The 59,782-nt window shown below is 43.3% G+C and overlaps 1 protein-coding gene across 1 annotated transcript; it reads right to left on the minus strand.

Annotated features, from left to right (window-relative positions):
• Nucleotides 1-1,818: 1,818 nt before the first annotated feature.
• Nucleotides 1,819-51,786, minus strand: edaradd (EDAR-associated death domain). Its single transcript, XM_067988287.1, has 6 exons — nt 51,633-51,786; nt 14,141-14,196; nt 12,346-12,394; nt 9,217-9,296; nt 7,066-7,117; nt 1,819-2,248 (listed from the first exon to the last, which is right to left on the minus strand). Exons 1-6 carry the CDS (start codon nt 51,670-51,672, stop codon nt 1,848-1,850), a joined length of 678 nt encoding a protein of 225 aa, XP_067844388.1. The 5' UTR covers nt 51,673-51,786; the 3' UTR covers nt 1,819-1,847.
• Nucleotides 51,787-59,782: the final 7,996 nt, after the last annotated feature.

Below are 59,782 nucleotides of genomic sequence, written 5' to 3' on the forward strand. Positions count from 1 at the left end.
AGTCCTTGGGATGTCCCAAAGTACTTCACAGCTAATGAATTACTTTTGAAGTATATTCTTCATTGTTATGTAGGCAAACACAGCAGTCAATTTGCAGGGTGGAGTAGCTTAGAGGTTATAATAGTGGTTTAACAACCCAGTGGTCATGAGTTTAAATCCCATCATGGCAATTTGAGAAATTGTATTCAACAAGTCTAGCAATTTGGCAGCACACACCAGAAAAAAATGGAAACACCCAAGTGGTTCACTAACGTTCAACCAATATCTTTAAAACAGATTATCTGGTCATTATCTCATTGCTATTCGTGGGACCTTGCTGTGTGCAAAGTGGCTTCTGCGTTTACTACATTACAACAGTGATTTCACTTCAAAAGTACTTAATTGGCTGCAAAGGGCTTTGGGACATCCTGAGGTCATGAAAGGCACGATATAAATGCAAGTTTTTTTTTTAAATGTCCTTCGGAGGGGGGGGAAAAAAACAATAACCCCCACCTGCTCTGACCTACATGACTCCATTATGTGGCTGTATTACCACTGTCACCCACATCCCAGAACAAAAAAAAGCCAATTTGTGCATAGCAACATCTCACAAACAACAATGACTGGTTAATTTGTTTGGTGGTGTTGGTTGAGGGATAAATGCTGGTCATGACAACTCCCAGCTCTTCTTCAAATAGCATCATGCAATCTTTTACATCCACCTGAACAGGGATAAGGGGCCTTGGTTTAACGTCTCATCCAAAATACAGCACTTCTGGCAATGCCTACATGTGTGCTCAAGTCCTAGGAGCAGGGCTTGAACCCATGACCTTCTGACTCAGAGATGACAATACTACCAATGGAAAAGTTGAAATTCTTTCTCCTACTCCAAGGAGCATTACTAGGAAGCTCTACCATCTGAACTTCTGCCCATAAAACCACAGTAGTTGTGTCAACAAAAATATCCGATCCTGTCCCTCCTTGGCCCAGAGGACACAGTGTGTACGGCTGCAGTGGCTTTAAATGTATATTTGCTTTTCAGAGGCATCTCAGGCTGGATTTATACCGTACTTTATTGGAACTCAACCCAGTATGAGATGGCCTCCTAGAGGGGGAATCACACTGCAGGGCTTTACTATGAGAGATAATCTTCAGGGGAAAAACTAGTTATCCCCAAAAGGCACAGCATTCTCATGGAAAAAGGGGCAGCTGTGGAACCATTTCCAGGGGCTCGCGGGAAATCCCACATTGCTAGTCCTCCTCTGGTGGTCTTCTAAGTTATATTGCCACTATTGTGTTGATGCGCAGCCAAAAGTTTTGTTTGACACAAAAGTGGCAATATAAATCTACTCTTAAACCTTTAGGTTATGGTTTGAAAAAAAGCACAAAACAGAACTCTAACTAGAAATGTAACATTTGAATCCCCAGTATTAAGATCTAAAAATTTTCCTAAAGTTACTTTCTCCCAAACAAACAAAAAACATTCACCCTTATCAAAAAGTGCATATGGATTGTCCTGTTGTTTCAATTTAACATGAGCTACATGTACAACGATGGACAGGAAAACAGTCAGAACCAGAGACACAGACACACACACATGCATGCACACACACAAACACACAATTCTTTCAACCTATCTAGTGCTTGCTTGATTCTTTCCATCGCTCCAAATATATAATTCCTCCAAAACTTTAGCATGGAGTAGTAAAATGTAAGTGTCAAAACTTCAGAGATCTCAGGAACTCTGTCTCCACCTATGGCACACTTTGACAGTAGTTGACAGAAAAAAAACTGAACTGTCCACAGTGAGTGAAATGATTACAACTGGAAATTGTACTATGAATTCTGAATTTCTTTTAAGCTTTATTTTATTTTGTATGCCAGTGTTTTGGCCACTCTTTCTCCACCCACGTCTCCAGCACTTTCAGTACATCCACCCTCTTGTAAAACTTGCACAGGTCAATCAGCTGTGCTACAGTTCGCTCCCTGTTCTGCAGCAAGAACTCTAAGGTGGGACTTTGCTGCTTTTGCTCCAAAAAGCACAGTTCATCATAGGTCATTCCCCATTTGCTGGCAAAGTTCCTCCAGTTTTTGATGGTTGGGTGGTATGGATCCAGCTTTAACCTCAATGTGTACAGCAAATCTTCATCATTCATCAAGTCACCGATAAAAGGAGGTGAAGACGGGGAAGAGATGCACGTTGAAGACAACAATGAATTTTTGCATGTAGTTTCTGAACAAACTGTGCATGGTTTACTGTCTTTCATATCTGCAAACAAGAAGTGGGGATTAGCTTTAGGAAACAGCTTGTCATTTACCTTTTCCTTAAGTATGATTCCATCTTTTCCCCCTCTTTACATTACTGCATTCAAGTTAATAGCAGCCCCAATGTTAGCAACAGTTCTGTAAAGTAAATGCTCTGGAGGCACTCAAATCCATCTAAAAAAGTTTTCAACCAGCACCTCTACGGATAATGTTTATTTATCACCGGCGGCACTACAGAGGAAACAAAAGTCAGCAGCATTCGTGCTCCTGATCACCATCTGGTGACTCAAGCTGGAAACTGCGCAGGTCATTTTAAAATTTATTCATTGGATGTGGGCATCGCTGGCAAGGCCAGCATTTATTGCCCATCCCTTATTGCTCTAGAGAATAAGGGATGGGCAATAAATGCTGGCCTTGCCAGCGATGCCCACATCCAATGAATAAATTTTAAAATGACCTGCGCAGTTTCCAGCTTGAGTCACCAGATGGTGATCAGGAGCACGATGTTCGCTGATGATTGCACAGTGTTCGGTTCCATTCGCAACCCCTCAGATAATGAAGCAGTCTGTGCCCGCATGCAGCAAGACCTGGACAACATCCAGGCTTGGGCTGATAAGTGGCAAGTAACATTTGTGCCAGACAACGACCATCTCCAACAAGAGAGAGTCTAACCACCTCCCCTTGACATTCAACAGCATTACCATCGCCGAATCCCCCATCATCAACATCCTGGGGGTCACCATTGACCAGAAACTTAACTGGACCAGCCACATAAATACTGTGGCTACAAGAGCAGATCAGAGGCTGTGTATTCTGTGGCGAGTGACTCACCTCCTGACTCCCCAAAGCATTTCCACCAGTGATGATGAAGGAACAAGACACAAGTCAGGAATGTGATGAAATACTCTCCACTTGCCTGGATGAGTGCAGCTCAAACAACACTCAAGAAGCTCGACACCATCCAGGACAAAGCAGATCGCTTGATTGGTGAGCCGCCTTTTTGAACCGCTGCAGTCTGTGTGGTGAGGGTACTCCCACAGTAGTTAGGTAGGGAGTTACAGGATTTTGACCCAGTGATGATGAAGGAACGGCTATATATTTCCAAGTCGGGGTGGTGTGTAACTTTGAGGGGAACATGCAGTTGGCAGTGTTCCCATGCACCTGCTGCCCTTATCCTTCTAGGTGGTAGAGATTGCGGGTTTGGGAGGTGCTGTCGAAGCAGCCTTGGCGAGTTGCTGCAGTGCATCTTGTAGATGGTACACACTGCAGCCACAGTGCGCAGGTGGTGGAGGGAGTGAATGTTTAAGATGGTGGATGGGACGCCAATCAAGCGATCTGCTTTGTCCTGGATGGTGTCGAGCTTCTTGAGCGTTGTTGGAGCTGCACTCATCCAGGCAAGTGGAGAGTATTCCATCACATTCCTGACTTGTGTCTTGTTCCTTCATCATCACTGGTGGAAATGCTTTGGGGAGTCAGGAGGCGAGTCACTCGCCACAGAATACGCAGCCTCTGATCTGCTCTTGTAGCCACAGTATTTATGTGGCTGGTCCAGTTAAGTTTCTGGTCAATGGTGACCCCCAGGATGTTGATGATGGGGGATTCGGCGATGGTAATGCTGTTGAATGTCAAGGGGAGGTGGTTAGACTCTCTCTTGTTGGAGATGGTCGTTGTCTGGCACAAATGTTACTTGCCACTTATCAGCCCAAGCCTGGATGTTGTCCAGGTCTTGCTGCATGCGGGCACAGACTGCTTCATTATCTGAGGGGTTGCGAATGGAACTGAACACTGTGCAATCATCAGTGAACATCCCCATTTCTCATCTTATGATGGAGGGAAGGTCAGTGATGAAGCAGCTGAAGATGGGTGGGCCTAGGACACTGCCCTGAGGAACTCCTGCAGCGATGTTCTGGGGCTGAGATGATTGGCCTCCAACAACCACTACCATCTTCCTTTGTGCTAGGTATGACTCCAGCCACTGGAGAGTTTTCCCCCCGATTCCCATGGACTTCAATTTTACTAGGGCTCCTTGATGCCACACTCGGTCAAATGCTGCCTTGATGTCAAGGGCAGTCACTCTCACTTCACCTCTGAAATTCAACTCTTTTGTCCATGTTTGGACCAAAGCTGTAAGGAGGTCCGGAGCAATCCAAACTGAGCATTGGATAATTGAGAGTAGACTGACGGAGCGGTAATTGGCTGGATTGGATTTGTCCTGCTTTTTGTGGACAGGACATACCTGGGCAATTTTTCACTTTGTCATGTAGATGCCAGTGTTGTAGCTGTACTGAAACAGCTTGACTAGAGGCGCAGCTAGTTCTGGAGCACAAGTCTTCAGCACTACAGCTGAAATGTTGTCGCAGCCCATGGCCTTTGCTGTATCCAGTGCATGAGATTGTGGTGGAATACAATTCTGCTGCTGCTGATGGCCCACTGTGTCTCATGGATGCCCAGTTTTGAGCTGCTAGATATGTTCTGAAGCTATCCTATTTAGCACTGTGGTAGTGCCGCACAACACGATGGACAGTGTCCTCAGTGTCAAGACGGGACTTCATCTCCACAAGGACTGTGCGGTCGTCACTCCTATCAATACTGTTGTGGACAGATGCATCTGCAACAAATAGACTGGTGAGGACGAGGTCAAGTAGGTTTCTCCCTCGTGTTAGTTCTCTCACCACCTGCCGCAGGCCCAGTCTGCCATCTATGTCCTTCAGGACTCGGCCAGCAGTGTTGCTACCGAGCCACTCTTGATGATGGACATTGAAGTCCCCCACCCAGAGTACATTCTGTACCCTTGCTACCCTCAGTGTTTCCTCTAAGTGGTGCTCAACATGGAAGAGTACTGATTCATCAGTTGAGGGAGGGCGGTAGGTGGTAATCAGCAGGAGGTTTCCTTGCCCATGTTTGACCTGATGTAGTCATCAGATGAGAAAAGATCAAGAGGTTGGCTGTAACGCTCCTCAAATTTGAATAACTAACTGTGTAGGTTCACACGTGAATAGCCACTTGGGGCATCCACCCAACCCCTGGGAGTGGGGTATTTTGCAACTTGCCATAACATCAGCGAGCCCACAGCATTCTGGTGGGGTGTTTCAAAAACTTGCTGGTGCCTTCTGCTGATTTTGGTAAAACAATCAATCAATCTCTCTGACTGCATTCCAGCAATCAACCTTTCAATGCAGAAATTTCTCCCTACCACCACACCCCCCCAGCCATAGCAATGTTATACACCAGGGACTCACAGGTATCCCTGGTGTACAGTGTCGCTAAGGATGTAAATGAGGGAAATAAGTCGTATGATGTATATTCCTCATTTACATTGGATTATAATATGCCTGTTCTTGCATGGGCAATCATTTTATAGGCCTACCCCCGAAAATGCCCGAATTTCCAACAGCTAGTAAGGGGCCCTGCCAGATCTGGATTTTGCTCCAAATTCCACCTCCCTTTCCCCCGCCACAAACCTACTCTCTCCAACCCCCTGAATTTTAGGCCAAAAGTTCTAGATGTGTCAAACATTTTCCCTCTGTGCAGTAATTTCTATGAGTCTAAAAATGTTTCAACAATATTCAAAGTTGTTATCTAAATTATATCCTTTGTAGAAACTCATCAAGAAAATCTATCTGGAAAAACCCCCTTGAATTTTTCTTAAAATACTGACATCAAAAATTACAATTAGGCAATCACCCACTCCACTCAATTCAAAGTGGTTCACGTGTTGTTTCTGCTGAGGACACAGCTAGTAGCTGTGGAGAAAAGCAAGTAAGGAAGGAGAACTTTAATTATTTAAATTAAAATAAATAAAATTTATGGGGAAGTCAACCTTCTTGATTGCCAGCCACTTCTTAGTGACTGGTTTAAGAAGGAAACTGACAAACGACTTACAAGTCTCTTGGTCTGTCGATGCATGTAGAGGAACGGGCAGGGAGAAAATGTGAGGGTGGAGGGGAGGAAGAAGGTTCCAGAAAATATCGTCAGTAGCAACAATAGCTACCGAAAAAAATCTATAGATTATATGGTCAATTTTCCTGACCCGCCCTTGACCCAAAGTGTGTCACACTTGCCTAGGCTCAAGAGTGTCGATATTTAACATGGCCGGGGAGGGGGAGGGGGAGGGGGGATTGCAGACTGCTTTCCTAGCAGGGCCTAACACTAGTGGTAGAGGGAGGAAGTTATAGCAGCTGCAGGCCTCTGTGTTCTTGGGTGCTAGCCTCAGGGCCTTCTGGAGAACAACAGGCCCCAAGGCCCAGGGTTCTGGATTAGTGAAGAAATTTTTAAAACCATACTTTGAAGCTTCTCTTTGACACTCTAGTCTGAGGGGGATCCCAGCGCAGGCCCGATGCCAGCATTTTGGGGTGCCCCTGCATCTGGACACCTCACAGCCGCAAGTCTGAGACATTTGGGCGGGGGTTTTGGAATGCCCCCTCCCACCTGTTCTGCATGCCATCGCTGGGTCTCACACCCCTGGGGTAGAGCTGGGTAGCTCAGCTCTACCCCAGTAATCATGAAGCAACATAAAAGGGGCAGAGAATTTGCATTATGGCTCTGCCCCTTTTTTCTTGACCTTTGGGCCCGGGGAATGGTCAGGAAAATCAGCCCCCCAAATTAGTGCAAGGGATCTTTGAACTGAATACGCAAAATAAAATAGTAAAAAATAAAACAGCAGCATAAATAAAAATGAAAGGTTGCTGGTTCAAAAAGAACTGCATTTATACTTTTAATGTAACGTTTGTCAAATTACATTTGATAAGGCTGACCTTTATTTCAGTCCAAACAACAGCTTTTGTAGTTATGATAAGCAACCATAAAAATGGTTCATTTTACCTTCTTCTGATAAACATTCTCCTTCAGTGTGCTGACTGTCATTCTCTTCAGGCTGCATGGCAATTACAGTACATTTCAGAGAGATTAGTATTACAGTGTGAACATACAATTTGGGCTTGAAGTTTGGGATAGAATATTTTTCAACAAAAATACAAAGCTGGGAGTTTTTACAGATGTCTTATTTTCAGCAGGCTGACAACAAGTTCATTGGAACTGCAATTTTGTGACAAAGGATGCATAGCATTCAAATCATTGCAAACAAACCCGAGTTTTAACTGTCACCCGTGATTAAATCGCACCTTAAAAATGTAAAAGGACCCTTCTTCATTATGTCACTAGACCACTAGGGGGAGTCCTTCATGACACCCAAGACAGCTCAGGTAAATAAAATGCATACAAGCAATTGTAGTTTAATGCAATATTCCCTGATCACTGGCTCTTTATGCCTACTTCAACCTATTCCTCAAGTAGTCTGCATTGAAAGAGGAATTTCATGCATCTTCACCTCAGCCCAAAAAAGTTATGACCTTTTCCTTTATGGCCTTCCAAACATTGCCCCATGTTAATAATAGACCTTACTTTATATGTCACAAGATAGAAGTTTTGATTTACTTTCCAGTTGTAAATGTTGTTCATAAAATAAATAAGCTCTAAAATGCACACCTATCTCTATCATGATTCTATGAATTTTCTTCTGAATTACCTGGTGATGCTGTAGATGGTCCTGGCATGTGTGGGTGGAAAATTAAAGACGAATTTGAATTAATAAAATCATAGAATGTTACAAAACAAAACCAGACCACTTGCACCAGTGTCATTCACTGCGTGAGCCACCTAGTTTAATCCCACTTTCTTGCTCACTCCCCACACCCTTTACTATTCATCTTTTTCAAGCAACTGTCTGAAAAAAATTTATGGACTCTGCTTCAAAAGTAGTATGTGGCAGAGAATTCCACATTCTAACTGCCCAAGTGTGAAGACACTTTTTCTAACATCCCCTCTAATTATTTTTATGATTATCTTAAACCTGTGCTCTCTAGTTACTGTCTCACCAACCAATGGAATTAACCAGACTTGATTAGCAAAGTGGCATGTTTCTGTGCTGTAACGTTCTACAATACTACTTATGTTTTCATTACCATTCATAATCCTGAAGACCTCTATCAGGTCATCCCTCAGCTCTAGTAAAAAAAAAAGCACTAACTTCTCAAGTCTCTCTTCATAACTATAGCTCCTCATCCTTGGTAACATCCCGCTAAATATAGATTGCACCTTTTTAAAAAAAAAATTGCTTTTTATATCCTGTTGGTGTCATGCTTGGCCAGCAGAAACCAGAAGCATTAGTATTGCCCATCAGCAACTAAATGCTTGAGAGCATTTAGTACTGTGTCTGAAGCTCAGCTTGGCCCTAGGCCTACAGTGGATATTCTCCACTGAATGAAGATGGGAAATATGTCAAAAAAGCTGTTGCTGAATAAGCGCCAGCTGGTACTAAAAAATTTTGAACATGCAAAAAAGAAATCAGAAAATAAAAAATCTGAGAAACTGACGGGAGGGCCCAGTTGGGACAGCTGTCTTTTTGTCTTTTCGGTGTGACTGTCATGTACATCACAACAGTAGGACAGCCACATAGCCAATGCTCCAACTTCATGCTGTCACAAATCGCGAAACGTCTCAAGCAGGACATTCCCTTTTTTTCAATCTTTTTGAAGATCAGATTCCATTTCCTTACTTAATTATTCCTCATCCAAGAAAGAGGACAGGATGCCCAAATCCCACTCAATCCAGATATTAGGAAATACACAAAAGCAGTTCAAGGTGCTTGCCATTCAATTTTCCCTTCTTTCTTGCTGAGTCACAGCACACTGGAGTGCTGAATAAGCTATTTTAAAATTCTCATCACAATGCTGACATTGTCATCTTGCTCTCTATATTATTTCGAAGCCGCCCCATTCTTAATACCTCACTTTAGAGGTTGAAGGAGGTGGTACAGTCATGAGACCCTAGGGGAGATTGTGGGAAGAGGGAGAGAAATAAAAAAGTCTTTTCAACATGCTTGCTAAACTGAGGGAAGAATACTTTGAAACTTAATCTCTGTAAAAGCTCATAACCAAGGAAAGGAATAAAGTAGAGAGATAAACTTGTCCCTACCCGTCTCGTTGTTTGAGGCTTTGCAGTTAAATGTTCCAGGTTAACATTTGCCGTATCCTGTACTGGGAGATCTGAAGCACCTGTCAGCAATATTAATTGAACTTTAGTAGATATTGATAGCTGACAGTGCTCAGTAACTGAAAGAACTTCAGCATAAAGCACCCGCACTTCAGTTATACTGCACAGGGAATGAACATTTCCTCAGAAGTGCTAAAGCTCTCCAGATAAAAGAAAGAAGCACCAAAATGACACCACAAATCAATAGATGTTTGAGCCCCATTTTTGCATTGGTGCAATGCAGGTATTACAGTAGTGCAGCACTTTTGGGGCTCTAATGCACTGGACTATAGCGTGGCAGCTCGCAGGTTAATGCATGCAGTTCTGCACAATGGGGGATCCTGATCCCAGCATAACCATCATCAGGAGAGGATGAATGAGGTCAAGTATCTCCTCATAAGTAGGAAGGCAAATCAGAAGGCCAGTATTCTCAGACTGGTCTCACATGTCTCTTGTCCAATGGCTATACGTTAGTGTCCACGGATGTCTGGGAGAAAATCTACAGCCAGTCTTCCCAGCTCGGAAAGGTATATGGCTGGATTGGCTTGGGGAGGTTGGGGGGGAGCAATAAAGGAAAGCAACAGGGCAGAAAATTAAAATAGCACAAGGTGAGATATATCCAGAGATTGGAACATTTCCACTTTTTGCACCCTGCTTCAGCATCAAGTACTCCCAGGTCAGCTACTGCAAGGGCTGGATAATCCCAGCAATATGCCTCTATCCTGTTAGAGATGCACCCCCACCCCCCCACAATGGCAGCATGACATTTCTAATTATTATATTAGCCACCATTGTGGCCTCTCTTTCTGAGTAAGATTGCCACTCAAGAAGCTAGACCCAATCCAGGCCAAAGCAGTCCGCTTGATCTGCAGCCCATCCACCACCTCAAACATCCACTCCCTCCACGACCGGCACACTGTGGCTGCAGTGTGCACTACCTATAGGATGCACTGCAGCAACTTGCCAAATCTTCTTCGACACCAACTCCCAAACCCACGACTTCCACCACCTAGAAGAACAAGGGCAGCAGGTGCATGGGAGCACCATCACCTCCAGGCTCTCCTACAAGTTATACACCATTCAGACTTGGACATACATCGCCGTTCCTTCAGCGTCGCTGGGTCAAAATCCTGGAACTCCTTACCTAACAACATTGTGAGAGGACCTTCCCCATGTGGATTGCAGTGGTTCAAGAAGGTCTGAAATGGCCGAGCAAGCCACTCAGTTGTAAAATCACCACCACCTTCTCAAGGGCAATTAGGGATGGGCAATAAATGCCGGCCTCGCCAGCGACGCCCACATCCCATGAACGAATAAATTAAATGCTGGCCTTGTCAGCGACGCCCACATCCAGAGAATAATTTTTTTTTAAAAAATTCCTGCTGGATTAAGGGTAAGTTTGTGTTGTCGGGCCATACCCATTGAGAACTGTGTTGAAACTGCCCCAAACACGTTTCAAATAGGACCCTTATGGCCAGCAAAGTATGTAAACTTTCATGCCATTATCCTGGCCTGGGTTTCCAATTCCAGAGGTGAAAGGGCAGTTGCTACTAGAAGCCCAATAATAAACTAACTTGTCCTGGGCCCTGTGCTAGAACAAATGAGTCCTCTAGAACTTCTTTAGTTGAGTTCAAGATATAGCTATAATTCCAACACCAAGGTGTTAATTTATATAACAAAACAAAAACACAACAATGCATGCATTCACTTCTAGGTCTGTGGGGCAAGTGTCCAGGCTGACACTCTTTTTTTAAAAAAAAATTAAATGGAAATCTACATCGCACAGTCTATTGGTGCACCAGCATGCAGTTCCTCATCTCTGTCCTGTGTTATCAGGGAGAAGCAGGGAGCAGAGATCACATATCTCCTCACAGGAAAGGAGGGAGAAAACTTTAGAAGAAATCATCCTGGACCATTCTTGTACATTTATCAATAGTTGGCCCAAGGATGCATCATGAAAGAAACTCACTACATCAACTGGGCCACAATGAAAGAAAGCCTGGAAATACTGGAGTTGAAATCTGCACACTATTACTAATAAGCTCATTACTGAATTCATATGAAATTCTTTTGTCCTCTATCTTAACAAAGGCACTGACCCATTTATTTTAAATTTAAGAACATAAGAAATAGGAGTAGGAGTAGGCCATAAGGACCCTTAAGCCTGCTCCGCATTCAATAAGATCATGGCTGATCTTCGACCTCAACTCTACTTTTCCACCTGATCCTCATATCCCTTGATTCCCTTAGAGTCCAAAAATCTATCCATCTCAGCCTTGAATATATTCAATGATTCAGCATCTAAAACCCTCTGGGGTAGAGAATTCCGAAGATTCACAACCCTCTAAGTGAAGAAATTCCTCCTCATCTCAGTCTTAAATGGCTGACCCCTTATCCTGAGACTATGCCCCCTAGTTCTAGGCTCTCCAGCCAGGGAAAACAACCTCTCACATCTACCATGTCAAGCCCTCTCAGAATCTTGTATGTTTCAATGAGATCACCTCTCATTCTTCTAAACTCCAGAGAGTATAGGCCCATTTTACTCAATCTTTCCTCACATCCCAGGAATCAATCTAGTGAACCTTTGTTGCTCTGCCTCCATGGCAAGTATATCCTTCCTTAGGTAAGGAGACCAAAACTGCACACAGTACTCCAGTTGTGGTCTCTCCAAAGCCCTGTACAATTGCAGCAAGGCTTCCTTACTTTTGTACGCCAACCCCCTTGCAATTTGAGAGTGCTGATTTATTTTAAATGGGTTAATGCCTTTGTTAAAACAACAGTTAATGGAATTTCACAAACATGTTAATGCATTCATTATTAATATCACAGCACAATTTCAAGATCAATGATGTAAAAGCATTTAGTCTGCTTCGTCTGTGACACCCAATTTTCTACTGGCATCAAGATAAACATGGCTGCTGATACAAAGTAAAAGTACTGTACATGTTGGCCATCGTACAAAAATGGCAGCTTTCATTCTAAGTAAAATGCAAGGTGCATTGCAGGTGTCTCAATTTTAGGCTAGGTGAAAATTCTGTCCACTGTGTGTTCTGGGGTCAAAAAGATTGCTACCTTTAGTGGAAACACTGTGATCTGTAGCTTGAATAGGGTATTTTTCAATCTGTGGGAGCAAAAAGATAAAAGCATTAATTCACAATTTTTTTACAGTCTATTGTTAATAATAAAGTGAAATTCTTTTATGCACAAAAATCTGGGAGGAAAAAGAAACACTCGGCACTATCAGGTTTTGTATGCAGCAGAAGCAAATAAAATTATGTAAAGGTGGTTAAGGGTTCCACCATAAAAGTGGTTGCTATACTCTTGCCATCGCACTGGTGTTAACCATGTTAAAGTGATGTAAGGAATCTTACAACACCAGGTTATAGTCCAACAATTTTGTTGGACTATAACCTGGTGTTGTAAGATTCCTTACATTTGTCCACCCCAGTCCATCACCGGCATCTCCACATCATGTTGAAGTGAGAAAGCTTGTTGCTACAGGGCAAAATTTCCCACATCGATGACAGTGGATATGAAACAAAATGTGAATTTCCCCAATCTCACCTCTTTCCCAGCAGCAGTGTGATAAAACATTAGCCTGCTGCTAATAGATGTTTTTTTTTTTAATTTTGAGGAAGAAAAATGATTCAAAGGGAACTGAATTCTGCAACTTGCCCATGGATTTACTATATGATTGTATTCTGTATTGAAAAAGGTGGCAACCATATGTTTTAGCAATTCAATGTCAAAAGTATTCACCTCTACATTGCCCATATTCTTAAAACTACAAGCTTCTGCTGCATCATAAGCTTGGTGTGGAGATGCCGGTGATGGACTGGGGTTGACAATTGTAAACAATTTTACAACACCAAGTTATAGTCCAGCAATTTTATTTTAAATTCACAAGCTTTCGGAGATTTTCTCCTTCCTCAGGCAAATGTTTCAAGATCTCCTTGAAGCCGGTACAGTGGTCTATAGAACAACTCTGTAGCTTAGCCTTTGGAGGGCGCTGTTCTAAGAATATAGCTGGTCTGGAAAGTGCTTAAATATGGAAGTAAAAAGTACTGATCTTAAATCTTTTGTGTAGTAATAAAGAACTTGCATTTATATAGTGTCTTTCCCATCCTCAAGATGTCCCAAAGCGTTCCACAACCAACAGATTACTTGTGAAGTGCATTCAATGTTGTTTTGCAGCAAACGTGGCAACCAAATTGCAAGCAGCAAAGTCCCAGCCAACTCAGGTTCAACCCCTCCATTCAAGCTCCTTAATTCCTGTACTAATCTGTGTCGCTGTAAGACAGAAACTTGCCTTACACGTCCCCATAGGAAATGGAAGGGGGAAATCATGGGCAGCACGGCTACTGTTGTACAACTCCTAGGAGTCAGCTCAAGATAGCGTCACTTTTGGCAAAAGCTAGGCCTTGTGATACCTGCATGAGGAGAATAAGGGGGAAATGGGAGGGATTCCAAACTTCGTTAAATGGAAAAAAAAACTATGTCTAACTGTGGTTTGTTAGCACCTCATGGCCTGTAATGCATCATGCATTCAAAATGTATTTTAATAAGCAGAATGTTGCACCACTGATGTTAGCTGATGAGAATTTTCACTAATGCAAAAAGGTAGAAATATGTTATTCATACGATTGCTTCATGCTTGTGAAGGAGCTTCTGAAATAAGCTGTCACTGCCACAATATCCTAGATGCAAATTTTGTTCATATCAAAGTGGCATGTCATGTTTTCAAAAATTTCAGAAGCTGAGGATTCAACACCAAGGCAAGTAAATGAAATAAGCAGGACCATTATGGTTCATACATTGTTGTCATGCAACACCTTGAAAAGGTTTACAAAGTGCACATTAGCCATACCATTTCTGAAGGAACACTAGGATCTGTATCCTCAACTGGGACTCTGGCAACTTCTTCTGTTAAAAACAAACACACAACAAATGGTTCATCAAAAAAATTAAAATGTGTACATACATCAGAGACCAGTTCAGGAGACAGGCCTGGGAGCATCATGCAATGAAGCAATTGTAAGTAGGGGGTGGGCCAGGGAATCTGGTAGTGAGCCGGCCCCATCACGAATCAGCATGTCGCACCATGCCATTTTGCATCACAACACAAAGCACAATGACATTACTTGCATCTTTCTCTAGTTTCTCTCCTATCTCCTCGCACGGCCTTTCCGAGCTCATTGCCCATGAGACCCACTTCCCGCTCCCTCGCCCCTATTCCCACCAAACTGCTGACCACCCAACTTCCCTGCCTGGTCCCCACATTAGCTCATATTATTAATGGTTCCCTCTCTTCAGGTACCTTCCCCCTCCCCTACAAACTGCCATATTTACCTGCCTCCTCAAAAAACCCACCCTTGCCTCCTCTGTTCTTGCAAACTACCGCCCCATCGCCAATCTCCCTTTCCTCTCCAAAGTCCTTGAACGTGTTGTTGCTTCCCAAATCCGTGCCCATCTTTCCCGCAACTCCTTGTTTGAAGCCCTCCAATCAGGTTTCCGCCCCTGCCACAGCACTGAAAAGGTCCTTATCAAAGTCACAAACAATATCCTATGTGACTATGACTGTGGTAAACTATCCTTCTCGATCTGTCTGCAGCCTTTGACACAGCTGACCACACCATCTTCCTCCAACACCTCTCCTCAGTCGTCTAGCTGGGTGGGACGGCCTCGCCTGGTTCCATTCTTATCTATCCAGCTGTAACCAGAGAATCGGCTGCAATGGCTTTTCTTCCAGCTCCCACACCATTACCTTTAGAGTCCACCAAGGATCCATCCTTGGCCTCCTCCTATTTCTCATCTACATGCTGTCCCTCGGCAACATCATCCGAAAACATAATTTAAAAAAAAAATTTGTTCACGGGATGTGGCCGTCGCTGGCAAGGCCGGCATTTATTGCCCATCCCTAATTGCCCTCGAGAAGGTGGTGGTGAGCCGCCTTCTTGAACCGCTGCAGTCCGTGTGGTGACGGTTCTCCCACAGTGCTGTTAGGAAGGGAGTTCCAGGATTTTGACCCAGCGACAATGAAGGAACGGCGATATATTTCCAAGTCGGGATGGTGTGTGACTTGGAGGGGAACGTGCAGGTGGTGTTGTTCCCATGCGCCTGCTGCCCTTGTCCTTCTAGGTGGTAGAGGTCGCGGGTTTGGGAGGTGCTGTCGAAGAAGCCTTGGCGAGTTGCTGCAGTGCATCCTGTGGATGTCAGATTCCACATTTACGCTGACAATACCCAGCTCTACCTCACTCCTCCACTGTCTCTGATTTATCACATTACTTGTCTGACATCCAGTACTGGATGAGCAGAAATTTCCTCCAACTAAATATTGGGAAGACCAAAGCCATGGTCTTCGGTTCCCGCCACGAGCTCCATTGCCTAGTCGCCGACTCCATCCTTCTCCCTGACTGCTGTCCGAGGACGACTGCTCGCAACCTTGGCGTCCTATCTGACCCTGAGATGAGCTTCCGACCACATATCCGATCCATCCCTACTTCTGCCTACTTCCACCTCTGTAACATCGCCCGTCTCCACCCCTGCCTCAACTCATCTGCTGCTGAAACCCTCATCCATGCCTTTGTTACCTCTAGACTTGACTATTCCTGGCCGGCCTCCCATCTTCCACTCATCATTAAAATTGAGCTCATCCAAAACTCTGCTGCCCGTATCCTAACTCGCACCGTCCTGTTCACCCCTCACCCCTGTGCTCGTTGACCTACATTGGCACCCGATCCGACAACACCTCGATTTTAAAATTCTCATCCTTGTTTTCCATTCAATCCATGACCTTGCCGCTCCCTATCTCTGTGACCTCCTCCAGCCCTATAACCCTCCGAGATTTCTGCGCTCCTCCAATTGTGGACTCATGCGCATCCCCAATTTTAATCGCTCCACCATTGGCGGCCGTGACTCAGCTGCTTAGACCCTAAGCTCTGGAATTCCTCCTTAAACCTCTCCACCTCCATCTATTCGTTTAAACACACTCCTTAAAACCTATCTCTTTGACCAAGCTTTTTGTCACCTGTCCTAATATCTCCTTATGTAGCTCGTTGTCAAATTTGGTTCGATAATGCTCCCGTGAAGCGTCTTGGGGTGTTTTACTACGTTAAAGGCGCTATATAAATGCAAGTTTTTGTTGGAAGTGCGCGGCCCGCCACATTGGTAAAGGCAGAAAAAGAACACTCTTTAGAAACACAGAAAAATTTATGGCACAGAAGAAGGCCATTCAACCCAGGATGTCTGTTTAACGCACACCACTTTGGCGAGCCACAATTTGCATCAAGCGTGCAAAAGATTTTGGCACTTGATAACCATAAGACTATTACTCCAAAGTCTGCAATGAAAAATGTTGTCCTATGAATTTATGTAAATATTTATGATTGATGCATATTCTCACTCCTTCACTGTTTGGCTTGACTACTGTCAACATACTGCTGATCCATAGCTTGCTTCTTTGATTTTATTACACCAAGTTTGCTCATGTTACCTAGTACAACACAAATTTTATTATGATGTGCGACTGGCATTTTCCCTCGATGAATGTATGATTGGCATCAATCAAATGCGCTGCTTTCTTGCTATTTATCCTGAGTCTTTAAATACATCAGCATAATTCTCTATCAGTTTGATACATTTATCATTGGTAACGCTGCATTCATTCTTTTGATCAAACTATTGGAATACTCAACGCTCAAGGATTTGCTCTACTTGCTGTTCCAGAATTTGAAATTCTAGACTTTAGTATTTGTCTTTATATTTACATACCAAGGTACATTTTTCTCTCAACTTGATGTTTTAGCCATAATTTAAATGATTGCTGCCTGCAGCCAGCGCTAGCTGCGCTGTTGATTGGCTGCACGCATCCTCTTAAAGGGGAGGTGCAGTGTGGCTGCAGGAAGTGAAAGTCAATTTGGAAGTGAATCTATGCTGCATTGAAGAATGATTGCGCCTGCAAGACAGCTTGCACCAAGGTGCTCTGATGATGCATTAGAAGCCTTGGTGGAAGAGGTGGACAGAAGGAGGGCATCCTAGATCCGCAGTGGGGGGGGGGGCAAGGTCCTACAGGCATATGCTCAAGAGGCAGTGGCGGATGAGGTCAATGCCAGGAGCATAGCATCAAGAACGTGGATGCAGTGCAGGAAAAAGTTCAATGATTTGACACGAGTGGTCAAGGTGAGTGAGTTCAACTGTCAAGTGGCATATCCTACCAACTGCACCACTGGCCTCATCCACTGCTCCACGTGCTACACCCCCCCATCACCCACCTGCCAACAAACGCTTTCAATCAGTATGCAACTCTTCAAATCAGATGCTTCATTTCACCCTCACACATCACCACTGTTGCAAGCCGCACACCCACAACTCACATGTCACACATACTTTTTTTAAAAATTCGATCATGGGATGTGGGCATCCCCGCAAGGCCAGCATTTATTGCCCATCCCTAATTGCCGTTGAGAGGGTGGTGGTGAGCTGCCTTCTTGAACCGCTGCAGTCCGTGTGGTGAAGATTCTCCCACAGTGCCGTTAGGTAGGGAGTTCCAGGATTTTGACCCAGCGACGAGGGAACGACAACATATTTCCAAGTCGAGATGGTGTGTGACTTGGAGGGGAATGTGGAGGTGGTGTTGTTCCCACGTGACTGCTGCCCTTGTCCTTCTAGGTGGTAGAGGTCATGGGTTTGGGAGGTGCTGTTGAAAAAGCCTTGGCAAGTTGCTGCAGTGCATCCTGTAGATGGTACACACTGCAGCCACAGTGCGCCAGTGGTGAACGGAGTGAATGTTTAGGGTGGTGGATGGGGTGCCAATCAAGTGGTCTGCTTTGTCTTGGATGGTGTTGAGCTTCTTGAATGTTGTTAGAGCTGCACTTATCCAGGCAAGTGGAGAGTATTCCATCACACTCCTGGCTTGTGCCTTGTAGATGGTGGAAAGGCTTTGGGGAGTCAGGAGGAGAGTCCCTCACTGCAGAATTGCCAGCCTCTGATCTGCTCTTGTAGCCACAGTATTTATGGGTAACGGGTACTGCAGGTGCCAGCTCATCAGAGGATGAGGTCGCACACTAGTTCTGCTGCTGAGTCAGGTGATGACTTTGACGGGCCAGCTACAGAAGGCGGCCGATAGGCGTGCACAACCAAATGCTTGGTACACTGGAAAGCCTGCGCACAATGTCAAGGGCATGGAGGAGTCCAGCTCCAACTTGGCACAGGGCTTTGCGCAAAGCTTGGAGCACTTCCTTTCCCATACGGAACAGGTGGTCACTTGCAACAGCACAGCTGTGGAACACACCATGTGCAGCGTCTGATGACCGATGTCACAGCTTCCATTGCAGCACAAACATCTGCCATCAAAGCTCAGACTGCTGCCATCGTGAATCTGGGTGCTATTGTTCAACGAGGCTTCCAGGACGTCACAGAAATCTGTTCTCCAACAGATCACCAGGATTGCTGAGGCACCGCCCTGGGAGAGTGGCAGTGGCGCCATGGAAGATGAACCTACTGTCTTCTCTCAGGATGCCAGCATTCCTGCTCCCACCCCTGCCACTCCGTCAGTGACCTTGCTGTTGCCCGTCGGCCAGCCGGCGCAGACTGCTGCAGCCCTGGCTGAGATGGTGCAGTCTGAAGCTGGGCCCTCCAGGCCCAGAGCTGCTCGAGATCATCCTCCGAGGCCACCTGCAGTCTCCTCAATTGAAGGTCAGCAGCCTTCCAGCACCCATGCTCCAGCCACTGGGGATGCACTTCATAGGAGCACTAGGAAAGGTAAAGGTCCACGAATGACAGGCACTAAGGAAATGTACAAGGGTGAATAGTCTCATCTTGTTTGAATCATTTCATGTGGTAATTTATAATGTGGATTTGAATTTACATTTGGCGGTGGTATTTATTTCTGCGATGAGCTGAGAGAGGAAGCAATGTGTAATCATAAGGAGGATGATTTGATGGTCATGTGAGAGAGGAAAGGTAAGGAGTGTGGGAATGTTGGAGAGTGGGGAAGTGTCACTGTGGTTACTGGTATTGCTCATTAATAATCTGGTCACGTAGAGCCCTGGCAGACAGGGCCTGTCAACCTTGTAGCCTTCCTGCCTCTTCCTCCACTTCCTGCTGCACTTCCTCCATCTCTGCCTCTTCGTCCACTTGCTTAGGTTCTCCTGATAGGCGGTGGCAAGGGCTGTTCCCTCATTATGGCGAGGTTGTGCAGCATGCAGCATACAACGACAAATCTTGATACCCGCTCAGCTGAGTACTGCAGGGCTCTTCCAGAGGTCACCTATGGTGTGCTCCATGATGTTCTGTGTGGCAGCATGGCTCTCGTTGTAGGCCTGCTGCGCACGTGTGCGTGCGTGCGTTCTGGACTGGAGTCATGAGCCATTTCATGAGGGGATAACCCTTGTGGCACAGCAGTCAGCCTTTGACTTGTCGTGCTGGTTGAAATATTGGAGGCACGGAGGACTGCCGCAGGATGAAGGAATCATGACTGCTGCCAGGATAGCGGGCATTGACCTGCATGATGTGCTGTGTGTGGTCGCACACCAGCTGCACATTGAGGGAGTGCAATCCCTTTCCGTTCATGAATATGGCAGAGTTCAGATATGGCAATATGCATGCAGTAAATGGCACACTGCACCATGGGCAAGCCTGCAATGCGAGCAAACCCACATGCTCACTCCTGCTGCTTGTCTTCTAACAGAGACAGGCAATGCTGTCCTTGCCCTGCTCTGTGGCTGCAGCAGTTGACAAATTTGAATGACGACCTCTTTAGTGAACCCCAGCCGTCTGATGCACTGGTCGACGCTTCAGTTGAGGTAAGAGAATTGGTCCCTGAAGAGCCTCACTGGATACGGCCTCCTGCTGAGTGCCCTGCTCCTCCTCCTCCCTCTTCTAGCAGCTTGTCCTGCTCTGCGAAGCCTCGCTTCATTCTCCCAGTCATATTCAAATCCCAGAGGAAGCCCTAGCACGCCACACGTGTGAAAGCAACTTTTTTCGGCACACTATTTTAAATGCCACTAAAAGTTCGGCAAGACCACTCTTTATAGAATATTCCAACTTTAGCCATGTATAGGAAACTTCCAAAAACATGTACAATTGCACCAGCAGCCAGAAGAAATAATCCAGCAACTAGCCATAAGGAGTCTGCAAAGGGATATAAGATAGGTCAAGTGAACGGGCAAAAATTTGGCATATGATATGGGAAAATATGAACTTGTCCACTTTGGCAGGAGGAATAGAAAAGCAGTATATTATTTAAATGGAGAAAGATTGCAGAACTCTGAGGTAAAGGGATCTGGTGTCCTAGTACATGAATCACAAAAAGTTTGTATGCAGGTACAGCAAGTGATTAGGAAGGCAAATCGAATGTTGCATTTATTGCAAGGGGAATGGAATATAAAAGTAGAAATGTTTTGCTACAGTTGCACAGGGCATTGGTGAGACCACATCTAGAATACTGCGTGCAGTTTTGGTCTCAGGAGACAATTGCTTTGGAGGCGGTTAAGAGAAGGTTCACTCAACTGATTCCTGGGATGAGGGGGTTATCTTATGAGGAAAGGTTGGACAAGTTGGGCCTGTATACACGTGAGTTTAGAGGAATGAGAGGTGATCTTATTGAAACATATAAGATCCTGAGGGGACTAGAACGGGTAGATGCTGAGATGATATTTCCCCATGTGGGAGAGACTAGAACTAGAGGCCACAGTTTAAAAAAAAGGGGTCTTCCATCTAAGACGGAGATGAGGAGAAATTTTTTCTCTGAGGGTCGTGAGTTTGTGGAACTCCCTTCCCCGGAAAGTGGTGGAGGTAGAGTCATTGAATATTTTTAAGGCCGAGTTAGATAGATTCCTGATTAACAAGGGAGTCAAAGGTTGATCTTATCAAATGGCAGAGCAGGCTCGAGGGGCCGAATGGCCTGCTCCTGCTCTTAATTCGTATGCATTAATGTAAACTGTAACTCCTGCATGATCCCCTTAAATAGCACTGGTGGTGGGGGGAGTTCCTTCATGCAGTTTAAGACCTGTTCAGCTGTGCAAGGTTAAGACAGTGCGTTGGCTGGAGTGTGGAGTTCCAAAATTCCAAAATAGCAGCGGTCTATTTAAATCAGCATTGCACACTGATTCACAACATAATCTCCCTACTCTACGTGCTGCTGGCATTTGTTAGGTTTGCGTGCGCAAACACCTTTACCAAGATGATGTCCTGCGCACTTCACCTCGGAAGTGTGCGCCTACAAAACGGGCGCTACACGGCCCAATTTCACCCCCGCTTTGTTTTGTACTTAGCTTCTTGTAAACTGACCATGGCAGGACATTACATTGAGCTCCCATGTCTAGCTTAAAATGAACATTTTAGTCATTCCTCCAAAGGTTGACTGTCCCATTCGACATCATCTCCTGAATCGCATCTATAAACAAATTGATGTATATCTTTAGATTGCTTTTCCCCCTCTATGAATTTTGTGTCTTTTTTTTGGTTGTCTGATGAAGCTGGGTTTGCTTTGACTTTGCAATACAAAGAGGAGTAAGCATGCAGCAGGGCTTCTGAGAAATTCTCAATAAATGGAAGAGTTTTCCCAACATTCCTATTTCCAGACATTTTTTGCTCTATGTAGATCCAGCATCTTTTTTCTGCAGCTAGCAAGTGTTTTTCCACTGGAAGTAGAGCTTTAGCCAAACCAAATACTCCTTTCTGCTTTAATGGAAGCAGCTTTAAGAACTGCTACCTTGCAGATTTCCCGCTCCTTAGCCAATCAAGCTGCTGTTCAGGCTTACTGTGCCAGGTTTTCACACACAGGGATTGTATTAAAATGAGGAAGAGGGATTAGCCTCAAACATTAGCACGGTCAGCCCTGCCTGCTTCCACCTCAAGACACATTCACATCAAGTGTGGCCTTTACAAAATCAGGGCTTAAGGCTTTTCCCACTAGTTTAAAAAAAAGTTGGATAGAGCCTCTTTTAGGTGGAACTGAGCTAATGTCCATTAAACAAATATCTTTTCCCTCCTCGTCCTGAAGGTCTCTGTGTTGCTTCACTTTTACATAATGTTTTTCCAGTTCTTCACATAAGTGACGGATGATTAATGATTGCCCCAGGGCGACAGTGATGGTTTGACATTTATATTTCTCTGAAAATAGAAGGCTGATAAAATGCGTGGAACCGTTCCACAGAATTATTTTATAAATCTTCATCATATGATTGATGTTGTGCTGCGCTGTCAGTTGGAGTGAAGAATTAAACCTTCAGGGCAAGACATTTGAGAACGCAGTGAGTACTGTTCTTACAACATTACAAAAATTTCACCTACCAGTCACAATGTTATATGGGATTCAAACACCTGTGTGCAGCATCTGTGCACAAGTACGCATCCTGTAAAAGCGACTAGATTATCAACAAGTTTTGGTTTATTGAGAAGTATAACTGTCAGCCATCTCTGAACAAATAAGCAGTTTAAATAAAAATAAAAAACATGAAGGCTGAAACTAAGAACAAGAAATGCTGCAAATATATATCTAAAAAGAAAGATAGGATAATGTTTTAGTTGGGACTCATCAGAACTGTTTCATCAGGCCAACCCTCATACACCTCTTAGATCCTTACCTTTGGCCTCTTGCCTTTTCAAAAAGGACTCCAGCCATAATAGTGATCGTCTGATAATTCAGTCATTTTTACAGGATGCTTACTTATGCTCAGATGTTACACACGGGTGTCTGAATCCCCTCTAATATCGTGTCTGATAGGTGTTATTTTTGTAATGTTACAATCATCTTATTCATTGTAAACTATCTTCCTCTGAACTTCTAGCTCTGTGTTTTCTTAATTTTGACCTGGACATGGTCATTAAACTTGCTAACAGGGTGGCACTGTTATTGTGTGTCAAAAGGGTCCTCTAAATAGGAACAGACTCCTCTTCTTTTCTTCTACTGTGGGGTTATAGAGGAGAACAACAAACCACCATCTCCCAGATTGTTATTGGTCTGGATCATGTTTCTGGATCATTCCCCCAAACCCTCGTATCCAGTTCTACCTTCTCTCCAAGATTCACAAGTAGGATTGTCCAGTTCTGCTGAAAGATCCAAACCTGAATCTATTTTTCTATTTCATATATTGACTAGACTGCTGTGCATTTCCGGCTACTCTGAGTTTAAGGCCTAGATTTTCCTTGCTCTGTTGCAAACATGGTGGAGCAGGACGTCCACCTGCCCATGTGATCCCACGAACACCTGATTGCATTTTCCTGGGAGGGCCCTAATGAAGTATGCAGGGTGGGTTAAAGGCAGGAATCACACTGCTGAGTGGCTCTTTGCTGCTAGGAAAATCCGGTTTAGCTGCAGCACTTAAAATGCTCTGCAGCTTAAAGGATCAGAAAGCTTTGCCCTGTCACTGCTTCCTTAAGACTTGCAAGAGCAGAGAGAGGAGAATGGATCAGCATCAGAGATGTGGTCAGGGCCTCAAAGCTCATTAGAAGCTTCCATGGAGGTGATGTTGGCAGAGACAAAGGCAAGGAGGGCAGACTGTTTGGAAACTAAGACAGGAAGCCTCAGAAAGGGGTGGTGCAGACAGTATGGAGGGAATTGACGCAGGAGGTCAGTGCCACTTAAATGACCCCACAAATGCCATTACAGTGTTGGAAACATTTTAATGATCTCACCAGGTTGGCCAAGGTAAGTGAAGGCACTAGTACCCATGCATATCCTGAAAGACTGACTGACTGACTGACTGACCTCCGCACCATCCAGTGGATGGGCAATAAATGCTGGCCTCGCCAGCGACGCCCACATCCCGTGAACGAATAAAAAAAAAATGAAGAGATGAATGAGACAGTTAATATGTAACAGGTATCTCAGCAACCCCCCCTGCCCCCCTCCCCACCACAGCCATTCATCCCTCTCCCACCATTCCAATGTTCCTTATCCAACATTCTGACAGCAAGGATGGTTGAAGAGATTGCTGCACAACCTGCACCGGAGGCCCTTAAGCAGGAATGTGAATGAAGCTCTTCAACTCCTGGACAGACACACTGGGGAAATGGTGAGAGATGAAGATGTTGGAGGAGAGTTGCTGGGTTCAGGTTGGTAATGGGATAGCACGTCTGCAGTACAATGAATGGTTAACTGTCTTCAGACATTCAGGGGCAAGATCAGGGGAGTGGGACTATTTGGTAGCTCTTTCAAAGAGCTGGCACAGGCAGGATGGGCCGAGTGGCCTCCGTCTGTGCTGTATTATTCTATGAATCTATTCAATGATTCTATGATTGAGTAATCGAAAGGCCTAACATTGTTCAGTAACTTTTTCTGAATCACAAGTGAGATTGCACCCTCACTTTGATCTCTGTAGCCTTCACAGAAAGGATCTTACAAGCAACTTAGCAGCTCCAGAGAGCCCATTCCTGCACCTGATTCATCAACTCCACTATGGTAGCTTACATATTCAAGCCCCAGCTGAGATATACTCCCCCAAATAGGGTATAATGAGTGAGAAAGAGGAGACATCACAGGGTGGAACATAAGATCACCAGTCAACAGGAGGAACTGGGAAGGGATGATGAGGAAGCAGAATTTCTCTTCCCGGAGTAGAGGGGCAGAAATGACTGGTCTTGGTTGAGGTGCTTATGACGCAGATCTCAAAAGCACAAACTTCATCAGAAGTATGATTTGCGAGCATAGATCTTGCGTGCAGGCAGTACAGACGCCTCCTCTCTTGTTGCAGAAACTATCAAAATCATTTGGTACAATTGTGTGAAGTTCCTCCTCCACCAGTTCAATGAGTTTATCTTGGGAACAGCTGAACCCTATATACCATAATGTTAGATGATTTCAGCTGGGTTGGTGGTAGAGGTAACACTTTTGGTTTAGGGAAGTAAAATCATCCAGGGTTTCTACTCCTGTCCATGTGTGGATGCCCCACTGCCAGTGAATTTATCAATTCTGGACTCAATTCCTCTGATGTCCTGTAATGTTGTTTACATTCAATTAGACACTCAGTGCCTAGGTTCACATATAAATAATGGTCACTGAGGTATTGCAGGGTGCCCGGTGTCTGCAGAACTGTACCTACAAAAGAGTCAAAGAAGGATGGAAGAGGATAGAAGAGACGGGAGGAATGGCGAGGCGGGGACAAAGTTGTTATGATGAAGAGAGCTTCATCACATTTCATATCATAGGAAAGCTTTTGTATATTTAACTTTAATGCATGTCTTTTTCTTTGAATTTACTGCAAGTAGCCAGTCTGGCTAATACATGACAGACAGAATGACTCAGAGTCTAACTCTAGTCTCTTAGATGAGTCAGAAAGATGTTAATATGCTAACATTTTAAATGCAATCTTGTCTACGTGCTTGCTTTGTTCAGGTGAATTGTCAGTTGTTTCAAACTGGATTTTACAACTAGGTGACAAATAGATTTGTATAAAACACCTATTAATTGGACAAAAGCAAAATACTGCAGATGCTGGAAATTTGAAATACAAACAGAAAATGCTGGAACACTCAGCAGGTCAGGCAGCATCTGTGGAGAAAGAAACAGAGTTAACGTTTCAGGTCAAAGACCTTTCATCAGATTAACCCTATTAATTGCAAGCTATTGACACTCCAAGGATGCTACCAGCTACTGACATTTTGGTGTAAATGATAATTGAGGAAATTGCAGGCCATTATGTGTAGCCATTTAAGAAGATAGCACTGCACATGCAATAAGGTGTATCGGATCCTTCACAAGCCAGATTTAGTTATGATTTTTAATTAGATAATGACACCAACATGGCCCTAACAAATGCATAGACTCCTTGTTGCATGTACTGGATACTATGATCTCAATGTTTGTCACCAAATGCAATCTCCTGCAGAAGGTGGACTAAAAGCCCCAAAAGTGGACAAGGCAAGACTAGAAACCAATAAACTGGTTTATTTTTCATGAAATATATAAATAAACAGAATACACTTTTCCAAGGAGATATATATTTCCTACTGTTCCTTCTACCATAAAATAATAAAAATACACAGCTCTGCCACTACTCTAGGCCAAACTCTCTTACAAACTTACTGTTCCTAAGCTAGGTGATACTGACTTTAAGGTAGAAGCAGAATGGGCTCACTCTGGCATTATGGAGCTTGCGTGCACATTTCTAAACATCTCAGACGCTCATTGCCAAGAGATCTCGCTCTCTCTTTCCTCTGTCTCAGACTGACACTCAAAAAAAGTGAAACAAAGACTTTCCTCTGATCCCTTCCTCAACTATGTATATTAAGGGTAGGTTTGCCAAGTTGCCAATGAAAGTTGCCACATTGAATGAAATCTGCTCTCTGGATGTAGAAGCTTGCAGCACATCTATATCTGTTCAGCTAAACCCCATGCCAGGCGTATTGGCTGCTATTACAATGGCAAGAAATACATAGGCACCAGACATTAGCTCATCGTCGCAAAGCTAATGTAACACGTGAAAGTAAATAAACTAATGTCTATGATTGCTGGCCTGCCTGATATTTCACACCAAGAACCATCCTAATCAACAATCTAAATGGCTTATATATCTCTGGGAGTTAATTCTGAATAAACTGAATCTAAACTCATAACAGTATCGTAAAATTAAAATAAAGTCCCTTACAGACCATATTGGTATAAGTCCCAAAATGTTACAACATTGTTAGGTAGATTTTTAGAAAATCAGGAAAACCTACAAGGCTACGGAAGGCAAGACTAATTATTCCAGAAAATAACTAAAGGGTTTAAGGCCTTCTTGGGCTTGCCTAATGTCCTGTAAAAGGTTGGAGAAGAATTTTTGGCATTAAACTCCATAATTGGTCACTGATTTTTGTTTTCTTTTGCCTCTCTCATGTGGTGGAGGGAGATAGAGCTGATACATGGGGTATGAGATCTGAAAGAAATGAAGCGAGCACATATGGCCTTTTCTTGTCTTAGCATAACATATAACATTAAGAAAAATAAACTTAAACAAAAAATCTTAAGAATACTTACAACATGCCAAGAGAAAACCTTTAGCCAAAGAACTTAACTTGTGATTTACATAATGCAACCAACCAGTAGATTTATATTTTGCTAGTGTACAACTTGAGACTTTGTAGGTAAAAGAAGTGATGTGTAGAACTCTTAAAATTAAAAGGTAGTGCAATTCTCCACTTAACCAAAATCATCTGATAATGCTACCTGGACGCAACATATATGTCACAGCAGGACAGGAGCTCAGTGCCTTTGTTTTAGAGTGTAGGTTTTCAAATGGGGGTCCCCAAAGGGAGACTAGAGGGCACTAATGGTCATAGAATCATAGAAATTTACGGCACAGAAGGAGGCCATTTGGCCCAATGTATCTGAGCCGACCGAAAATGAGCCATCCAGCCTAATCCTGCTTTCCAGCTCTTGGTCCGTAGCCTTGTAGCTTGCGGCACTTCAAGTGCATATCCAAGTACTTTTTAGATGTGAGGAGGGTTTCTGCCCCACCACCCTCTGGGTGAAAAAAATTCTCCTCTACTCCCCTCTAATCCTTCTACCAATTACTTTAAATCTATGCCTCTTGGTTTTTGACCGCTCTGCTAAGGGAAATAGGTCCTTCCTATCCATTCTATCTAGACCCCTCAATTTTATACACCTCAATTAGATCTCCCCTCAGCCTCCTCTGTTCCAAAGAAAACAACCCTGGCCTTTCCAATCTTTCTTCATAGCTAAAATTCTCCAGTCCTGCAACATCCTCATAAATCTCCTCTGTGTCCTCTCTAGTGCAATCACATCTTTCCTAGAATGTAGTGACCCGAACTGTACGCAGTACTCTAGCTGTGGCCTAACTAGTGTTTTATACAGTTCTAGCAGAACCTCTCTGCTCTTATATTCTATGCCTCGGCTAAAAAAAGGAAAGTATCCCGTGTACTTTCTTAACCACCTTATCTACCTGTCCTGTTACCTTCAGGGATCTGTGGACATGCACTCCAAGCTCCCTTCTCAGTATCCTACCATTTATTGCCTTGTTTGCCCTCCCCAAATGCATTACCTCACACTTCTCTGGATTGCCACTTTTCTGCCCACCATTGATACAGTCTACAGCTTTCCTCCCCACTATCAACCACATGGCCAAGTTTTGTATCATCTACAAACTTCTTAATCATGCCCCCTACATTTAAGTCTAAATCATTGATATATACTACAAAAAGCAATAGTCCTAGTACTGAGCCCTGTGGAACCCCACTTGAAACAGCCTTCTGGTCACAAAAACACCCGTCGACCATTACTCTTTGCTTCCTGCCACTGAGCAAATTCTAGATCCAACTTGCCACTTTCCCTTGGATCCCACGGGCTTTTACTTTTCTCACCAGTCTACCACATGGGACCTTGTCAAAAGTCTTGCTAAAATCCATGGAGACTACATCAAACATGCTGCCCTCATTGAATTTTTTGAGGAGGTAACAGGGGAGGGTCAATCAAGTTAGTCAGACACGACCTTCCCCTAACAATCTATGCTGACTGTCCTTGATTAATCTGTCCCTTTCTAAATGACGATTAATACTGCCCCACAGGATTTTTTTCCAATAATTTGCTCACCACCGAGATTAGGCTAACTGGCCTGTAATTACTTGGTCTATTCCTTTCTCCCTTTTTAAACAACGGTACAAAGTTACCAGTACCACACCTATAGCCAGAGAGGATTGGAAAATGATGGTCAGAGCCTCTGCTATTTCCTCCCTTGCTTCTCTTAACAGCCTGGGATACATTTCATCCGGGCCTGGTGATTTATCTACTTTCAACCCCTTAATATTTCCTCTCTCACTATGTTTATCCCATCCAATATTTCACACTCCTCCTCATTAACTACAATATCTTCATCATCCCCCTCTTTTGTAAAGACAGACACAAAGTATTCATTAAGAACCATAAGCACATCTTCCGCCTCCACACACAAGGTTACCTCTTTGGTCATTAGATTACTGTCCATCCATCAGATTTTCTTATTTTTCTGCTTTTGTTAACTTATCAGCACATTATTCCTATTGCTGTCTGCTAATAAAAATGTTTTTTGCAATGCTGTTTTCTTCCCTTTGGGTAGCTGATCCATCCTTTCAGAAGTTAGGACAGGTGTCCTTGGCATAATGGCACTAGGTGCAGGAGTTGGTTTTCAAAAAAAAAACTTATCTCCAGATTTGGGCAATGCTGGCACAGGCCCATATTTATTGCCCATCCTAGTTGCTTTAAGAAGATGGTGATGGTACTACCTCTTTAGCTGCTGCAATCCTTGTGGTGATGGGGACCCCACAATGGTGAGGGATAGGAAATTCCAGGATTTTGACCCAGTGATTAAGGAATAACAATATTTGTCCAAGTCAGGATGGTGTGTTGCTGGGAGGAGTTGGAGTCCCCATGATCTTGATGCTCTTGTCCTTCTTGGTGGTAGAACTCATAGGGCTGGGAGGTGCTGCTGAAGTAAGATTGGTGACTTGCTCCAGTGCATTTTATAAATAGTACATACAGCAGCCACAGTGCAGTGTTGGTGGAGAGGATGGATAGAGTCAAGTGGTGGGGAGCTGATCAAGCGGACTACTCTGTCCTGGATGTTGTCAAGCTTTGAGTGTTGTGAAGCTGCACCCATCTAGGTGAGTGGAGATTATTCCATTACACTCCAGACATGAGCCTTGTAGATTGTGTAAAGACTTTGAGAGGTCAGGAGGTGAATCACTCATCACAGAGTACCCAGTTTCTGCCCTGCTTCTTGTAGACATGATGTTGATATGGCTGGTCCAGTTAAGATACTAGTTAATGGTGACACCCCATCACATCGTTCCATCACTGTGCTGAATTTCGGTTGCGGCTGAAAAGGCAGTAATTGGATTGGTTTAGATTTATCCTGCTTTTTATGGCTAGGACATACCTGAGCAATATTTCATTGTCAGATAAATGCCATTGTCATAATGGCACTGGAATAGCTCGATTGGGGGAGTATTTTTTTACCTTTTGGTGGTGTTCATCGCGATGGGCCTTGATTGGCACGGCCTTCAGCGGCCTGGTTTCCAACTTTCTGGAATTCCATCCCTAAACGCTGCCACCCCTTTCTTCTCCTTTCAAAACCTGCTCATAATCTATTACTTTCACAGAGATTTTGATCCCCTCTCTCCCCTCTCCCTCCCATCCTGCCATTTTCTGTGCGCCTATCAGTGTAGTGCTGTAGGACATTTTTTACATTGAAAGCACTACATAAATGCATCTTGCTGTTTCTTCACCTTGGTTTCTTAAACAACCATTTCCCTATCTATATCACAGTTTATAGTCTTAAAATTACATGGATATCTTTGAGTGAAGAGTTCATATGTATTTAGATACTTTAAAATGAAGACCAAACAAGTGCCAAGGGCTTGAATAGGTAATCTCTACAACAGATTAAATTTACTTCATACTATGAATCTGATGGATGAAGTAGTAAGGGGAGGGAAAAAAAGTCACCATTCTGTAATTCACATGCAGAATGTACATTAGTCAGCCCAATATAGCTTTGGTTGGATAAATTTCACACACTTGTACTTATTGCTGCTTCTTCCTCTCCTCCTTCTTCTTCTTTCCATGCCTTGCCCCCTTCCCCACAAATACATAAAAACTAGGGCTATCAAGACAGTAAGGTTTAATCTCATGGCACAAATTCATAGGATAAGTAGAGGCTATGACTGCGACATGTGGATAATAATTCCTGGTCAGTCCACAGCACACTTCTCCTCATCTTGTGGTAGTTTAAAGGGTAATATGCTTCCTTACTAGATCAATACTCATGTACAAGAAGCTCAGTGATATCAGTCCCCACTTGTGGGCAACACCTAGAAATGGGGAGGGAGAACTCTATACATGTCCATTCTTTGGATGAGATGTTAAATTGTTCCCGTGGGTCAGGTGGACATTAAAGATCTCATGGCACTATTCAAAGAGCAGAGTTGTCCCCAGTTTCCTGAACAAAATTCTTCCCTTAACAGCCACCAAAAACAAGTTAACTGGTCATTTATCTCATTGCTATTTGTGGTACATTGTTCTGTGCAAAATGGCTGCTGTGTCTGCCCGCATTTCATTGTACGTGAAGTGTTTTGGGATGACCTGAGTGATGCAATAAGTTGGTATATAAATGCAAGTTCTTCCTTTTTTTGTATGTAAGACTTATCAGAGTTCTGTGGGCAGATACACTGGTTAATTCAGGATGGGTTTTCTTTGTTGCTTATTCTATTATTTGTTATGTCCGGAGAAGTGGCAAGAAGCGGATGGTGGTTCATCGTTATGGGCATGAAGCACATTGTGGCCAACTATACAACTGAATTCTGCTCAAAGGACCAAGCTCAGCAAATAATATGGCAGCTTGGGTATTAATGAAGTTTAGGAAACAAAACGGGAGCCATAAAGCTGCTTGGATCCAACTAAATGGATGACTGGTATTTTGAAATGATAGAAATAAAGCTACCTGTTTCAGAATCAAGTTGGAATCCATATGATGCTCAAGCATTCCAGCTGGATTCTGATGACTGCTTCTACCATGAGAACTATTGTTGCCTCTAACTTTAATCTGGCTGAGGGCATTTGGTCAACAACATTTACTTCTGCACAACTGCTGCTGTACATTATGGCTATTTCTAAATTTACACTTTCCTGGTCTTCAATGTAACTTTGTCATCTGCATTCCGTGCAGCGTTCATACTTTTAATCTTTTCTTTTTCATTAATCCTCCCAAAATGGTTCAGTGACCATTTCTGTCCTCCTCTGTAAAGCCCCTTGGGATTTTTTTTTATGCTAAGGCATTAGATAAATGAATTTTTTTGTTTTTGCTGCAGTTGGTGTTAGGAAGATGTCAGGAGAATGCAAGACATTAGTGCTGTTTAGTCACCTGCATTGTACATTAAATGTTGTGTTTGCTGGTGCATTTTTTTCTTACTAATTTTCTCTTTTCCTCCTGTTGGTGTCAACTCCTTGCCGGGGCATGGGTTCCATGATGAGTCACCCTTCAGTTACTTTGCCCAAGCAGCCATTAGTCATGTCTTAGCCTTGCCAGCAGGCCATTTAAGTACAAGGGACATCACAGTGAAGGCCAATCCTGTCTTCACCAAACATTCACATGAATGTTTTTCCAACAGGTGAGGGTGACCACTGCTCATGAAACTGTACCCCAACAAGAAGTAACACTTTCTGGAAAGTAACAGGGAAGAAAATTGCCAAAAAAAATTGTAAAATAAGGGTAGTTAATTCTACAGTATCTGGACAGCTTACACTAGTAGGGTCAGGGCGGGGAGGAAGGCTGGAGATGAGAAAGGAATAACTAATTACACAATCCATGATCATGAAACGTATTCCTTACCATCAATGAAAATTTATAAATTTGGTTTATAAAAGGGAAAAGAAAAAGATACTTAGGGCTTTATTCATGTTGTAACTGCACTCTGTGGATTAACATGCTACAGTTGAAAGCTTTCTCGTTACAGGTTTCCACATGTCAAAGATCTTTGAAGTGAGGGACTCTAAAAGTGAAGAAATGTTTTTGCCTGACATTTTGAATTCTCTGTAGATGGCAAACAACTGGTTAACTCTTTGAGTACTGGATTACTTTTGCAATATCAAGGTACATAAAACATACTTTTTCTGAGCCATAAGCCTACAGAAAACTATGTTCTGTAGATTTAAGAAACCAAGGTATAAATTATATGATAATATTCAAAAAAAGCTCTACTGGACTTTTAGCCATGTGCACAGTAGATTAGTTCAGGTCCTGAATTTGGAATGGTCTAATGCAAGCTAAATTGGTGTGCCAGGATTCTTCAGGCAGGGCAGCAGAAGATAGTTGAATCTTCTTTAAAAACCATCCAAAACTGTCATTTTAATTGTTTTCAAAAGGAATAGCTAACAGAGGAGGGTGGGCATGAAAAATGCCTTGTGTAGGTTTTTACTTTATATTTGCACTCAAGGGGAGAGATGTTATCACTGGGAAATGGAATACTTGCCTATATTAGGCATTCAATGTTAGAATCGACCATTCTTAGACCAGATATAGCATAACCAGCAGCAGAATAAAGGCCCAGTGTCTCAGCCTCAAATTTCCTACTACAATTACCATCAAATTAAGGGTAGTTTTGTGCTGTGGGTCTATCTGCATTAGAAACTGGGTAGGACTATCCAAACATATTTCACAAAGAAAGCCTGTAGCCAGCTGAGAAGACTTTTATCCCATTATTTTGTGCTGGTTTCAAACTCAGGTCCTAGAAATGAAAATACAGTTTCTTATCCTACAGCACCACTCATTCCCCTTATGCTTTCAGTTAAGATACTGAAATAGCTTCAGAATGTCCTGGCTAAAAAAGAAACTTGCATCCATATAGTACTTTTCACATAACAGAATGTCCACAGTATTTTACAGGAAGACCAGTGGACACCAAGCAGGAAGTGAGCAGAATTTGTGATTGAAATGGTAAGAAGAGAAAGGGAGGTAAAATAGCCACCAAAATTTCACAGCATGACACAAAGACCACTAGTTATCAAAGTTATATGATGTGCAGGAGGAGCCACAGGAACAGACTGATGCACTATTGCTGACAGCCAGTCTTTGCTATTCAGTACAGCTGAAGGAGTGAGGACAACAAAGAAAAGAATCTGACAAAATGGATATTTCAGGAAACTGAAGACGACGACCACAGAAAGCATGACTAAACACAAACATTGCGAGTAGAGACCTTAACTTCTGAGCAATCCTTTTTTTAAAGCAGCGTGCAGAAATGTAGAAAACAATCTGACCTTAAATCAAGAAAGAGGGGGGGAAAAAGATGAAATCTAAACACAATGTTGCAGAGGATAAAAGAAAAACAGCCAAAATTGGACTCGTATCACAACATTCCTGCATCTGGAAATTCAGATTAAGAAAAATACTTAGGTAGTTTTGAGTACACTTTTGGGGAGAGGAGTGATTAAGATTATTCTTGTTAAAATTCCAACTGTGTTGGATGGATTCTTTACATATTTTCAACATTTAATTCAAATGGAACTTACACTCAGTTCTCTGTGAAATGTATTTCTGCAGCTATTACTTGTGATCAGAGAACAATTAGCTGTCAGATTCTCCTTAATTGCAAGCCCCACAGACAAATTCCTGTAAGAGCAAGTTGAATGTTTCAACAAGATTCAGTCAAAACTAAAACTGCCTTTATCAGCAAAATTGCCATTTGCTGACTGAGCCAAAGCTGGATACACATGATGGGAGACAACTTTTTAGCTAATTTATTTCACAGCACAAGTGGAGAGCACACTTCAGTAATTCGATGCATAAATATCAATTAATGTTGTTTGTGGGGTTTGCCTTCTTGGCTGATCCAAATCCCAGCCTCAATTATTTTCAATGGAGCTACTTCAGGCTGCTCCACATTGCTAAGCCTCAGTGCGATATCAGCAATGTGGAAGATACCTGACTTATCAACAAATATTTTATAGTAGTATTTTTTTTAAAAATTGATCTCCTGTGATAATCACAATTTTTTGAAAATTGTCTCTCTCTCTTCCTGTAACTTTGTCTTTGACCCTGATTTTAACTGCCCCGACTTGGCGGAAACCGGGTTTTTTTTGGGGGGGGGGGGGCCACTTAAATTAACAGGAGTCACTTACCCCCACTGATCCTGCTTCCTTCCCACCGTCTCCTCATATTAAACTGCTCTTTTGAGCAGGTGAGCAGTACACCCGCAGGAAGTGGGGTCCCGTTTTAAATATGCAGTTCGGTCAAATGATGTCATCAGGACCTGATCTACAATATCAGCTCGAGGCCTGAGCGAGGGGGGTAGGGGCAGTGTCATATCCTCGGTCAGGCAAAACCGACAGGTTTTTTTCAGGTTTTCTTGTGGGGCAGGAGTGCTCCTCTGGGCCTCACAAGGAAGCCTTGGCCCTCCCTTGTGCTGAGCTATCCCCCCCCTCCTCCCCCACATCTCTCAGATTGCGGCAATCTATCCCCCCCCCCCCCCCCCCCCCCATCACCCCGATCGTGGCCCTGACCTCTCAGTTTCTCTCCCCCGCCCCCATCCCCTGATCGCAGCCCTGTGGTTTCCCCCTACTAACTGCCAGTCACTGTCCCCACAGGTCCCGGGCTGCGGCCTTCTGCCACTTGCACGTGTTGCTGCCTGCCAGCCAGGCAGGCTGTCAATCTGGACGGCTGTCAGGCTGGAGACAGCAGCATGTAATTTAAATAAGGCAGGGCCTCCATGTCCCCGGCCTTGCCGGGTTTTCCACACGCTTTTGCACTCCCCTGCACATTCCCCGCCTCCCCATTAATATTGGGGTCATTATCCATAAGCATAGGATCAGTCACATGCAAGTCCCACGGCCTCCAGCCTCATAGTCCCCCAACCCCGCTTCTACCTCATTCCCAAGATCCACAAACAGCACTGCACTGGGAGACCCATCGTTTCAGCCGGTTCTTGCCTCACAAAACTTATTTCCTCCTATCTCAACTATTTTTACTCCCCTTGTCCAGTCTCTTCCGACCTACATCCGCGACTCTTCTGACACCCTCCGTCTACGGTTTCCAGTTCCCCAGCCCTAACCGTCTCCTTTTCACCATAGACGTCCAGTCCCTCTACACCTCCATCCCCTACCAGGACGACCTGCGGGCCCTCCGCTTCTTCCTTGAACGGCGGCCCAACCAGTCCCATCCACCACCACCCTCCTCCGCCTGGATGAACTTGTTCTTACGTTGTACAACTTCGCCTTTGACTCCACACACTTCCTCCAAATAAAAGGTGTTGCTATGGGGACCTGTATAGGTCCCAGCTATACCTGCCTTTTTGTGGGATACGTCGAACATTCCTTGTTCCAGTCCTACTCAGGATCCCTCCCTCACCTCTTTTTCCAATACATTGATAACTGTATCGATGCCGTTTCCTGCTCTCACCCCGAACTGGAAAATTTCATCAACTTTGCTTCCAATTTCCACCTTTCCCTCGCCTTCACATGATCCATCTCAGACTCTTCCCTTCCTCAACTTCTCTATCTCCATTTCTGGGGATAGGCTGTCAACCAATATCTATTATAAGCCCACCTACTCTCACAGCTACCTTGATTACAGTTCCTCCCACTCCGCTTCCTGTAAGAACTGTAGTCCCTTCTCCCAGTTTCTTCATCGCATCTGTTCTGACGATGCCACCTTCCACACCAGTGCTTCCGATATGTCTTTCTTTTTCCTCAACCGAGGATTCCCCTCCACTGTAGTTGACAGGGGCCTCGATCACGTCCGTCCTATTTCCCACACTTCTGCCCTCACCCCTTCACTTCCCTCCTCTCCCCTCCCAGAACCATGATAAGGGTCTCCCTTGTCCTCACCTTCTACCCCACCAGCCTCTACATTCAACGTATCATCCTCCGCCATTTCCGCCACCTCCAGCGCGATCCCACCACCAAACACATCTTCCCCTCCCCTCCCAGGATTCAGAAGGGACCGCTCTCTCTGCGACACCCTGGTCCACTCTTCCATCACCCGCTCTCCTCCCCACGGCACCTTCCCATGCGAGCGCAGGAGATGTAACACCTACCCCTTCACCTCCTCCCTTCCCACCGTCCAGGGCTCCAAACACTCCTTCCAGGTGAAACAGCGGTTTACTTGTACTTATTTCAATTTAGTATACTGTATTCGCTGCTCACAATGCGGTCTCCTCTACACTGGGGAGACCATACGCAGATTGGATGATTGCTTTGCTGAACACCTCCGCTCTGTCCGCAAGCGTGACCCTGACCTGCCGGTCGCTTGCCCTTTTAATTCACCGCCCCACTCCTACTCTGACCTCTCTGTCCTCGGCCTCTTACACTGTTCCAATGGAGCTCGAGGAACAGCACCTCATCTTTCGTTTAGGCACTTTACAACCTTCCAGACTCAAACATTGATTTCAATAACTTCAGATCGTAACCAATGCTCCCATTTTTTCGGACAGCAAGTGCTGTTAATGGTTCTATTATTGCCATTTACAGCTACTCCAGACCCATCTTTTGTTTCTTAACCTGTCCCATTACCAACTTCCTTGCCTTGCACCATCATCCCTTTTGTCATTTAATCAACTTTTGCCCTCTACCCTATCACAGACCTTCCCTTTCGTTCTTTCCTCTCCTCCCCTCCCCCACCTTTCTCTGGCTCTACTTGCTTAAAAACTTTAATTCTTTAACATCTTCCAGTTCAGACAAAAGGTCTTCGACCTGAAATGTTAACTTTGTTTCTTTCTCCACAGATGCTGCCTCACTTGCTGAGCTTCTCCAGCATTTTCTATTTTTATTTCAGATTTCCAGCATCCACAGTATTTTGCTTTTGACATGTAAGCCAGGTCGGATAGGGGAAGCAGATTCCCTTCCCTGAAGGACATTAATGAACCAGTTTGGTTTTTTCAACAATCCTGCATTTTCATGGTCATTGCCATTACCAGATTTTTTGACTTTAATTTTACAACTTGCCATTGGGAATTTAAACTCATGACCTCTGGACTGCTACCATAACTATTAAGCTACTGTACCTTGTGGCACTGTCTCACATCACTTCAAATTGTGGATGAGCTAGGACTTCCTACAACTGTAAGACCGAAGTCATCCTTTTTGGTTCTTGTTCGTCTGATTCAATTATCCTTCCTGGCAGCTCTGTTTGACCTTCAGCTAAGGTTCAAACCCTACATTAGCTCCGTAATCAAGACTGTCTATTTCCACCTCCACAATATTGTCCATCTCTTTCCCCACCACTGCTGAAACCCTCATCCACACGTTCAGACTTAATGGGGGAGGGGGGGGATTTTAACCCCCACAATGGGGTTAAACCTCAATGCAATTTTAAGATTTTTTTGAAGTATGAATAGGACTATAGATAAAAGTAAAAAGCAGTAAGGGGTTAAGGATATCATCTCAGGAATCAGTTTTTAAGAAAATTAAATTAACACATTCTTAGGCATTGATCCTCAATGAGGTACATCTCAATAAAGCACACTCAAAAAGCCATTTCGTTGGGCACAGGTGGAATCTGCTTTACCCAAGGTTTCATTTCTGTAAGAAACCAATAGCTACATAATTAGTTATACCTGTGTAGAAGGCAAGAATAGTAAATAAGTTAATGAAGTAGAATCTGCATTCAGTTTCTAAGGGATAGGTCTGTGGATTAGCCTCTTGATTTGAAAGTTACATTTGACACCTGCTGTTGACCTAACTTCAACAGCTTTTTGGGGGACGAGTTTTCCAGATTCCCACTATCCTTCACGTGAAGAAGTGCTTCCTGTCATCTCCCGAATGGCATAGTTCTAATTTTAAGGTTACAGGCCAGGCACAGAAAGGAAGGGGAAAAAATCTGAGCACCAGATGTCAAGCCAGGCTACCCTTAAATACTTCCTAGTGGCCAGCTACGCAGCAACATTACCAGAGGCTAGGGCGTCCAGCCCATCTTCTCAGTGAGGATACATGTGTGCCATACATGTATCTTATGTTTCAATCATTTATTCAATAGCTTGGTGAGCTATTTTCTTACTCAGGGAGGGAAATAAAAAACTTGCCAATAAAAGTAGCTATTGTATAACTTATGAAACATAATTTTTTTTGCTGTTAACTACAAACGTGTTGAAAACTAGCCCATTATCATTTATATAGGTAAGAGGTGCCAACCACAGTCGTCATATTTTCTTCCAGCTTTTAAATACACATTGTAAATTAGTTCTGGAGATAGAAACTTAAAATAGCAAAGTTACAAATTTAAAATTAACAGCTAATAAACGATTATTTTACCTTCATTCTTTATTTGGAGCACTTTTCAGATCGATGGGGAATATTAATGGTACCTCAACAATCTCAAAACAAAAACAAGTCTACGTGTAGTACAAATACTTCAAACCCAAGTCATGGGCAGTGATAAAATTCTGACCATAATTCATTCACTCATAAGTTATCAATATTCATTACTTGATGTTAGACGGGTACTTATTTAAATTCATTTTGGCTGAGGTCTACACATAGGATAATAGATGGCTTACACAGAGCTAAATGACTGTAATCCAATCAAGCAATTTTGACATAATAAAAAAAGCAAAAGCAAAGCCTCATTAGTCTAAGCCAATGGTTTTCAAACTTTTTGGTTTTGGGACCCTTTATAAATATTTATAGTGCTGCACATACAAAAAAAGTACTGAATTAGTCTGCCTGCCAGCACAACACATGAAGTGACACAGATGCTGATGATGGTCACTTCTGTGTGCACATGTTCTGCTTTAAATTGTTTATACCGTTCTTTCAAAAGCAAATTGGTTTGAATCTCTGTTTAAACTGAACCATCTCTAAACAATCAATCCTCAACTGCATTCTGTGCACAGCGACAGCTCAACTTAATGTCAGATGTCCCACTCCCTCTCTTTCCAGATTTAGCATCACTTAAGAGGTGAAGTCCAGCACAGATGTTGTCATTGGCAACTGGAACATCTCTCAGGACAAATGTTATTCCTCTCAACATCATTAGGAGCCCACCATATGACCTGGATGACCGCAATCTCAGTTTTTTTTACCCCTGTAATAACTCCACGGTGAACTCTCACAAACCTCCAAGGGTCAGTGGAACCCAGTTTAAAAATCTACGGTCCAAATGAGTCAGTAAATTTAACAATTCCATTACTGCCTTAAACTCACTGACCCATATTTCCTGGTCTTTATAATGCACAACGTGTGACCTTTTGCAGTTCCCCCTGAGCATACACTGAGCAGAATGGAGACAATGAGATAAATGTCAAAATGTAATAAAGATGATGGGAAAATGGAAGCTAAAGAAATATGGCATCACAAAATAGGTTTGGAAGAAGATGATCCATCAACTCCTTTGATCTCATCCTTGCAGGATACCAAACTAATTGTCTTCCTGATACTGCATCTAGCTGTTATTTAAATGAGTCCACTGTCCCAGCCTCAGCCACTATTCCTAGCAACCCATTCCATTTTTTGAAAAGAAATACTTTATGTAAATTTTCCCCTCATAACTCTGAACCTAGACCTTCTCCAGCTGCTCTGAGGTACTTGAAAGTCTTGATTCAGGTTTACTTTCTCTGTTAAAATCATTACGTTATGTATAAAGAGACATATCTTTTTGAGGCTGAAGAGCCTTAGCTGATGATGTGATTCCTCATATCCCTTCCCTCTAACACTAGGGATCAGCTACCCTCATATGACACTACATACACTTCCACCTCATAGTAATACTACATTTTTAATGCTTCTATTCCAGGGCAGATTACCAGGATACTAAATACTTAGGATGTAGGACACTTTACTAACAGTCTTTATGGAAATAAAAATCTTATTTACCCCAATAGGATAGAACAAAGCAGTGTCAACTTATAGAAAATACATCCCCCATCCTCACTAAAAATCTATGACGTGCAGTAGATGAATTTATCAGACATTCCACTCTCAAATGATAAAGTTCTAACTAGGTTGTGGTCAGACGAATTGGCTAAACTTAACACGATACAATGCTGGATGAAACAGGTTCACACATTCATGACTTGTAACAACTTGGAAAAATATACGTTCAATTTTCTACACCTACAAGGTAATAGTCAACTATTGCATTGAGTTCCATAAATAGGAAATGTCAAACAAAGATAAACTGTTTTTGTTTGAAAAAGCTATTTTGATGCAAGTTAATTACAATATGGAGAGAGAGAGAATAGAATACAAGCTGTTTAGCTGTTTCTGATGAGATGTGACACTTACAAGATGTTAAATTAGTCAACTGGTAAAAATACGTTTCACTTTTCATTTTCCCTCACCATTCTGTATTTACCCTGGCTTGTTTTGCTCATGCATCTGTCTTTCGTATTACATAGAAACATAGAAAATAGGCGCAGGAGTAGGCCATTCGGCCCTCCAAGCCTGCTCCACCATTCAGTATGATCATGGCTTATCCTCTATCTCAATACCATCTTCTCGCTCTCTCCCCATACCCCTTGATTAGGGACTAAAAAGATCTTTTGGTGGAGGCAGAGGGTATGGTTGAGGTACTAAATGGGTACTTTGCATCTGTCTTCACTAGAGAAGACTAGATCTTCACCAAAAGATCTTTTTAGTCCCTAATCGACTCCACCCTTCCTTTGGCTCCATTTTACTATTTATATGTTTATAAAAGACTTTTGGGTTCCCTTTTATGTTGGCCGCTAATTTATTCTCATACTCTCTTTTTGCCCCTCCTATTCCCTTTTTTAAATCTCCTCCGTACTTTCTGTATTCAGCTTGTTCTGTACTGTATTATGAACCTGACATTTGTCATAAGCCTCCTTTTTCTGTTGCATCTGTCTTCACTAGAGAAGAGGATGCTGCCAATGTAACAGTAAAGGTGGATTTAGTAGCAAGATTGGATAGGATAAAAATAGATAAAGGAAGTACTTAAAAGGTTGACAGTACTCAAAGTAGAAAAGTCATCCGGTCCAGATGGGATGCATCCTAGGTTACTGAGGGAAGGGTGGAAATTGTGGAGGCTCTGACCACAATCTTCCAATCCTCCTTAGACATGGGGGTGGTGCCAGAGGACTGGAGGATTGCAAATGTTACACTCCTGTTCAAAAAAAGGGAGAGCGAAAAACCCAGCAATTACAGGCCAGTCAGCCTAACGTCAGTGGTGGGGAAATCATAGAATGGTTACAGCACGGAAGCCCATCAAGTCTGTGCTGGCTCTATGCTAGAGCAATCCAGCTAGTCCCACTCCCCCGCCCTTTCCCCGTAGTCCTGCATTTTTTTTCCTTTCAAGTACTTATCCAGTTTCCTTTTGAAATCCATGATTGAATCTGCCTCCACCACTCCCCCTGGCAGTGCATTCCAGATCCTAAACACTTGCTGCGTAAAAAAATTTTCCTCATGTCAACATAGGTTCTTTTGCCAATCACCTTAAATCTTTGTCCTCTGGTTCTTGACCCTTCTGCCAATGGGAACAGTTTCTCTCTATCCATTCTGTCTTGACCCTTCATGATTTTAAATACCTCTTTCAAACCTCCTCTCAACAGTCTCTGTTCCAAGGAGAACAACCCCAGCTTCTCCAGTCTATCCACATAACTAAAGTCCCTCATCCTTGGAATCATTCTAGTAAATCTTTTCTGCACCCTCTCTAAGGCCTTCACATCTTTCCTCAAGTGCAGTGCCCACAACTGGACACAATACACCAGTTGGTCAAACCAGTGTTATATAAAAGGTTCAAAAGTTTGATAAGAAATCATAATACCAGATTAACTAACTATCTGGAACTGAAGGCATATCTAAAATAAAAGTTCACAATCATGGAACCAGAAAAAAAAATCACATTTGGTAGATTTCATCACAGTTACATTGGTATTATTACATTCTTGCAGCCTCCTTTCAGAAATAAATAAAGCAGAAATTTATAATTTGGTCAATGGAATATTCTTGTTCCTCCCGGATCACACATTTGGATTGGTATATTTTTATTGGCTGCTTTTACCAGACAAGGTTAACATTTCTTCATGTCTTCAAGGTGCATTACATTTTGGCATTTGCTTTTAGCGATGATAATGCGGAACAAAATTAATTGGAACTTAGAAAAGTATAGGCTAATAAATGAAAGACAGCACGGATTTGTTAAAGGCAAATGGTGTTTGACTAACTTGATTGAGTTCTTTGATGATTAATGAGGATTAATGAGGGTAGTGCGAGGAGCTCATGGAGCTCTGCCACCAAGGGTGAGAACATAAGAACATAAGAAATAGGAGCAGGAGTAGGCCAATCGGCCCCTCGAGCCTGCTCCGCCATTCAATAAGATCATGGCTGATCTGATCCTAACCTCAAATCTAAATTCATGTCCAATTTCCTGCCCGCTCCCCGTAACCCCTAATTCCCTTTACTTCCAGGAAACTGTCGATTTCTGTTTTAAATTTATTTAATGATGTAGCTTCCACAGCTTCCTGGGGCAGCAAATTCCACAGACCTACTACCCTCTGAGTGAAGAAGTTTCTCCTCATCTCAGTGTTGAAAGAGCAGCCCCTTATTCTAAGATTATGCCCCCTAGTTCTAGTTTCACCCATCCTTGGGAACATCCTTACCGCATCCACCCGATCAAGCCCCTTCACAATCTTATATGTTTCAGTAAGATCACCTCTCATTCTTCTGAACTCCAATGAGTAGAGTCCCAATCTACTCAACCTCTCCTCATATGTCCGCCCCCTCATCCCCGGGATTAACCTTCTTTGTACTGCCTCGAGAGCAAGTATGTCTTTTCTTAAGTATGGAGACCAAAACTGTATGCAGTATTCCAGGTGCGGTCTCACCAATACCTTATATAACTGCAGCAATACCTCCCTGTTTTTATATTCTATCCCCCGAGCAATAAAAGCCAACATTCCGTTGGCCTTCTTGATCACCTGCTGCACCTGCATACTAACTTTTTGATCTTCTTGCACTAGGACCCCCAGATCCCTTTGTACTGCAGTACTTTCCAGTTTCTCGCCTTTAAGATAATAACTTGCTCTCTGATTTTTCCTGCCAAAGTGCATAACCTCACATTTTCCAATATTGTATTGCATCTGCCAAATCTCCACCCACTCACCCAGCCTGTCTATATCCCCCTGTAGGTTTTTTATGTCCTCCTCACTCTCCACCTTCCCTCCCATCTTTGTATCATCTGCAAACTTTGATACATTACACTTGGTCCCCTCCTCCAAATCGTTAATATAGATTGGAAAGAGTTGGGGACCCAGCACCGACCCCTGCGGAACACCACTGGCCACTGGTTGCCAGTCCGAGAATGAACCATTTATCCCAACTCTCTGCTTCCTGTTAGATAACCAATCCTCCACCCATGCCAGAATATTACCCCCAATCCAGTGATTCTTTATCTTGAGCAATAATCTTTTATGTGGCACCTTGTCGAATGCCTTCTGGAAGTCTAAATACACAACGTCCACTGGTTCCCCTTTATCCACCCTGTACGTTATGTCCTCAAAGAACTCAAGCAAATTTGTCAGACATGACTTCCCCTTCGTAAAGCCATGCTGACTTTGTCCTATTAAATTATGTTTAACCAAATGTTCCGCTACTGTCTCCTTAATAATAGATTCCAAAATTTTACCCACCACAGATGTTAGGCTAACTGGTCTATAATTTCCAGCCTTCTGCCTACTACCCTTTTTAAATAAGGGTGTAACATTAGCAGTTTTCCAATCTGCCGGGACCTTTGCCGAGTCCAGAGAATTTTGGAAAATTATTACCAAAGCATCCACAATCCCTATTGCCACTTCCCTCAAGACCCTCGGATGTAAGCCATCAGGTCCAGGGGATTTATCCGCCTTGAGTCCCATTATTTTACTGAGTACCAATTCCTTAGTGATTTTAATCGTATTTAGCTCCTCCCCCACTAGAGCCCCCTGTTTGTCCAGTGTTGGGATATTCTTAGTGTCCTCTACCGTAAAGACTGAAACAAAATATTTGTTCAGCATTTTTGCCATTTCCATGTTTCCCACCATTAATTTCCCGGTCTCATCCTCTAAGGGACCTACGTTTGCCTTAGCCACCCTTTTTCTTTTTATAGAACGATAGAAACTCTTGCTATCTGTTTTTATATTTTTTGCTAATTTATTTTCATAATCTATCTTCCCTTTCTTAATCAATCCTTTAGTTACTTTTTGCTGTCTTTTGAAGACTTCCCAATCTTCTATCCTCCCACTAAGTTTGGCTACGTTATATGTCCTTGTTTTTAGTCGGATACTGTCCTTAATTTCTTTACTTAGCCACGGATGGCTGTCATTTCTTTTACACCCTTTTTTCGTCAGTGGAATATTTTTTTTTTGAAAGTAGTAAAATAACTCCTTGAATGAACACCACTGCTCATGTACCGTCTTACCCTTTAATCTATTTTCCCAGTCCACTTTAATCAATTCCGCTCTCATACCATCATAGTCTCCTTTATTCAAGCTCAGTACGCTTGTTTGAGAACCAACCTTCTCACTCTCTAATTGGATATGGAATGTAACCATGTTATGGTCACTCATTCCAAGGGGATCCTTAACTAGGACATTATTAATTAATCCTGGCTCATTACACAGGACCAGGTCCAAGGTTGCTTGCCCCCTTGTAGGGTCAGTTACATACTGCTCAAGAAATCCATCCCTAATACACTCAATAAACTCTTCCTCAAGGCTGCCCTGCCCAATTTGATTTGCCCAGTTAATATGATAGTTAAAATCCCCCATAATTATAGCTGTTCCCTTATTACATGCCCCGACTATTTCCTGATTAATACTTCTTCCAGCAGAGTTGCAACTATTAGGAGGCCTATATACTACGCCCACGAGTGTTTTTTCTCCTTATTATTCCTTATCTCTACCCAAACTGTTTCATTATCCTGATCCTTTGTCCCAATATCATTTCTCTGTATTACAGTGATTCCTTCCTTTATTAACATAGCCACCCCACCTCCCCTTCCTTCCTGATTGTTAAATACCCTGGCATATTTAATTCCCAGTCGTTGTCACCCTGCAGCTATGTTTCTGTAATGGCCACAAGATCATACCCATATGTCGTTATTTGTGCCGTTAACTCGTCCATTTTGTTACGAATGCTGCATGCATTCAGATAAAGAACATTCAAATATGTTTTGTGACACTTAGTTCCTGCTTTTTCCTTTTTTAACACTTTACCTTTTACTCCATACCTTCTGTCCCTTCCTGACACGCTTTCCTCTGTCTCCCTGCTCAGCTTCCCAGGCCCCTGCCACAGCTTTGATGCTGGGTTAATCACCTTACGCCTTCTAGTTTTTATTTTTTCGGTCGTGCCTAAAGTACACTTTCTTTCCGCTGCTCTACGCTTTTCCCTTTCACTTGTTCTTGAACAACTGTTTGTACTATTTGTATTGTAGATTTCCCCTGGGTCTTCCCCTCTCCTGCTGCTCTCAATTTTATTCCCTTCTGACTCCCCGCTCAGGTTCCCATCCCCCTGCCACTCTAGTGAGACCATCTGTTCACCTGCCTCTGCTGCTTCCTCCCCCTTCACCTTGCCCGCCAAGCCAAACCTCCCCCCAGGCACCCCTCCCACCCCAGCCCTGAACCCCTAACTCTCTTTGGTTTCTCGCCACACCCTCTCCAGGCTCATCTCATCCATAAGACACAACCCTTGCTCCCTTGACCCCTTTCCATCTAAACTTCTCATCCTATACTCCATGCTAGCTGTAATTGTAAATAGTTGCCTCTGGTTATGCACTTTCCCCTCCCATTCAAAACTGCTGTCATCTTCCCCCCTTTTTCAAAAAAACGAAGAAAAGGGAATGGAACTCCTAAATTGTGTGCAGGACTCCTTCCTCAAGCAATGCATTTGTAAGTCTGCAAGAGTAGAGGCATTGCTAGATTCTGAGTAACAAAATAGATCAGGTAGTTTAATTAAATGTGGGTGAGTAACCCAGGAGTAGTGACCATAATATGATAATGTTTTAAGATCCAAATAGAAAGGGTAAAAATGTCCAAAAGCAAGGGCATCAGATTGAAATGTGGCAGATCTCAAAGATAAGGAGTAAGCTAGCTGAGATGGAAAGAGAAATTGGCAGACAGGTCTGTAGATCAACCATGAATTTTTAAAAGTTGCAGAATAAATATACACCATTAAAAAAGGAAACTATTTCAAATTTTAGGATAAAGTGGTTAGAAACAAACAAAAATTGAAGGGGGCATATGGGTCCTATAACTATGATTAAAAATGACAAAAATAAGAATATGAAAAAGTAAGGAATGAAGTTAAGAGAGAGATGAGGAAAGCATTGAGAGAGAATCTCAACAAATATTAAAAACACTAAAGCATTCTACAAACACATTAGTAAAAAGACAATTGTTGCATATGAGGTGAAACCCCCGAGAGGAGAAGATAGCAATTTAGTAGAGGATAAATGGAAATTCATAGAGATACTTAATAAGTACTTTGCTTCAATTTTATAGAAGAGAAGGATAAAGTGTAAGAGCTAAATCCTGAACTGGTTAAAAGTGAGATGAGAGATATAATTAAGAAAGGATTAGAGAAATTAGCTCAGCTAAAGGAGGACAAAGTGCCAGGGCCTGAGGGAAATGGGGGAAAGAGTAACAGAGGCCTCAGAAATTATTTCAGGGTTTTATTGAGAGTGGATGTGTGCCAGAAGACTGAAGAGTCGCCAATGCAATACCCAGTTAAGGGAGGCAGAGCTAACCCAGGTAAATACAGGCCAGGTAGTTTAACATCTATGGGAGGAAAAATTTTGAAATCTTTAATTAAAGATGAAATGACTAAATATCTAGATGAAGAGAAAATCGCCATTAATTTGCGCAAGGGTTCTCCCAATCGGCCACTGTAACTTTGGCAGAAGATTTGTGAAAACCCTGGAGAAATGGCATAAACGCTGTTTACACCGAGATTCCCATGGGGGTTCTGCCGAATGGAGGACGACTAGGGGAACCTCCATGGAAATTCAACTCCAACCCCAATAATTAGAAGCTGCCAACACAGAGTTCAGGAAGGAAAATGTCCCCATTAATTTGTATATATTTCAAGCTGCAAGTACTAATAAATCTTGGTGTTCCAATATAGGATTTATACACCAATAAGGCAACAGCACAAAGAATGGTCCTGTCCAAACTTACAGGCCCAAAAAAAATCAAACCAGACAATAAAGGCAAATAGAACTGAGTTGCCTGGGCTTTGTGCACCAGATTACTAGCACTTGTGGACATGGCTCATGGGCCATAGTTTGGACACCTTGTTCTAGAGTTTCCAGTATTATAAATTACAGAAGTAACTTCAGCATATTAGTTTATTTTAATAAACTGCAAAGAACAGTCAATCTGCTTGCTTCACCCTACCAATGCTGCAGATTTCTTTAATTCACAATAGCTCATTTTTAGTTTGGTGAATTAGGAATGCATTCCAATACATGCACTCCATTAGTAACTAATTTACACATTAATAGACATCAGTGTAATACAGCTGAACCAAAAACAGAAAATGCTGGAAACACTCAGCTGGTCAGGCAGCATCTGTCGAGAGAACACAAGTTGATGTTTCAGGATTGAGCACTTCCTCAGAACACTGCTGATCAATTCAACACTTGGCAGTCGACGTTTCAACTCTCCATTTTCACCAAACTCCAGTTGCAAAGAAACACATTACTATTTCAGAGAGTGCCTGGTCCCAAGATGTGAGCCGGGGTTTTAACCCGCTTCGCCCAGCAAGAATGGTGCATGGGAGGGGTTAGAATTTGAAAATTCTCGCTCCTGTCACCAACCTGCTGCGTTCCCAGCTACCAACTTATGACAGCGACTCATGCCATCGACAAGGTTCCCGCTAAAGGCCCACTTAAAATGCAAAAGTCGCAGCCCAAAGACGTCGTTGACACCATGACGATGTTTTTACTTCAAGTCGGGGGAGTCCCGCACTGTCTGGAACCCAGTAGCAGAACCATGGCAGGAGGCCAATTGGCCAGAAGAGCCCATGGTTAGTCTTTAAAAATTCTTTTTCCCAGAACTTCTTGTGGGTCAGGAAGAACAGGAATGCTTTCCCCCCCCCGGCTATGCAAAGAGCTCCTGGGCCTCCCCCGATCGCCTCCAGCCTCTGCTTCCACTGACTGCCGCGGGCCGTTCCCACGGGTCCCCGGCCAGGTAGTGAATCTGGCTGGGTGTTGGGCGGGGCTCTGGGAATGTTCCCGGACTCCGGGCGGAATGTTCCCGGACTCCGGGCGCACCGTTCCCATCCCCCCCCCCCCCCCCTTGTAAAATAGGGCTGTGGTTACTATTGAATTAAAAAAATTCACTCTTGGTCTCTCCCCACCCCGCTACCTTTACTCTAGTGTATTTTATGACTTCCATTATTCTCTTACGAGTAGTGGGAATAGAGCCAGACTGCTTAAAAGGTGGAGTCAAGTCGAGGCTGAGCTAAAGATTGCTCCAGCTATCTATGCCAAATCTCAAGTTGAGCCAATAAAAGACACCAAGATAAAAGTACAGATATTACATTTCAGAAACAAACGACACTAAGGAGAGAAATGTGGTTGATCAAATACTATAGTAAAGAGTCATGATAAAACTCATGGGCATGGACACTAAGTCATTCAGAAATGGGAGCAATCATTTGATGTGGACTTCTATACTCAGCTGATGAATACTGGCAAAATCCTGTTGGGACAACAAGGCCTGCTTAGCATTCGTGTGTTGAGGTGTTATCAGGGAGGATCACTTTCTTACGACTGGCATAGAAGGAAGTACGGGTGTGGTATGCTGATCACCGCATAAACACCACCTGTAGTACCCAACTTCGGATGGCCTTTGCAGCTATGAGGAATGATTCCTCCGAGTGGTCATCCTCCTGGTGTGCTGTGTCTTGCATCTCCCTTTCCTCGGTGACACTGGTTCCTCATCATCCCCGTTGAACTTTAGGCCTTCCTGGAGTGCAAAATTGTGTAGGGCAGTGTAGGAATAGGAGTAGGCCATTCAGCCCCTCAAGCCTGTTAATTCAATTAGATCATGGCTGATCTGTATCTTAACTCCATTTACCCGACTTGGTTCCATGCAATCATGTGTGCAATCAGGATCCTTGCTGCCCTTTGGGGTGTATACTGCAGGACTCCACCAGATCTGTCCAGGCAGTGAAATCTGCTCTTTAAGTCTCTTATGGTCCTCTCCACCATAAAACCTTCTTGCTGCATTGACCTGGTTGTATCTGTCCTGGGTTCTCAGTGGAGTCATCGGCCAAGGCTTTGTCTCCCAGGATCCATAGACATGTCCTCATGGAAAAGGTCAGGGAGTGCTAAATGTTGAAAAATAAATGCATCATGGCAATTGCCTGCATGCTGGGCATTTACATACAGGATCTTCTGGTTGATATCGCAGACAATCTGTACATTGAGTGAATGGAACCCCTTTTTATTCATGTATGTCAAAGGCTGTTCTGTTGGCACCTTGAGTGTCATGTGTGTGCTATTTATGGCATCCTGCATCCTGGGGAATCCAGATAGCCGGTAGACTCCCTAGCTGTCTCCCTCTGCGTCCTAGGTGTGACGCTAAAATTGATAAATCTGCTGCTCTGATAAAGAGCACTTCCATGACCTGTCGTATAGCTGCCTAGCTGATGTTACATGGATCCCTTATGGCAGCTTGGAATGATTCGGAGCCAAAAAAGTTCAGGACAGTGGTCACTTTCATAGCTACAGTCAGAACAGTTCAGGCAGTGGAGCGACGCTGTCGATCTTCATGTAGAAAGTTGCACAATGTACAATAGCAGCTTTAGAGAATCACACCCTTCTAACACACAGCTTCTCCGTCTGATCCTCAAAGAACCTGTACAGCCTACAAACATGCTCTGGAGGATAGTGCATGTTGGGCTGGTGTCTTCTGCTATGCTTATTCTCCTCATCTCCACAAGGATGGCATAGGGAGGTATGCCCATAGGGATGCCATACATATACCAGAGGCATTAAGTGTGGGGGTGGGGCCCAGAAATGTAGGGGTAGGGTGAGACTGTAACACTGGGAGGGTGGGGGAAGAGGAGGAGGAAGAGCAGGGTAAAGAGACTCTTCAAAACTCTTAAAACTCCTCACTTCCATCTGAAATACGTGACTAGAGGAACAGCTGCACCTGTTTCATATTGGTGCAAGTTACCCAGAGTGCAATAGTGGCATAAAAGCAGGAAATTCTCGTCCATAGCACCACCAGGTGACTCACTCACTTGTGGAAGTGAGTCCCACAGGACTTGGGTGGCTGGATAATGAAAGTTACTAAAAAGAGCAAGGAAATTTGCATTTAGCACTTAAATGGCAGATAGCGCTAAAATGCATTTTTCCTATCTTATCCGGGCAATAACGACGTAATTACAGAATAAGTGCTGGACAGCAAGGAAATTCATGGCAATTTCTGATTAATCTACATAATAAATACAACCGAAAATGCAAGAAATGAATGTGAAGTAAAATAGGCTAAAACAGCTTAAAATCTGTGTAAGGGAGAAATAAAATTTAAACTGTGAAAACGAAGGAAAGGAAAATGAGGAAGAGTAAAATATGAAGAAATAAAAAACGTACCGTATCGACCCAAATACAAATTAATTCTACAGCAGTCACTAACACCCGACCTGAGTTGCTTAAAACGTTTAAAGTATTACTGACGTGATGCCCCTTGTACAAATTCCCAGTTAAGTCCGATCATACCCGACGCTGGATCACTTCTCCAATTTTCATCTAACACGAATCAAAATGACCTCCAGTAAACGCATTATAAAGCGAAGAGGGAAACACTCCAAATGTCAGACTGACTGCGTAAAACTATAGCATCAACAAAATAGCGCTGTTTGAGCGCATTGTCGTTGTCTCTTTGCTACTCGCTGGGGTGTAAGACACCAACAAACACAAGTTAAGATCTCGCCAGTGCAGGGTTTACAGTACCTTCAGACACTTGCCCGTCCTGTGGTTGAAGGGTCGCCATGCGAGCGGACTCTGATGAGGCCGGCTGGGAGCGTTGCTGTAAGCGCAAAGAGCCGAATGAAACAAGGTGGGAGTGGAAGGCAGTGCGCAGGGAGCGGGGGCTCCACTTCCTGGGATTTGATGCTGCGATGAGCGCATGGTCTTCGCGGGGATAGGGAATCTGGTACACTCGCGCACCCTGCAGGCGTGCCGCCAACTTCAGGTGTCACTCCGGGGAAAGAGGAGGGGAGTTGAAGCGAGTCCAGAAACCAACCAGCTAACGCTGCTGCTTGTACCCTGCATGTGGAGATGCCGGTGATGGACTGGGGTGGACAAATGTAAGGAATCTTACAACACCAGGTTATAGTCCAACAATTTTATTTTAAAATCACAAGCTTTCGGAGATTATCCCCTTCCTCAGGTGAGTGAATTATCCCCTTCGTCAGATTATCCCCTTCGTCAGATTATCCCCTTCGTCACTCACCTGACGAAGGGGATAATCTCCGAAAGCTTGTGATTTTAAAATAAAATTGTTGGACTATAACCTGGTGTTGTAAGATTCCTTACATTTGTACCCTGCACTTTAACTGGAAACCGTGCAAAGCCCTATGCAGATTGTTCCAGTTCATCATTTTCGTGTAGCAGAATTCTCATCGCGTACCCGGGTGGTGTTTTATTTTTCGTTTCTCCCTCTTGGTGGCAATCCCTTAAATCGGCTTGTTATCTGTGAAAAACCGAAGCCAGTGTCATGGGCTTCATTTGACTGAAAATGTTCTGTATGTCTGTCTAAAGTTGTTGTTTTGGTGGAATACTAATATTTCAGGCTTCTACTTTTTCCTCTCAGTACTTTTCCCTGAAAGTCCAAAATCCTCAGTGGCAAAGCAGCCAGTAGAGGAGCCCAGAGCTTCTCTGCTGACCTGAACTGAACTGAATTCCTCTCCGTGCGGACTCGAAGCCGGCAAGCTCCTCCAGAAGTAATTGGCAATTCTCATTGCTCGTTATTTGTACTGAACTCAGTCAATATCCATGTACCTTACACTGAAAGATTCTGACTGAGGATAGTATGAAAATGCCTTTAAATTCATCCGTTAAAAATTACATTGTTTAGGTAGTCTTAAAAATAACACGTACAATTGAATTATATACAAATATAACAAGTGAAAATATTAAATGCCAAGTGCTGCTGCTCTGCTTGGCGAGGTAATTCTTGGTTGTCCTCGAGCAGAAATTTCGAACAAGAAAAATATGTTTTTCTTTCAGACAACCTCCAGCTTGTTGGGATCTAGATGACAAAGATAGGAACTGAAGAAGAGAGCAGTTAGGTAGATCACGTGAGTGCATGGAACAATGACAGATCCAGTGTAAAGTAACAAACAATAACACATTCAGTGAGGCAAAAATGGCAGGTGTGAATATAGTCTAAATGGGTAATCCTGTGGGATGGGCAGTAGGTAAAAGGATTTAGAGGGCCCGATACAAATGTTACTAAATGCAAGCCCACGGGTGCAAAAAGTGATCAAAAACTGTTGTGGTGCGTTGGGCTTCATCACGAGAGAGAGAATTTAAGGGCAAGGGGGCGCTACTGCAGTTTTACACAGAGAACTGCTCAGATCTGATTTTGGAGTATCACATTTAGTTTTGAGGGTTGTACCTTAGCGAGGATACACTGGCCTTGGAGGGAGTCTAGTGACAATTCACAAAGAACTGAGGAACTTTTTTAATTTGCTCGCGAGATGTCGGTGGAACTTGCAAGGTAACATCTATTGCCCATCCCTGGTTGCCCTGAGAAGGTGGAGGTAGGACACCATCTTGAACCACTTCAGTTCTTATTGTGATGGTGCTCTAACTGCTGTTTGGAAGGAAGTGTAGCTTTGATGAGAGACTGGGGAAAGTTAGATTATATTCCTTAGAAATTAGGAGGATTAGGGTGTTCAACATGACGGTGGTTAAATTGGTTAACCCCTGAAAATGGGTGCAGGGATCGCGGTGCGCGATTAATCCGCGCCCAGTCTTTGTGATGCAGGCAGCTCATAATATTCATGCTGCCTGGTGATTTCAATGATTGCTGCATGCATCTTTTGAGTGGTTGCATGCACCAGCAAGGGGCTCCAATATCAGGAGTGACTAGCACCACTTCTTAAAGGGGAGGTGCATTGTGACTTGAAGTCGTGGAAGTCAATTGTGAAGTGAATCTGTGCTGCAATATAGTGAAGAATGGTGATGATGGGAACTCTGGAATTTTTAATAAGCAACAACTTAGCTGCTCAAAGTTTGCGGGACTCTTATATTTTCAAAATATAAGATATGGGTCTGAACGGAGTCTGAATGAAGATCAGAAATTGCACACGTAAAACACATGCGGATCTCGTCCTTATGTTTAAAAACTGTTGTTTTATTTTAAAATATTGAATAACGGTTGCGCAAAACTACAACCTACATCCTCCAATCTGCATGCCAGACCCCTCCAATCTGCCGGGCCTGTGAGAGAGAGTGCACCAAGGTTCTCTGATGATGTACTAGAGGCCTTAGTGAAAGAGGTGGACAGAAGGAGGGGCATCCTACATCCACAAAGGGGCAAGAGGCCCTCCAGACATATGCTCAAGAGGCAGTAGGGGACAAGGTCAATGCCAGGAGCATAGCATCACAAATATGGATGCAGTGGAGGACACGAGTGGTCAAGGTGCATGAGTTCAACTGTCATGTGACATATCCTTTCAAGTGCACCACTAGCCTCATCCACTACTCCACGCATTACACCACCCATCATCCACCTACCAACAAATTCTTTCAATCAGATGCTTCATCTCACCCTCATGCATTATCACTGTTGCAAGCCGCACACGCACATCTCACGGGTAGTGGTTGTTGGAGGCCAATCATCTCAGCCCCAGGACGTCGCTGCAGGAGTTCCTCAGGGCAGTGTCGTAGGCCCAACCATCTTCAGCTGCTTCATCAATGACCTTCCCTCCATCATAAGGTCAGAAGTGGGGCTGTTCACTGATGATTGCACAGTGTTCATTTCCATTCGCAATTCCTCAGATAATGAAGCAGTCCGTGCCCGCATGTAGCAAGACCTGGACAACATCCAGGCTTGGGCTGATAAGTGGCAAGTAACATTCCCACCAGACAAGTGCCAGGCAATGACCATCTCCAACAAGAGATAGTCTAACCACCTCCCATTGACATTCAACGGCATTACCATCGCCGAATCCCCTACCATCAACATCCTGGGGGGTCACCATTGACCAGAAACTTAACTGGACCAGCCACATAAATACTGTGGCTACAAGAGCACGTCAGAGGCTGGGTGTTCTGCGGCTAGTGACTCACCTCCTGAATCCCCAAAGCCTTTCCACTATTTACAAGGCACAAGTTAGGAGTGTGATGGAATACTCTCCACTTGCCTGGATGAGTGCAGCTCCAACAACACTCAAGAAGCTCGACACCATCCAGGCCAAAGATGCCCACTTGATTGGCACCCCATCCACCACCTTAAACATTCACACCCTCCACTACCTGTGCACTGTGGCTGCAGTGTGTACCATCTACAAGATGCATTGCAGCAACTCGCCAAGGTTTCTTCAACAGCATCTCCCAAAACCGTGACCTCAACCACCTAGAAGGACAAGGGCAGCAGGCGCATGGGAACACCACCACCTGCACGTTCCCCTCCAAGTCACACACCATCCTGACTTGGAAATATATCACTGTTCCTTCATTGTCGCTGGGCCAAAATCCTGGAACTCCCTACCTAACAGCACTGTGGGAGTACCTTCATCACATGGACAGCAACGATTCAAGAAGGCGACTCACCACCACCTTCTCAAGGGCAATTAGGGATGGGCAATAAATGCTGGCCTTGCCAGCGACACCCACATTTCATGAATAAATTTTTAAAAATACACTGGCAGCTATTTAACCACGATAGCCACATCACCCCAACATCTTTCAGGTCACTCACCGACACTCTTCCCGCTTTCTTGCAGGAGAAGGTGGCGCAGAAGGCAATAAGTGGCAGTGGCTCCATGGAACATGAACCTGGTGTCCTCTCTCAGGACGACAGCATTCCTGTCCCACTCCTCCAACTCCGCCAGTGCCTTTGCTGTTGCCTGTCAACTAGCCAGCCCATTCCCCGTAGAGTATTGAAACTTTATTATAGGAACATCGGAACAGGAGTAGGCTATTTAGCCCCTTGAGCCTTATCTGCCATTCAATGAGATCATGGCTGATCTGTGACCTAACTCTATGTACCCGCCCTAGCCCCAAATCCCTTAATACCTTTGGTTAACAGCAATCTGTCAATCTCCAATTTAAAATTAACAATTGAGCTAGCACCAACTGCCGTTTGCGAAAGAGAGTTCCAAACTTCTATTACCCTTTGCATGTAGAAGTGTTTCCTAACTTCACTCCTGAAAGTCCTGTCTCTAATTTTTAGGCTATTTCCCCCAGACCTGGTATTCAAGTATAGAAGACCTCCAAAACAGGTACAAATGCATCAGCAGCCAGAAGCAATAATCCAGCAATTAACCTGTAACTCCTGCATGATCCCTTTTAATAGTATTGTTGGGGGGTCCAGCATGCCATTTAAGACCTGTTCAGTTGTGCTGGTTCATTACACACCGATTTACATCATAATCTCCCTACTTTACATGCTGCTGGCCTTCTTTAGATGCATCCATCTGTACCAAGATGGCGTTCTGCGCATTTCATGCCGGAAGTGTGCGCGTGCATCTCGAACGCCATTTTCAGGGCTTAGGTGTCTGTGTAGCGCCTACAGAACGGGTGCTAGCCCAATTTAGCCCCCACAGACTAGAATTGACAAGATAGATAGGGAGCAACTCTTCCCTCTATTATGGGAATCCAGAACAAGGGCAGGTAATAAAATTATTACTAAGCTAGTTAAAAGCAAGCCTAGGGAAAAATTGATCACACAAAGGCTCATGAGTATGCATTGCCACAGAAGACAATGATGCAGAATCAATTGATATGTTGAAAAGGGAGATAGGCACTTGAGAACTAAGAGTGTTAAGGAATATGGAGAAAGTAAAGGGAAGTGGTATAAGAAGGGTAACCAAATGGTGGAAAAGACTCAATGGGGTGAGTAGTCTATTCTTGTTCCTATGATCTGTGTGACGTTTGTTTATTGAAAGGAATGTCAGAATTACTTGTGATCTGGTAACAAAAAAGAAAGAAAAGCCTGCATTTATTTATTGCCTTATGCCCAGTGTGTCCCAGAGCGATTTACATCCAATGGATTCCTGTTGAAGTGCAGTCATTATTGTTATGTAATGTAACACAGCAGCTAATTTGTGCACAGCAAGATCCCACAAATGGCAAAATAAATGAATGAATGACTGTATAATCTGCTTTTGATGGTGTTAGTTGAGGGAGGAATGTTGACCAGGGCACTAGGCCCACACCTTGCCCTTCTTCAAATAGTTCCATGGGAACATCCACCATGCTGGCAGATCATTTAATGTCTCATCCAAAAGACAGTACTTCCAACCCCCCCCCCCCATGCAGAATTCCCTCAATCCTATGTGAAGGAGGTGGAAATGGCATAGTCAAATGACTCCATAAGGTATAAAATAGCATGGAGTTGAATATGGTGTTTAATCATAATAAAAGCTACTAGTTAGCAAAAAAAAAGATAGATCATGAATCATAGAAACAAAGTAACTTATTCAATCATAAACCAGCGGTGCTAATTATAAATGGACAGAATTATGGAGTGTGATCACCAATCACCAGTAAAAATCCTTGAATTCCATGTAATAAAAGTGGAATTTGACTTATTCTGTCACTATAAGCCAGTGACCGTAATCTTCCTGACTCAAAGAAGGTAATCAAGCATTTAAAAATATATTCTCAGGATGTGGAGATGACTGGCATTTATTGACCATTCCCCATTGCCCAAATAGCGGTTTGATACAACTGACTGACTTGGACATTTCAGAGAGCAGTTAAGAGTGAACCATATTGGTGTGGGACTGGTGGTCCCACATAGGCCAGAGTGGGTAAGGATGGCAGGTTTCCTTCCCTAAAGGAACAAAGAAAAAGGACATTAGTGAACCAGTTGGGTTTTTACAACAATGGTAATGGTCACTTTTTCTGATACCAGATTTTTTTAAAACTGAATTCAAATTCCCAAACTGCTATTGTGGGATTATGAACTCACATTCGCTGGTTTATTAGTCTAGGCCTCTGATTACTAGTCCTGTAGTATAACCACTGCACTACTGTACACCTATATATGGCCACTTGCTTGTTCTCATACATAGATCTGGCCGACTGCGATAAAAGGTTGGATAATCTATATTTTGGATCAATTTTGGCCCTGCCAAACATGCAAGATTCTGCGATAACTCATTTGCTGTGTTTTTTTTAAAAAACTGTTATCTCCTTTGGACAAAGTTTTTTTTCTAAAAACACCTTTTATAGATCAGTTTTAGAATCACAAACTTAGAGTTTTAAACATCACAGTGACATGAGTATATGTCTACTAAATGCTACAAAGCTTAACAAATTTTCTTAATTAAATATTTACAATGTTATTTATGAAAAATGTTATGTATAATGTTTGTAGAGTTGCCAAATGTTACTAGAGTCGCCAAGCTTTCAACAGAGTGCCAATCAGAGATTACTGGCACCCATCCATTCCTTACCCTCACCCTATAAATAACTTTTTGCTCGTTAGAGCCAAAAATCATTGTTTATATATTTTGAGTAGAATTTTAGTAGAATTGCTGAATTTTATTCACTTTCATATTAAAACACTAAGTTATAACACACAGCAGTGCATCAAAGCAAATGGCATGCAATTGACATGATGCATCATTTAAGATTGTGAGATTAAGCAGTCTTAAAATAGTGAAAACTTGCCAAAAAACAAGTGAGAGTTGGCAGATCTGTATTTATTTTCCTTTCACTTGACTGAAATCTTTCCAAAACTAACAGCACAGAATCAACAATAAATTACTGTAATGAAAGCTCATATCTAATATGTCTACCCTATGCATCCAGCACTGTTTTTTCCCCAGAATGTGGCCTCAGCACTTTTGGTTTTAAAAAAAAACATGCCAGTACCTGTTTTTGTTAGAACTGAAGATTTTACAAAATAATACTTTTACTGTTGTTTGGGGTGAGGGTGAGAGAGACTAGAAAATCCAAATGAAATTATAAGCAACTATTATGCTACCAATTTTAACTAAGTCACCTCTAGCCATTAATATGAACCATTAGCTATTAACCATTAGAATGGAATATGCTTCAAATCAGCTCTGTTAAGATCAAATCCTTCTTAGCACCGTTTTAGGTAATGATCATTGTTGTACCATCAATTTAACAATTAGTTTTGTTGAATTTTTTTTCAGAGAAGGGAAAATGGGCCATGGTTCCTTAGCCAAGTGATTTAAAGGTTGAAAACCAGACAGCAAAAAGACCTTATGATCCAGTGACCTGCAGCTGAGTATCCCTGAAAGAGAGATAACTGCACTCTCTCTTTTTTTTCACGTTCTTCTATCCTGCTTCCAGCTCCCTGACATTTCTCAAATTGCTGGCTGACCTGCTCCTCAGGTCCATATCTATCCTGCATCACTGCCAGCTGTGCTTCTGGTCAACTGCTCTCTCACTTAAAATGTCTATATTTCCCTTGTGGTTCTGCTCTGTTTCCAGCAGGTTCATGTAAGACAATGTCAGTGAGGGCATATGTGGAAAGCATCAGTGCATCTAGAAGGAACCACTAAAGACTGCAAGCTTATTTTTCCCACACCCACCAACCTCAACTGCTTTGATCCATGCTGTACCAGCCACCAAAATACAAAATAACAATAGAAATAAAGGAGCAAAACAGTACAAAGAATCAAAAAACAAGACAATGGAGATTAGAAGACCCAGTCAGATGGAAAACAGCCACATAAAGGTGGCAGACAGGCAAGAGAAAGATCATATCCTCTGAATTGCTGTAAGCCATAAAATATCCACTAATAATATATTAAAAGTTTTGCATACAGCAAAACAACCCAGACTCCTCCATCACTATCCCTGGGTTTATCCTGTCCCCCATAACATTGACTCCAGATTCCATGAAGTCTCTTGGCTTCAGGTCAAACATGGACAAGGAAACCCTCTGC

This window comes from Heptranchias perlo, chromosome 8, assembly GCF_035084215.1.
Source record: "Heptranchias perlo isolate sHepPer1 chromosome 8, sHepPer1.hap1, whole genome shotgun sequence".
NCBI lineage: Eukaryota > Metazoa > Chordata > Chondrichthyes > Hexanchiformes > Hexanchidae > Heptranchias > Heptranchias perlo.

Bases quoted from the DNA above. Each gene is read 5' to 3' on its own strand.
- edaradd (XM_067988287.1), bottom strand. From the start codon at position 51,672: ATGGCGACCCTTCAACCACAGGACGGGCAAGTGTCTGAAG. The intron at 9,297-12,345 runs GTAGCAATCTTT...TATTGCTGACAG, and splicing joins TCACAGTGTTTCCACTAAAG to GTGCTTCAGATCTCCCAGTA. The intron at 2,249-7,065 runs GTAAAATGAACC...TCTTGTTTGCAG, and splicing joins AGAATGTTTATCAGAAGAAG to ATATGAAAGACAGTAAACCA.